The sequence below is a fragment of the Phoxinus phoxinus genome, assembly GCF_949152265.1.
Source record: "Phoxinus phoxinus genome assembly, chromosome: 12".
NCBI lineage: Eukaryota > Metazoa > Chordata > Actinopteri > Cypriniformes > Leuciscidae > Phoxinus > Phoxinus phoxinus.
The window spans coordinates 6102484-6174572 of NC_136887.1; the positions used below are offsets into that span (position 1 = coordinate 6102484).

Sequence of the window (72089 nt, forward strand, 5' to 3'; positions counted from 1 at the left end):
CCTGTTCGTCCTTTACCACTGTGAGTCTGGCACCAGCGCCAGAAGGAAGTGAGCTCCGACCGTCTACTCACCTGGGATACTCACCTGTTCGTCACTTACCGTTGTGAGTCTGGCACCAGCGCCAGAAGGAAGCGAGCCCTGTCCTACCTACTCACCTGCGATACCTACCTGTCCATAAACTTACCACGGTGTTGCCTCGAATTCCTGGGAAGAGGAAGGAAGAGGATTTTAGATAGGATTTTCAAATTGCTTTTAGACATTAAATAAAGTTGTCATTTTTTTATTCCTGTCTCCTGCCTCCTCCTTTGACGCGCTCCTCAGGGTGATCCTGGTCCAGGGGTGGGTGCAGTCTGGCTTGGCCCACCTCGACCTGTGACAGATTTTGGCGTAGTCGGCAGGATTCACCTTGAGTTGAGCGATCAGAGGTTGAGATGGCGGAGGAGGAAGAGCCTGGAGCTCGGCAACCTGTCATGCTGATTTTCATGGGTGCCCCATGGGCCTCGAGGTACGGAGGCCCGGGGTCCGAAGTAAGTCTGTCCCTGTGGAAGACCCAGGTGGAATAGCTGGCGGGGCTTCAAGGTCTGAGTGCTCTGCAGAAGGTCCAGTTCGTTTTGAACTCTCTGGAGGGGGAGGCGAGAAGAGAAGTTCAGGCAGCACCAGAAGCCAACCGTGTGACGGTCCAGGCTATTTTTGATTTCCTTACGGGGCAGTATGGAGATACCACTCCGGTAGCCGCTCTGAGGACGAAGTTTTTCAATTCTCGCCAGGGTCCCCGGCAATCTGTTCGAGCATTCGCCTTGCAACTGCGGGAGCAGTTTTCCAGACTCACGGGAAGGCAGGACCATGGCCTGGGGGAAGGAGAGGTGTTGCTGCGAGATCAATTCCTGTTGGGGCTGCGAGAGGGTCCCGTACGTCAGAGCCTGCGGGTGCAGCTTCGGAGAGGACCAGACATGACTTTCGAAGAGCTGAGGCAAGAAGCCCTGGCTCTTGAGCGCGACCAGGCGGAGCATGTGGAAACCCCCAGCTGTTTGGCTACCAATGTCGTTGAATCCCCCTTGGCCATCACGGCACCCGATTGGAAGCAGGTCCTCCGGGAAGAACTGAAGCGAGATGTTCAGGAACAAATGTCCGAGTTGTCCAAGTCTGTCATGGAAGAGCTTCGTCGAGAGCGCCTGCAGCCACCTTTTCACTCTCGGGAACGGGCTTACTCCGACGGGAATCGCCCTTCTGAACGCCGTCCTCCCCGGTCAGTGGGCTCCCGATTCCAGTGGGACGAACATGGGCGGCCCATTTGTAATGGCTGTGGAGAGTCGGGGCATTACTTTCGCCAATGCTCTGCCCGACGGGCATCACAAGGGGGTTTTTAGAGTCTCCGGCCACTGTGGGTCAAGTGGTCGGGACCCCCGTATTAGACCCCTCTTCTTCCACATCCCCCCAGAGTCGCCTGATAGGCCGCTGCCCGGTGGTGGTGGCCCAAGGTAATGGTCAGGAGATACATTGTCTCTTGGACACAGGCTCCCAAGTGACCTTATTCACCGAAAGTTTGGCCCATGAGCTGTTTGGCACCAACGGTAGATCGCCTGTGGATGCCCCCTGGTTGACGCTGCGTGGGGCAAATGGACTGGACATACTGTACGTAGGATACCTTGTGACCGATTTGAAGATCCATGGAGTTGTAGTGCCTCAGAAGGCGGTGGTAGTTGTCCGAGACCCGTGTCTAGGGCCCCATCGTGCCCTGATTGGGATGAATGTCATCTCGGATCGCTGGGAAGAGCTATTCTGAAGTAGACCGGCACGAGCAGCTGTAACCCCAGCCGGACAGGAGTGGGACCGTATCAGGGCCGATTGCCGCCGGATATGTCTGGCCGAACAACAGCACGACCGGGAAAGCACGGGGAGAGTGGCCTGTCGCTACGCCCTGTCCATTCCAGCTCGAAGTGAGGCTGTAGTCTGGGCCAGGCTGCCCCCTCGACGTTACCATCCGCAAGAGTGGGTGATGGTGGAGCCCCACGAAGAGGGTCCCAAGGTGGAGATAGCTCGAGGACTGGCAACTGTTCAGGGAGGCCGAGTCTCAGTAAGAGTGAGGAACACGAACCCCTTCCTTATCCACCTGTATCATCACCAATGTTTGGCCCGGGTGACCTCAGTAAGACCGCAGCAGGTTCGTGAGCAGGGCGAAGTTAACTTTAAGCGGGTGAGTCCTACAGTGGTCGAAGTGGCTTTAGCGCGGGCCGGTCCAGGAGTGGAGGAGGTAGAAGGAGGATTGCCTGCTCACTTAAAGGGAGAGTCTTTACGGGGTGACGGACTGGAGGAAGAACAAGTGGGACAACTGCAAGAGTTCTTGAGGGGATGGCAACACCTGTTCTCTACTCACGAGGAGGACTATGGCCGCACTGACGTGGTAAAGCACCAGATTCCAACTGGGGATGCTGCACCAAGCCGAGAGCGCTACCGACCTGTACCACCGACCTTGTACACCGAGGTCCGCACCCTGTTGCGAGGAATGCTTGACCGAGGGATTATTCGTGAGAGCAGCAGCCCTTGGGCCACACCGATAGTGTTGGTCCGCAAGAAGACGGGTTCCTGGAGGTTTTGTGTGGATTACCGCCGGTTGAACCTGGTGACCAAGAAGGATGCTTTCCCGTTGCCGCGGGTTGAAGATTCTCTTACGAGCCTCACTCAAGCTGCCTGGTACTCTACCCTCGACTTGGCCAGCGGTTATTGGCAGGTGCAAATGGACGAGCGTGACCGGGAGAAGACGGCATTTACCACCCCTTTCGGTCTCTATGAGTGGGACCGGATGCCGTTCGGCCTCTGCAACGCTCCAGCCACGTTCCAGCGGCTGATGCAGCGTTGTTTGGGCAGCCAAGTGATGGATACCACCCTCGTCTACCTTGACGACATCATCACTTACTCCCCCAATTTCAAGTCCCACCTGGAGCATCTTGGGCAAGTCTTCCGCTCCCTAGAGCGCTACGGACTGAAGTTACAGCCCGACAAGTGCCAGCTCTTCCGTAAAGAGGTCAAGTTTCTGGGGCACGTGGTCAGTGCGGCAGGGATCTCCGTTGACCCAGAAAAAGTGAGGGCGGTGCAAGAGTGGACCGCTCCCCAGACGGTGCGTCAAGTTCGGTCATTCCTGGGCTTCGTGGGCTACTATAGGCGCTTCATTAAGGACTTCTCCAGAATCGCCAAACCCATCAACCAGCTGCTCGGGTCGAGCACGGGGTCGAGGGTCCCCCTCCATCCAATGGGACCCAGCCTGTGAAGCCGCTTTCCAGCAGCTCAAGCAGGAACTCTTACAGGCCCCGATATTGGCCTATGCCGACTTTACTCAACCATTCATCCTGTACACCGATGCAAGTCAACTAGGGTTGGGAGCCGTCTTGGCGCAGAAACAACAGGGAGAGGAGAAAGTGATCGCCTATGCAAGCCGAAGCTTACACCCCGCAGAGAAGAATGACTCGAATTACAGCTCTTTTAAACTCGAGCTACTGGCCATGAAGTGGGCGCTGGGCGAAAAATTCAAAGACTACTTGTGGGGAGCCAAGGTACGGGTTGTCACGGACAATAACCCGCTGGTGCATTTACAAACGGCCAAACTAGGGGCAGTGGAGCAACGCTGGGTGGCGCAACTGGCCAACTTCGATTACCAGATCCAGTACCGGCCAGGAAGAGAGCACACCAACGCTGACGTGTTATCCAGGTTACCAGGTGAAGGATCGGCAGGCCATACACCGGCCCCAGGACTGGGGTCCGACGAGGGATTAATGGTGGGAGTTGTAGAGGCACCAGGGCAGACACCCGAGGACCCCCCTCCGTGTTGGGGGTGGGACCCACAACGCTGGAGACTGTGGCAGGGCGAAGATGGAGATGTGCTGCGGGTACGGACATGGTTGGAGCAGAAGATCTGGCCCGAGGGGGCGGAACGTCGAACTCAGTCCCGGAGTGTGCGAGGCTTGCTGGGACAGAGGGAAAGGCTCTATTTGAGGGATGGGGTGCTCTGTAGGACGCTTCAGGACCCAGGCCGAGGAGAAGAGGTCTGTCAGATCGTGGTCCCTGCAGGTTGTTGGCAGGCTTTACTGGAGGCGTACCATGCTAGGATGGGACATCAAGGGCAGGAGAGGACATTGGCTTTGTTGAGACGACATGTCTACTGGCCTGGGATGGAGGGTACCACCAGGACTTACCTTCAGAGATGCCCACGTTGCACCTTGTTCAAGTCCAGGAGGGAGGCGCGGGCACCGCTGGTCCCGATTCAGGCCAGGGCACCTCTGCACATGGTGGCAATGGACTTCCTCACCCTGGGACGGCCGGTGGACCAGATCCAGAATATTCTCGTTGTCACCGATCTGTTCACTAAACATGCTTGGGCCATCCCCACTGTGGACCAAACTGCCCTGACCACTGCTAACGCCCTCTGGAAGTACGTGATCCAGCCATTCGGATGCCTGGAAATCCTCCATTCAGACCAAGGGGCCAACTGTATGGATGTAAGAAGACCCATACGACCCCTTATCATCCTCAAGGGAACGGGGGGTGTGAACGATTCAATCAAACCTTGCTGGGCTTGTTGGGAACCTTGGAGGAAGAGCAGCAGGGCCACTGGGCTGATCGGCTCCCAACAGTGATACAGGCGTACAACAACAGCATACACAGTACCACCGGTTATGCCCCTACCTACCTGATGTTCGGCCGACATGTGAGGCTCCCAATGGATATGCTTATGGGAACCACTGGGGGAGAAGAGGGAAGTAGTCTGTCCGACTGGGTAGCGAACCACCACCGACGCCTCCAGTCCGCATACGAACAAGTCGCTGGCCGGATTAATCAGGCGGCGTTAAAGAGCAAGAGACTGTACGATAGGACGGCCCGAGAAGCCCCGCTACTGCCCGGGGAGAGGGTGCTGCTACGGGACAATCGCCGACAAGGGAAGGGAAAATTGAGCAACCGATGGGAGGCCCAGCCATACGTCGTTCAGCGACAACCCCATCCGGACCAACCTGTATATGCCTTACGGCCCGAAGGGAAGACGGGCCCCGAACGGGTGTTACACCGTAACCTGATCCGCCCTTACCCGAATTACCCAAAGCCAGTGGTAGAGAACCCACCGGCCGAGACGACTTGGACGCCCCCGCTGGTAGGATGGGCAGTGATCCCGAGGGGCCTAGGCCTAGGACCACGACCTGAAGCACCCATCTCTCCACCCCGACGTTCGCAACGAGAGAATCGGGGTCAGCCTCCAGCCAGGTACGGAGACTGGGTGACTGGACTGGAAAAGAGTGAGATGAGTGATTGACAAATTGAATCTCATAAACGCATGTTTCTACACTAAATTGGATACTGGTTTGGAGTGCTCGGATCACGTTGTATACATCGCACTGAGTGAAATATACTGATTCCTTGTCGATCTCTAGCCTCTCCCTTGACCATTGAAAACAGCGAAGTGAAGCCCGCTTGTAGTGGTGAGGAAATTATTCACCACATCTGTCCCAACTCTGACTATCATCGGCTCTTCAGATCGAGACCTCTGGGTGAGTGTTGGCCTTATTTTGCACTTTGAAGAGTGGATTTGTAGTGCTGGAATTGACGTTTCCCATCACGTTGCATGTTTGGAGTTGGACTGTCGTGTGTGTGTGGAAGATTTATCTTTTATCGCCGTGCACTCCCCATGTGTCATGCTGGTCTACCGTTCATCATAAGAGCCTAGTGAGATCGATTGTAGTCACCTGTTGGATGTCAGAAGGAAAAGCCCCCTGTGTGCACACTACACATAAGGACTGTTTATCTCTGCTTGAAGTTTTTATGCTGTCTGTTCCAGTGAAAGCCCCGCTCAGCTTGTGACTCTGTTCCCGGCAGCACACGTGAGAACTGTTTACCTCTGCTTGAAGTTTTATGCTGTCTGTTCCAGTGAAAGCCCCGCTCAGCTTGTGACTCTGCCCCCGGCAGCACACGTGAGAACTGTTTACCTCTGCTTGAAGTTTTATGCTGTCTGTCCCAGTGAAAGCCCTGCTCCGCTTGTGACTCTGTCTCCTGCCACCCATGTGAGAGCTGTTCACCTCTATTTGAAGTGTTGATTCCGTCTGTTCCAGTGAGAGCCCTGCTCCGCTTGTGACTCTGTCTCCTGCCACCCATGTGAGAGCTGTTCACCTCTATTTGAAGTGTTGATTCCGGCTGTTCCAGTGAAGGCCTGCTCAGCTTGTGACTTGAGTCTGTTGTAGCCCTGAAACCCACTTGTTCGTCACTCACCACTGTGAGTCTGGCACCAGCGCCAGAAGGAAGTGAGCTCCGACCGTCTACTCACCTGGGATATCCACTTGTTCGTCACTCACCACTGTGAGTCTGGCACCAGCGCCAGAAGGAAGTGAGCCCCGACCGTCTATTCACCTCGGATACCCACCTGTTCGTCCTTTACCACTGTGAGTCTGGCACCAGCGCCAGAAGGAAGTGAGCTCCGACCGTCTACTCACCTGGGATACTCACCTGTTCGTCACTTACCGTTGTGAGTCTGGCACCAGCGCCAGAAGGAAGCGAGCCCTGTCCTACCTACTCACCTGCGATACCTACCTGTCCATAAACTTACCACGGTGTTGCCTCGGATTCCTGGGAAGAGGAAGGAAGAGGATTTTAGATAGGATTTTCAAATTGCTTTTAGACATTAAATAAAGTTGTCATTTTTTTATTCCTGTCTCCTGCCTCCTCCTTTGACGTGCTCCTCAGGGTGATCCTGGTCCAGGGGTGGGTGCAGTCTGGCTTGGCCCACCTCGACCTGTGACATATTAGCCCCGAGGGTTCGGGTCTATTGATAAGCTTTAAGAGGCAGTGTAGAGAAAAAAATCTCTGATAGCCGAGGCACTCCTTAATTAAAATGTCTTTATTATACAAATGACATGTCCTAAATGGACAAATTTAAAATGCCCACGCGTAGCGGCATGGGGCCTTCTTCAGGGCATAGTGAAGCAGATAAAAAACTGATCTTATAATGACAAAGACATACAAATAGAAGCAAACACACAGGTGCTGACAATCAGTATTGAAGGTCTGCAGGTAATTGTTAGGACACGCCTCTCAGTACTAAAGCTATTGGTCACAACAGTAAACAGAAACATGGGCAACAGATAGCATGCATATATATTCATGTACATTGCTAGGGCACGTCTCTCACATGGTTCTCAACACTTAAGCTGTTGGTCACAATAATAAACAAAAAAGCAATAGATAGCATACATTCATGCATATATTACTAGGGCACACCTCTCACATGATTCTCAGCAATAAAGCTGTTGGTCACAATGTAAGCAAAAAACAAGCAACATGCATACACATGCATACACATTCATGCATACATATGCATACACATATACAATACATATGAAAAGTGAGTAGTCACAGGAAAGAACAGTGTTACAAAATCACAGAAATGGTCTATAATCTATCTCCTCATTTAATCCTGGATAGTCCATTGCTTTGAAACTCCATATCCAGAAGGTTTCACGTTGCAATAACTGTTTTAAAATATCACCTCCACGTATTGATTTTTTAATAATTTCAATGCCCTGAATTCTCAAAGATGAAGGGTCACTATGGTGTATTTCTTTATAGTGTTTGGCCATAGGGTAATCTTCGTTGTTGACTCTAATTGCGTATTTGTGTTCATAAAACCGCTCTTTTAGTTTTCTTTTAGTTTTCTTTTAGTTCTGCCTACATAGAAACACCCACATGGGCATTGTAGGCGATAGACCACATATTCAGAGTTACAGTTAATGAAACCATTAGTCTTAAATTCTCTCTGCGTTCTCAGATCACAAACATTCTTACTTTGAATGACACCCTCACAATGACTGCAAGATCCACACCTATAGGTTCCCCACAACCCTTTTTCTAGCCATGTTTTTTGTCTAGGACCTGGAAGGTAACTTCTTACAAGTTTGTCCCTTATGGATGGTGCCTTCTTGAACACAGTCATAGGCGGCTCTGGAAAAACGTCTTTCAGAATAGAATCACTTTGAATTAACCCCCAATTGGACTTAATTATTTGTTTCATTTCAGAGGCACTACTACTATATTGGGTAACAAAGACAGGTCTAGAATTGTTTTTAGCCATGTCTTTCCTCCGCTTTTTTTTCTTCTTTAGTAGATCAGAGCGTGTTGTGGAGCGTGCTTTTATTATTGCTTTTTCTATTGTCACTGGTGAGTAGCCCCTAGCCCTGAACCTTAATGTCATATCTTGAGCCTGCATTTCAAAATCAGAGTCACTGTTGCAGATGCGTCTAAGACGCTGAAATTGTCCAAAAGGAATGTTATCTTTCAGGCTCCTTAGATGGAAGCTGTCAGCCCTCAATAAAGTGTTTCTGTCTGTGCTTTTCCTATATATTGTTGTTTGCAAAAGACTATTGTCATCTTCACAGAAAAGGTCTATAATCTATCTTCTCATTTAATCCTGGATAGTCCATTGCTTTGAAACTCCATATCCAGAAGGTTTCACGTTGCAATAACTGTTTTAAAATATCACCTCCACGTATTGATTTTTTAATAATTTCAATGCCCTGAATTCTCAAAGATGAAGGGTCACTATGGTGTATTTCTTTATAGTGTTTGGCCATAGGGTAATCTTCGTTGTTGACTCTAATTGCGTATTTGTGTTCATAAAACCGCTCTTTTAGTTTTCTTTTAGTTCTGCCTACATAGAAACACCCACATGGGCATTGTAGGCGATAGACCACATATTCAGAGTTACAGTTAATGAAACCATTAGTCTTAAATTCTCTCTGCGAACCATGTGAGAGACGTGCCCTAGCAATGTACATGAATATATATGCATGCTATCTGTTGCCCATGTTTCTGTTTACTGTTGTGACCAATAGCTTTAGTACTGAGAGGCGTGTCCTAACAATTACCTGCAGACCTTCAATACTGATGGTCAGCACCTGTGTGTTTGCTTCTATTTATATGTCTTTGTCATTATAAGATCAGTTTTTTTATCTGCTTCACTATGCCCTGAAGAAGGCCCCATGCCGCTACGCGTGGGCATTTTAATTTTGTCCATTTAGGACATGTCATTTGTATAATAAAGACATTTTAATTAAGGAGTGCCTCGGCTATCAGAGATTTTTTTCTCTACACTGCCTCTTAAAGATGTTCGACCTTGGACTGAAGAGCACCCAAATCAAACTCAAAAAGGATTGAGCACGCCATTCATCTTGAATCTAAACGGTATCCCCGTGGTTACCACAAGGTTGACCTCTGTTTTGGCTTGCTGCTCCACTCGAAGAAGTGAGTGTTCCTGTTAAATTTGTGATTACTGACTGTGTCACAAAATATGACTGATACAAAAGCAAACTCCTTTTCATACTCCACTGAGGAGGGCAAACACATTGTGGTATCTGACTCCCTTCTGGCTGAAGTTTCTCCACATGAGGTGGAAGACCGGGATTATTTATATTCTGATTTGAAGAGACTATCTGAGAAAGACATTCGATTACATTGGCATACCATCACCTTGTCGGACTATTGGAGAGAAAAACGCATTCCAAGGGGGCTGCGCATCAAGAAATTTCCCTCTTTTGGTATAGAGGATGTTGCTTTCCGAGAGAAATTTGTCCATCCTGAACAAATGCTCTCTTGATCTCATCTTGATAATCATTGAGAAAACAAAAAAAGAAAGAGAACAAGTACAGTAGAAAATCCGTGGACTGAGAGAAGAGATATCAAAAGATGACATGCAAACAATCCCATTTGAAGATAAATTGAAAGTAAGCTTGGAAAAATTCACTATGGAGTTAAAACAATATAAGCTGAAAAAAATCAAGAGGGATGAGAGAGACTACAAAGATGGCCACGTCTACCAATGGAAAGAACCTACAAGACCACAACGCCGTCAACGATTTGTGTCCTTCAACCTAAGTACAAGTGGAGAGGAATCTGATGTTACACACATGTCCGAGGATTTTTTGGAGGACCAACCACACTCCACGGCTCGAGGTCGACAATCGACTTGGAAGGGAGGAGGAAGAAGAAAAAAACCAGAAGAGGGAGAGGTCGGTCAAGTTCTTCAAAAACCACGTTGGAATCTTTGGAACCAAAAGAAGAATGCACGGTAATTAACATCTCAAAAAATATATTAACTCAAGACTCTGTGAATGTGCTATCAAAAGGATTGACTTTTTCCCCTACAAGTGAAGCTAATGCATTTAAAACTAAGGTGGACCTTTTTAGGTTCTATAGAAACCTTCATTTGAAGGTATGGTACCATCAGTCGAATAAATTCTTGAATAGCACACCTGAATTGAACCTTGATACCACTCATGATGCCAAGAGACATTTTAAGCCTAAATCAAACTTTATGCCTATGAGTTCTAATCACACCTTGATTGCTTTTACAAAAAAGGTTTCTCATGATGTAGACAATATGTTTGACAAAAGACAGAGCAGAATAAAACACAATCTCTCAAAACGTGAAAGAGATGCACTGAATTCTCTAACAAAGAATGAGCAGATAATAATTAAGCCTGCTGACAAAGGGGGTGCAGTTGTAGTAATGGATAAATGTTCATATATTATTGAAGCACAAAGACAACTAGGAAATAATATTTATTATGAACAATTGCAGAGAAATCCTATTGTAAAAATGAAAAATGAACTGAGGGACATTTTATCCTTAGGTAGAGACCAAAAATGGATCTTAGACAATGAATTTGCTTTTCTAATGAATGAGAATCCCCAAATGCCATGTTTCTACATGTTGCCTAAGATCCATAAGAATTTAGAACAACCTGAGGGTAGACCCATTATCTCAGGCAATGGATCTTTGACTGAACCCTGCTCCCAATTTGTGGACTTTTTTATAAAACCTCTAGTGCGGGATCTCCCTTCTTTAATTGAAGATACCACTGATGTGCTATGTAAACTTATGAATATTACAAATGTCAAAAATTGTTATTTGGTGACTCTAGATGTAGCCTCCCTATATACCAATATTGACCACCAGGAAGGCCTATCAGCCTTACAACATTACTTGTCACATAGGTCGGAGACATCACCACCCAACCATTTTTTACTTTCTCTCACAGAATGGATTTTACACAATAATGTGTTCCTCTTCCAAGACGATTTCTTTAGACAGCTCAAGGGCACAGCGATGGGTGCATGTTTTGCTCCTAATTATGCCAATTTATTTTTAGGTCACTGAGAAGAGCAATACATATATAATCGATCTAATAACAAATTCTGTGACAAGATAGTATTTTGGGGACGCTTTATTGATGATATCCTCTTTGTTTGGTCTGGGAATGAGCAAGAACTTTTGCAGTTTCATGAGTACATCAATACAACTAACCCTAATATAAAACTATCAATTGAACATTCAAAAACATCTATTAATTTTTTGGACTTGACTATCTCCATAGATGACAATAGTCTTTTGCAAACAACAATATATAGGAAAAGCACAGACAGAAACACTTTATTGAGGGCTGACAGCTTCCATCTAAGGAGCCTGAAAGATAACATTCCTTTTGGACAATTTCAGCGTCTTAGACGCATCTGCAACAGTGACTCTGATTTTGAAATGCAGGCTCAAGATATGACATTAAGGTTCAGGGCTAGGGGCTACTCACCAGTGACAATAGAAAAAGCAATAATAAAAGCACGCTCCACAACACGCTCTGATCTACTAAAGAAGAAAAAAAAGCGGAGGAAAGACATGGCTAAAAACAATTCTAGACCTGTCTTTGTTACCCAATATAGTAGTAGTGCCTCTGAAATGAAACAAATAATTAAGTCCAATTGGGGGTTAATTCAAAGTGATTCTATTCTGAAAGACGTTTTTCCAGAGCCGCCTATGACTGTGTTCAAGAAGGCACCATCCATAAGGGACAAACTTGTAAGAAGTTACCTTCCAGGTCCTAGACAAAAAACATGGCTAGAAAAAGGGTTGTGGGGAACCTATAGGTGTGGATCTTGCAGTCATTGTGAGGGTGTCATTCAAAGTAAGAATGTTTGTGATCTGAGAACGCAGAGAGAATTTAAGACTAATGGTTTCATTAACTGTAACTCTGAATATGTGGTCTATCGCCTACAATGCCCATGTGGGTGTTTCTATGTAGGCAGAACTAAAAGAAAACTAAAAGAAAACTAAAAGAGCGGTTTTATGAACACAAATACGCAATTAGAGTCAACAACGAAGATTACTCTATGGCCAAACACTATAAAGAAATACACCATAGTGACCCTTCATCTTTGAGAATTCAGGGCATTGAAATTATTAAAAAATCAATACGTGGAGGTGATATTTTAAAACAGTTATTGCAACGTGAAACCTTCTGGATATGGAGTTTCAAAGCAATGGACTATCCAGGATTAAATGAGGAGATAGATTATAGACCTTTTCTGTGATTTTGTAACACTGTTCTTTCCTGTGACTACTCACTTTTCATATGTATTGTATATGTGTATGCATATGTATGCATGAATGTGTATGCATGTGTATGCATGTTGCTTGTTTTTTGCTTACATTGTGACCAACAGCTTTATTGCTGAGAATCATGTGAGAGGTGTGCCCTAGTAATATATGCATGAATGTATGCTATCTATTGCTTTTTTGTTTATTATTGTGACCAACAGCTTAAGTGTTGAGAACCATGTGAGAGACGTGCCCTAGCAATGTACATGAATATATATGCATGCTATCTGTTGCCCATGTTTCTGTTTACTGTTGTGACCAATAGCTTTAGTACTGAGAGGCGTGTCCTAACAATTACCTGCAGACCTTCAATACTGATTGTCAGCACCTGTGTGTTTGCTTCTATTTGTATGTCTTTGTCATTACAAGATCAGTTTTTTATCTGCTTCACTATGCCCTGAAGAAGGCCCCATGCCGCTACGCGTGGGCATTTTAATTTTGTCCATTTAGGACATGTCATTTGTATAATAAAGACATTTTAATTAAGGAGTGCCTCGGCTATCAGAGATTTTTTTCTCTACACTGCCTCTTAAAGATGTTCGACCTTGGACCGAAGAGCACCCAAATCAAACTCAAAAAGGATTGAGCACGCCATTCATCTTGAATCTATTGATAAGCTATTGGGGGTATGAGCTCAGTGGCATTATTATATATCTGATTTAGACCTGACGGTGTCTGGCTTGCTTCGTGGACTCAGGGGTCCTGAGTTTCATGTTCGGCCAGTTACTTTTTACAGGCGTTTTACATGGCGTCCCCACTGCGTATAGCTACGCAATACGAAGTGACCGTTCGAAAGGGAACTACTCGGGTACTATCGTAACCTCAGTTTCCTGAGATAGGGAACGAGTATTGCGTAGCCTGCCGCACTATAGTAACATGGCAAGTTTGTCGCTTCCGTCGATTTAAACCTGCTATAATGGCGAGTTCGGGCTCATTTCATAGGCTCTGCCACGCCCCGATGGCGGGGTCTGACGTATGTTGCAGCACAGCCAATGAGTGAGCCAGTCTCTCACTGTCTAGCTGTGCAGCTGCAATGCGCTTTAAATTTTAAGCATCAATAAAACTGAGGAAATGAGTTTCCCCACTGCGTATAGCTACGCAATACTCGTTCCCTATCTCAGGGAACTGAGGTTACGATAGTAACCCAGTAGTTTTTCTTTTGCCATTGGAGCAAATGGAAACACAAAAATATATATTTAATGTAGTCTCTCAAGTTTACCTAAATATGACGTCTTCTGCTTCCGAGAAACCTGAAAAGAAATCTGAAAAGGGTCTATTACTAAAATGTCAACACTTTATGTTGTCTTACATATTGTAAACGTGGATTTAAACATACTTTCATTATTTTATGACTTATTTAATGGTTACTTAATTATCAAATTTATAATAATAAAAAAATTTAAATACAGAAATCAGATTTTTAACCCTTATGTGTCAATTTATAAAGTTATAAATAAACTGTCATAAACATTTGAGGCTTCGGAACAGAGATTTAATTCTGAAGACCCTCAAGAAGAAGAAGACTCTTGGAAGATTATTTAAAAAAAAAGTTACAAAAGTGAAAAAATAAAAAGTTTTATACTTTTTTATATATATATAAAATGTATTTTTAATAAAACATGCTAAACTCAAAAACTGCTACCAAATAAAAGCCATGAATCTAAACAAGTTGTGTTTTAAATCGAAATAAAAAAGAGTTTTCAGTGAGATTTTGTTTGGGTTCAGTACTAAACTTTCCCCATTAAATGCCAGCAAAACTCCACTGGTATAAACAACGCTGGTGTCACGAATCTGGTCCATGCACTTCCGGTTGGTCACCACCAGAGGTCACCCACTCACAGCATGGACTCTTGCACTTCACTTCAATTCCCATCATTCATTGCATTGACAACACACAGCTGATTCCACTAATCACTCACACCTGAGAACTATCTCACACTCCTTATAAGCCTTGGACTTTCTCTCCCTGATGCTGAGTATTGTATTGCGTTTAGCACTCCCCTAGTGTTCGCTTCTCTACAGAGCCCACCAGTTATCTCAGTCTTGCCTTGTCCTGTGTGTTTTATGATTCTTGCCCGTGTTCCCTGGATTTTCCCTCAGCCTCACCCTTTGGATTCGGTTTGCACCTTGTTTGGATTATTGCTGTTTACCTGGATTATCTCTCTTTGCCTAGCCCCTGTTGGATATTGTTCGCTGATCGTCTACCTATGCTTGCCCTAAGGATTACTCTGTGTCATGCCTCTGCCATACCTGTTTGCTGTTGATTGACCTTGCCTGTATGACTACCACGTTTTGGAATAAAGCCTTGCCTATGGATCCGCACGTCTCTCGTCTTGTTCGCCCCGTTACAGAATACTCGGCCTCACAAGGATCCAGCGGCTTTCCCTTTGGATATTGGCCAGGTATGGACACTGCACGAATGCTATTAAAACTCGAGCAGGGCTCGCGATTGCTCGAGGAATATATACAAGAGTATTTAGATCTCGCCTATTTTTCTGATATGCCGGACTGTGTGCTCATAGATTTCTTTTGTGAGGGCATTAATCAGCCTCTCAAATCACGTTTAATCTGTGAGGGTCCCCGTTCATCACTCAGTCAGTTTATGGACTATGCTTTGTTGACTGTTGGTTCATCATTCACTGTGGGTGTTGCGGAGGAACGCGACTCCACCCTCACTCAAGTAATGGCGGCTGCACTAGAGCACGCTCACAAAATGGCGGACACAACATCCCGTTCCGTCATAGCTACCAATTCTGAGTCAAGCCAAGTCACGGTTGATCGTCACGAGTCAAGCCAAGTCACGGTTGATCTTCACGAGTCAAGCCAAGTCACGGTTGATCGTCACGAGTCAAGCCAAGTCACGGTTGATCGTCACGAGTCAAGCCAAGTCACGGTTGATCGTCACGAGTCAAGCCAAGTCACGGTTGATCGTCACGAGTCAAGCCAAGTCACGGTTGATCGTCACGAGTCAAGCCAAGTCACGGTTGATCGTCACGAGTCAAGCCAAGTCACGGTTGATCGTCACGAGTCAAGCCAAGTCACGGTTGATCGTCACGAGTCAAGCCAAGTCACGGTTGATCGTCACGAGTCAAGCCAAGTCACGGTTGATCGTCACGAGTCAAGCCAAGTCACGGTTGATCGTCACGAGTCAAGCCAAGTCACGGTTGATCGTCACGAGTCAAGTCATGTTTCAACTGATCTTCACAAGTCTCTTCACATCTCAGTGGATTTTCCAGAGTCTCGTCATGTCACCGCTGACCAGCCAGAGTCTCTTCACGTCCTCTCTGCCACACCCAGATATTCAAGGTCAGTGATCGATTTCCCAGTCTGGTTTCCAGTGTGAGGGATTCACCGCTGGTGTTTGCCCGTGCAGCTGGTATCCCCAAACCTACTCACTTTAATCCTCCTGTACTAATTACCCTGCCAGAAGTGCTTCCCATGATGGGGATCGCTTTATGTTGTGTTTGGGCTGCGTACACCACCTCAGAACTACCCCAGGCGATGGCTCCCGCTGCAGTTTCTCCAGAGGTGGCGGCACGTGCTGTAGAACCTCTCGAAGCGGCGGTACTCGCTTCAGCCCCTTGTATGGTGGTAGCGCCCAGCAATGTCCTCTCAGCCTGTCATGTCACGGTCAAAGGAACCGTAGATGAGCACTGTACCTGTACTGTTAATGAACTTTACCTGATTCTTGATGCTACCACTGTAGAACCTCCAGAGGTGGCGGCGTCTGCTGCAGAACCTTCGGAGGTGTCAGTGATAACCGTCTGTAGATCCTCGTCTTGCCCAGTTACTGAGCCTGAGTCTCTTCGCGTCAGACCTGGTGAGCCTACGCATCACGTCACGTCAGCCGATCCAGAGACTGAGCTTCACCATCACGTCAGCCGATCCAGAGACTGAGCTTCACGTCACGTCAGCCGATCCAGAGACTGAGCTTCACGTCACGTCAGCCGATCCAGAGACTGAGCTTCACGTCACGTCAGCCGATCCAGAGACTGAGCTTCACGTCACGTCAGCCGATCCAGAGACTGAGCTTCACGTCACGTCAGACGATCCAGAGACTGAGCTTCACGTCACGTCAGCCGATCCAGAGACTGAGCTTCACGTCACGTCTGCCGAGCCTGAACTCCCTCACGTCACGTCAGCCGATCCAGTCACTGTCAATGAGTCCGGTCTTAAGCTGTCTTCCTGTCCAGTTCCAATCAATGCTGAACTATCATTGTGTTCTGAACTAGCCAAGGTGGCTGATTTTGAACTATCTGTCCTGCCTGATTCCATCAAGGAATCTAAACTTGAGTTGTCTGTCTGTCCTAGTGCTGTTGTTGAGTCTGAATTTAAACTATCTGTCAGTCCTGATTTAAGCATTGTGTTTGTTGGACCATATGTTTGTCCCATTTCAATCTGTAACTCTGTTTTCTGCCCCACTAGTCCAGTCACGACCCCAGAAACCTTACCCGAACTCTCTTTAGGCTTTAGTAGCCCTGTCACAGTCCAAAGACCTGCCATTGAGCTCTTAACCCTTTCTGTCATGAACTCAGAAACCATGATTGCATTCTATGTCTGTCCCGTTTCGACCAAAGAGCCTGATTTTGAAATATTTGTCAGTCCAGTTACCGTCAATAAGCCTGATTATGAACTGTCTGTCAGCTCAATTGTCATCAGGGAGATTACTGACGAACTTATGTTCCCTGCCTTGGCCCTTGGGGCCATAAAGACTCTGTCTGTCTCGTGTGTGTCTGTCTCGTGTGTCTCTGTGTTCCCTAGGTCCCAGTTCTTACCATGGTCCTCAGTCTTTTCTGCTCTGTCTGCTCTGCCCTGGTCGCCTGCTCCACCCTGGTCGCCTGCACTGCCTGCTCCGCCCTGGTCGCCTGCACTGCCTGCTCCGCCCTGGTCGCCTGCACTGCCTGCTCCGCCCTGGTCGCCTGCACTGCCTGCTCCGCCCTGGTCGCCTGCACTGCCTGCTCCGCCCTGGCCTCCCGTCTTGCTGGTCTGCTGCTCCACCGTGGTGGTATTCCGATCCGCCTGCTCTGTCGTGGTGGCCTTTTGCTTCATCTGCTCTGCCGTGGTGTTCTTCTGCTCCAGTCTGGTGGTCTTCTGCTCTGCTGTGGAGATGTTTGTCACCGTTCTGCCTCCACTCCATCGCCCTCCTGGATTTTATAGGAGCGTCTGGAAGCCGCTCCTTGGGGAGGGGCTATGTCACGAATCTGGTCCATGCACTTCCGGTTGGTCACCACCAGAGGTCACCCACTCACAGCATGGACTCTTGCACTTCACTTCAATTCCCATCATTCATTGCATTGACAACACACAGCTGATTCCACTAATCACTCACACCTGAGAACTATCTCACACTCCTTATAAGCCTTGAAATTTCTCTCCCTGATGCCGAGTATTGTATTGCGTTTAGCACTCCCCTAGTGTTAGCTTCTCTACAGAGCCCACCAGTTATCTCAGTCTTGCCTTGTCCTGTGTGTTTTATGATTCTTGCCCGTGTTTCCTGGATTTTCCCTCAGCCTCGCCCTTTGGATTTGGTTTGCACCTTGTTTGGATTATTGCTGTTTACCTGGATTATCTCTCTTTGCCTAGCCCCTGTTGGATATTGTTCGCTGATCGTCTACCTATGCTTGCCCTAAGGATTACTCTGTGTCATGCCTCTGCCATACCTGTTTGCTGTTGATTGACCTTGCCTGTATGACTACCACGTTTTGGAATAAAGCCTTGCCTATGGATCCGCTCGTCTTGTTCGCCCCGTTACAGCTGGGATTTTTGATTTGCAGTACAGTAGAAATGTTCTCTTTAAAATATTACACACACACACACACAAAATATTTCTAGTACATGCATACAAACCACACTGACATCCACACGAATTATAGCTGCATCATTTATCCAATTGATACGCAAATATGCAGAAAACATGAATAAAGCGAGTATAAAAAAAGTCTAAATTTTTATTTAATTTTAATCAACAGAATAAAAATGTTACTTTTTTTTTGTTAAATGGTTCTGGGATAAAAAAAGAAATGTAGTTTTCAATGGGGATATTTTTGTATAATTATAGTGTAATTATTTTGTGTTACTAGTGTAAAATTAATTAATGAAAGAAAAAGATGAGGGTGTGTTAGGGGTTAACAGTTATAAGACCCGAGACCAGATATGTAGAAAAGATGACCAGGAGTCGTGAGGTTCAATCAAAAAGATAAAAATTTACTGAAGAATAGTTTGCAGTTTCATTGGTAGAGCGAGCGTCAAAGTCTCATGAGGAGGTCGCAAGCCAACTCTACCTTACACAAAATCATACACCAATTATACCATTTTGCAAGGGCAAGCATCACATCATCATACATCTGATTGGCTAAGAGAATATAGACCATAAACAATTTCACACATGTGAGCAGATAAAAGGTGCCTATCGCCATTAGTCAGGATAGCTGTCGCCAATCCTTAGATGTAGGTCAGTTTTGACCTCGCAGGTTAGAAGAGAGTGCCGATGAGGCTGAGCGTTGTGTCCCAAATACCTACGTAGAAAGTCAAACACACACACACAGAACACCACCAAATAACATCGCCAAGGCCGAAGAGTGCTTGAGCTTCGTATTATCAGTTAGCCAAAACATAGCTCCTCAGGAAGAAAGGCAGAGAAATGGCATTGCTCTCTAGAGAAAATATATAATTTCACAAGCACAAAAGAATATAGAAATGATTATGTGATAATGCATATATATATATTTGATTATTGATTTGTATAAAAGTAATGTAAGCATTCAAAAGGATATGGAATGAAATATATATATAACTGACTGAAGAGACAAGGGATTTTGACCGCCCCTTCAGTCCCCCGTTTTAGACCTATGTGGGGTCCAATACCGCCACGTCTGGTCTAACAAGTGAGGTCACTACGGAAGGTGGAGTGGTGACGCATGCTTCCCTGGTGGGTCACAATTGTCTCTTCGCCTTTTTACGGACATGCTGGAAACTAAAAATTCCAGTCCCCATTCCAAGGCTCTCCCACCTTCCACTCACAACAGGGCATCAATGTTGTTCCTCCTCAGTTTGTCGCTCAGGCGGTTCGTCAAGAAGACCTGCAAATATATGAGAAGATGAAACGAACACACATACACACACAAAAACATAGAAGAGCCAACCCACGCCTCCACTTCTATCCCACCGACCTTTTTGCATAATGAGGGTATTACCGGGATAATTTGGGGAGTGACCAAGCCAAAAGGTCACCGTCTCATTTCCGTCCAAGCGATAGCAGCGATCATTAACGTTCTGATACATGGTTGGAATTAAATTTAGACCCTCAGTTGAATTTAGGCATGGGTATTGAACCCATGATGGACGGTTATAAATCTCCTCACAATCCCAGTGAGTGGAGAACGCATGAAGTCTACCGGTCCAAATTGAAATCTGAATCACATCAGGAATGATAAGGCTATTATAATCAGAGCCACAAACGAGAGAGGGAGTGCCAATCGAATGATGGCCCACCTCACTTTCAGTCGTTTGGTATTTCGCACTTCTTCCTAAAGAATTAGCAGCTTCAATATATCGTCGGATTCCGTCATCTTTAATGATAAAACATAGTTACAGAATTTTTACTATCACACATATAAACGACAGACCTTTACTGTTTACGAGATAGTTCGTTATTATGATGCGGTGATTTGGTTGGAACCTTTATCGAGTGGTTTCACCTGTGACCAATGTCTCCAGACAGTACCCCGAACCCCTCTGTCAAGTAAAACAGATGTATTAGTTGTCAAGAGCACCTGGTAAGGTCCATCGAATTTTGGACCTAGAGGAGAAACAATCTCTCTTTGCAACATTACATTGTCACCTATTTCAGGCAAGGCAGGCATGTAACGACCTGTCATTATTTCACAAGGGCTGATCTGAGTAGTTTTGTTAGGGCTGGCTCTCATACTTAAAAGAATCATTGGAACAGCTGCGTGCCACCCTTTCCCCCACTCCAACCATCTCTTTCTCTATGACGTTTTAACCCTCTGGAGTCTAAGGTGTTTTTGGGGTCCTTGAGATGTTTTGACATGACCTGATATTTGTATTTTTTTCAGTTGCTTATAAACATATTAATGGCAAAGGTGTAATTACACTCTATTTAGCACGAACATGACTATCATAATATGTGAGCAACATGTATGTACATGTTTGCATTTTTGAGAGAATATTATTTATGCGTGGTTATTCAAAAAACTCAAACTTAAATGTTCTGATATAAGACCACAAACGACCAACTTCACATATTCCCACAACACTTTTGACTAATGGATCTTGTCGGCTAGAGTATTTACTTCAAAATGATCTGAAAATCATCCGGGCTAATCGTTCACATTAAACAATAGATTGATTTAAATTTTGTAAGACACTTTTTGTTTGGAAAGGCAATATGCAGGGGGGGGCGTGAATGATCCAACAAGGTCATGAATAATGTCCTCATTCACACCTGAAGACAAAGACCTGCTAATGCTGCATACTAATGAGCCTAGGTGTCACTGAGCCACACAGAATGCAAAGACAACACACACACATATATACATACATACATACACACACACACACACACACACACACACATTATATATATATATATATATATTACTACAGAATTGGTTCAGAGTTGGAAACATCTTGAAAAAAAAGTGTATTTTTCCACAAACTGTGTAGGCCTATAGATGCTTGCAAATTGTATAATATCCAAGGTAAACATTTCTAGTAATTGTGCAGTTAATTCTCATTCGTATTTTCAGAAAGTTTTGGATTATGTAGGCTATCCTCTCCCCAAATTTGTCACTAATAAAACACAAAAATAATTTAAAGAGAAGGCTTATATTGACCTTTTAAGATTTTGTTTGCACCTTGGAAATTAGGTTTTGATGTGGCAGTACAAACTTTATAATCTATCCAAAACGAAATGTTGTCTTTCATATTTCGTCTGTAACATCGTCTTTTATAATATAGCCTATATTAGGGCATAAATGTTAATTTGCAGTTTAAAATGTTGCTTATACAAAGACATTTTATTTCAACGTTGTTCAGTCGATTTTTACTCATCTCAGTAGGCAATAGATATTTCATTCACAGACACAGACGCGCGAGCTGTAACGTTAGTAAACAAACGCATGCACATGTGCCGTTCATTCATTCAAACACAGAAACGCGATTCACATTTAAACAGTCTTTTGCGGATTACAGACAACCAGTTCATATCGCGATTAGAACAAAGCACTTACTGATGATCTGCAGCTGGATCCGTTGTTCGGCTACTCCAGCACGTTTGAGGTAAAATTTCCAGGATAATCACGATATTATTAGCAGAGCTTTTCCTCACAGCGAGTGTTTTCCAGCTGTTGTGGGCGTTGACTGGTTTGCATGTGTTGCTTCAGATCTGCGTTTGAATAGCGCGCGCTCTCGATGGGCGTGTCACATTAGCAGAGTAATGAGGTGCCAGAACGATAATGAGACCGGCTGATCTCTCGCTCTTTTTATATAGATTACATAAACAGAGAATATTTGTTTTAGTTTTGAATTAGATAATTTAAAACTACACACTTAAATGATTATAGAGATATTTGTATAAATTTAGAGACGTGCTTCAGAAAAAAAGTTCACGGAGACGGAGAGGCATAAAGCACTCCCTGTTTACTTTCTTTATTTTACAAAAGCACAATGTTTTATTTCGATTGTAAGTGGACACATAAAAAAGTAGACATTTAACAGCTTATTTTTTCATATTTCTTAAGTCTGTATGACCAAAACTGACGGAGTATTTTAGGTCTATTTTGCTGCTATGTAAAAAAAAACGAGCAAAACGCGCCCGCGCGTTTGCCGACCTCAGGGGGTTAAGTGTTCTGTTTGTACGTTCAATGGAGCCGCTAGACTGAGGCCTAAACAGGATGTGGAAGTGTTGTTTCACTCCCATCAATTTATGACATTTTTCATTACCTTTCCCGTGAAATGTGTACCCTGATCTGAATCAATTTGTAAGGGTAAGCCCCATCTTGGGAAAATTTCATTCAACATTACTTTTGCGGTTGCGTCTGCGGTGCAGTTTCTCAGTGGAAATGCCTCCACCCATCTGGAGAAAAGATCAACAATCATTAGAATGTATGTGAACCCTCCACTAGGGGGCAATGGACCTATGAAATCAATTTGGAGGTGTGTCCACGGACCCTGAGGTCGAGGGGCATGTCCTAAGGGAATTTTCAGCTTTGAGGAAGAATTAACCTTAAGGCATAATAAACATCTCTTACAGAAATCATTGCAAGAAGCCCTCAGCTTTGGCCACCACCAGGTTTTTGAAATCATTGCATGTAATTTCTCAGGCCCTGCATTTGCCAACCCATGATACAAGGACATTAGTTCGGTTCAAGCAGAAACAGGGCAAACAAAGCGTCCATTAAATTTCCAAAGTCCTTCAGAATTTTTCTGTGCTCCTAACTTTGTCCACTGTTCTATCTCTTCATGGTCATCCTCTGCATAAAGTTAAAAAATGTCTCTGTAAGTCTCATTCTCAGTGTCTGCAGCGTGGTTCCCTTTGGCTTCCGGGGAGCTGTCAGTAGCGTGCCCGGTGACTTTGATGACTGCTCCTTCTGCGGGAAGATCACAGGCATTCATAAGTTCTTTTACCTGCTGTTGATGTGAGATAGGAAGTCCTGCTGTGGTCAGAAATCCCCTGCGCCTCCATACGGGGCCGAAGCGTGTTCCCTGCTCATGAAAGCTGGAGCCGTCCACGAACAAGTTCATAGCATTAGACAGGGGTTTAGATTGAAGAGGGCTTTGGCTGTCTGTCTCGATCAGTCGGGCACAGTTGTGTGCAGTTCCTTCTTCTGGAAGCAAGGAGGCAGGATTGATAGCAGTTTCAATGTCAATTTGTATGTCCACATTTTTACTCAAGAGAGTGGTCTCCCATTTGGCTCGTCGTTGATTAGAGATGGAGCCTAAACGGGTATTTGTTAACGGTTTCAAAATCTGGTGTCTGGTGTGCAGTATCACCTTTTGATGTTTCACAATGTCACTGCCCACTCTGCACAGTCACATATCAACAGGCACGGATGTTGCCCTGCCATTGAAACAGGAATAGGAGCAGAATAATATCCTACCATCCCATACGAGTTCCGGCCCGGAACCTTTTGACCCAGAGCAGCGGAGTAAGACCGGGTCCCCACCCATGTCCATAGGTGGAAAGGCCTGCTGGCATCGGCATGTCGTAATGCTGGGGAGGAAGCAAGAGTTTCTTTGATACTCACGAAAGCCTCCTCCATCTCCTCAGTCCAGTCGATCAAATCCGATCCAGGTCTTCCTCCTTTCAGTGCCTCTGTGAGTGGTTTAGAGAGTTTAGTGTATTCAGAAACATACTGGCGGCAGTAATTCAAAAGACCCATCACTTGCCTTAAACCAGTGACAGTGTTTGGCTTTGGAAGTTCAATAATAGCTTTAACTCGTTCGGGGGGGGATGCGTCGGCCACGCACCCCCACAATCTGTCCCAGATAAGTCACTTCAGGTAATGCTAGCTGTGCTTTCTTCAAGTTCACTTTGAATCCCCCGTTTTGGAGGGCCTTCAAAACAGTCTGAATAGTTTCAGCTCCCTCTCGTGGTTCATTTCTCAAAGGGTATTGTCTTTTGGCTTCATGCAAGGGACCTGGAATGCTCAGAGGCTGAATCTGTGCCAGACCACAATCATATTTGTCTTTTGTCCATACATTTGGGAATTTAGAAATTATAAACTTCCACTCAGGGCAAGCGTCAGCGATACTCACAGAATCAGCCACTGCACATCTCTCCTCATGGTGGGGGCCAGTCTGAGATAAGCGAATTGTTTCATTGCAGCCAAGCACTAGTTTATTTTTAGAAAGCAAAACATCAGCTTCAAGGTTTTTCAAAATGTAAACACCAATAATTGTCCCTACAGTGTTTTCTCCTACCCAATATTCAGTCTAATATACTTGCATAGCTGGAATCACTGACATCTTATACGGTGGGGGGGTTACAACAGCCACATTCAACAGTCCGCGCACCTCAGTATAGGGTCCATCATACTGGTTCTCAGTCTGACCGGCTAAAGCTGCCGCCTGAACAGTCTGAGAAGAGATGGTGGGGGCGGAGGGAGCATGAGAGACCGTCTCACATTTTGCAGCTCTCTCAGCCTGATCACACACTGCCTTTAGACCTTCACTCAAACTGCACAGATCAGATCCTATCTCTCGTCCGATAATTTTTGTCATCCTATCAAGCTGGACCACCCATTAATCATGTCAGGGATTGCTTTTTCAGGAGTTATTGGTATACCACCCATCTTACAAATCCATGAATAGGCAAACACGGATAAAAATTTGACTTTATCAGCTTCCTTTTTTGTTTGCAGCCAGTCTAACTGCTGTGTGATTTTCCAATCAGAATCAAACCCCTGACTGACCATTTTCGTAATGAGCTGTACGTATTTCTTTGATTTGAGCCCGTCAGAGCAGAGCTGTTTACAGCGTTCGCTCTCTTCCATTTGGTCAGGACTTTTTTCTTTATCAGTCATTCTTATTGGTCACAGATGAAAAACCACCACAGAGAAAAGATTTAGCAGCAACAACAATAAATTTGGCGGAAAAATACGTTTAGCAACAACAGTGAGACTTCTACACAATGAAACTACAAAGTATGTTTCGCTTCCCACGTCACATATACTGGTCTATGCCAATTTGGGTCACACTATATATATTTTATTTGTTTGGGACCGTTCCTGATGCATCCCTGGCAAACAACCCTATATTTTACTATTTTTATTTTATTTTATTAATCTAACTAACATCTTGTTCCCTACCTGCCTGAATCACTAACTTCGGGGTACCCCTATCTGAGATGGAAGAGATTGATCAGGTTTTGCGGTGCCACTGGACCTAATCCAGGGACGCCCTCTGCTGGGGTGGTGTCCCACACCAGTATTGCCCCACTGGGCCCTCACAGAGTGCGTTTCACTTTTGCTGTTTTAACCAAAACAGCGACCCTTTATACTCTCGTAGTATAAATAATCTTCACTCGCCTCGTCGGAGTGAAGCTCTCCCGTTCCCCTTCAAAATCTCTTCCAATCAGACAGCCCTAATACTTAATAAAATCTTTCTACCTTGTTTGCTGATTTGCCAGAGATGTCACCACAGAATGGTTTCCCGCCAATCCTCCACCAAAACTGTTAGGGGGGTAACAGTTATAAGACCCGAGACCAGATATGTAGAAAAGATGACCAGGAGTCGTAAGGTTCAATCAAAAAGATAAAAATTTACTGAAGAATAGTTTGCAGTTTCATTGGTAGAGCGAGCGTCAAAGTCTCACGAGGAGGTCGCAAGCCAACTCTACCTTACACAAAATCATACACCAATTATACCATTTTGCAAGGGCAAGCATCACATCATCATACATCTGATTGGCTAAGAGAATATAGACCATAAACAATTTCACACATGTGAGCAGATAAAAGGTGCCTATCGCCATTAGTCAGGATAGCTGTCGCCAATCCTTAGATGTAGGTCAGTTTTGACCTCGCAGGTTAGAAGAGAGCGCCGATGAGGCTGAGCGTTGTGTCCCAAATACCTACGTAGAAAGTCAAACACACACACACAGAACACCACCAAATAACATCGCCAAGGCCGAAGAGTGCTTGAGCTTCGTATTATCAGTTAGCCAAAACATAGCTCCTCAGGAAGAAAGGCAGAGAAATGGCATTGCTCTCTAGAGAAAATATATAATTTCACAAGCACAAAAGAATATAGAAATGATTATGTGATAATGCATATATATATATTTGATTATTGATTTGTATAAAAGTAATGTAAGCATTCAAAAGGATATGGAATGAAATATATATATAACTGACTGAAGAGACAAGGGATTTTGACCGCCCCTTCAGGTGAAATAAGAAAATTCACACTTGTGCCAAAATGGATGAAGTTGGCATTGACACAGAAAGAAAAAAAAAAAACAGACAATAATGTCCTTAAGGACGCACAAGTGTTAAGTTAGCTCTACATTTTACATTTAAGTGTGATTGATCAATGAGACCATTTTATTACAGTGTTGTTATTGAAGCATAATTTGCAAAATTGGATTAGTCTAGAAACTGAATCAGATTTAACTGTGATTTTCTGCTGTTATAAACAGTTTAACTGGTAAGATCCTCAGAGGAGAAGTTGTGCAGTGATTATATAAGAATGGAAAGACTGTGTCGTTGAAGGATGTTGTGAATGTAAGTAAATGTGTGTTAGTTACAGGATCAGAGAATGACACTGTTCCTCTGTCATAGTCCAGCTGAACTCTCACACGCTGGAGCTTCTGTTTAACAGTAAAGACAGTGTGGGGTTGCTCTGGGGATTGTGAGCTGTATTCGCTTTGTATGTACTGCATACACCAGACATTAGACTTAAAGAAAACCAGTCCCTTCCTTTGGTTTGATGCTGTGGTTATTCCAAGAATCCAGCTTGTATTGTCTCCAACCTCCACATCCCAGCAGTGTGTTCCTGAGTTAAAGCCCTCAGATCCCAGGACACATGGATACCAGTCAAACCTCTCTGGATTATCAGGAATCTTTTTATCTACATCACTGACCGACACACTGGTCAGATCAGCAGAGAGTGTGAGATGAGGAGCTGCTGTGTTTGGATCCAGAGTCAACGGAGCTGCAAAGAGAATAACATCAGATTAGAGGATGAAATATGATGATTAAATAAAATAAAACACATATAAAGACTTTGTTGAAAGAGATGATAAATCATGCTATCATTCAAATGGTCTCTCGGTTACTGTCAGAATAGATTGAGGCTTCAGGTTTAATCTCAGTATTCAATAAACACTATTGTATCCTAATACATAAACATAGACCATGAGGAATAGACGTCATTATGAGTTCCCTGTATGATCTGATGATTTTCTGTAATACCGTTCATTATTAAATATATTTCTATCAAATGTTGATGATGTGTGTGTTTATATCTGAACTATCTTCTGCACTGGTGTCAGATCTGCTGAGACTCACTGTGTTGGACAGTTTCCAGCATCTTCTTCCAGACTCTGAATGGCAGGTTACCCAGATAACGCGACACAGGAATCAAAGCTCCAGAACTCATCCGTGGATCCGGCTGTGAGATCTGGACTCTGAGGAACATTCAGGAGTCAGAACTGCAGTGAGTTTGAGTTCAGGGCCCGTATTTATCAAGCCTCTGAGAATTACTCACAAGAACACTGCTAAGAATTAGCTTAAGACTCAAAAAAATTTGGCTCAAAGCTGCGCTTAAAAGTTAGTTATCAAGCATCTCAGTCGTAATTTAAGTGAAGTGTAGGACTAAATCTTAAGTGTCAGTCTAAAGCCGGCTGCACACTGTGCGATTTTGGCCACGTTTTGGGAACATTTATAGGGAACTGTCCGGTCCGCCCTGGCCCTCTGATCTACTGATGCCACCCTGGAGGCTTCATAGCCTGCCAAGTCCGCCCACACCATGCCACGGCCAAGGCCCGTCCACGACAGACCACGTCCCATGTCCTGTGCCCTTGCACGGGCTTGGCCCACCATCCCTCCCCCAAGACCTCCTCCGCTCCACCACCCTCCTGGAATTATGTTTTGGTTTAGTTGGGCATCAGTAGCCGCCCTTAGAGGGGGGATCTGTCATGTTTTGGTTTTGTTCATGTCATGTTTCTGTCTTGTCATGTGATTCCCTGTTTGTCATGTGATCCTGCCATGTGTCTTGTCATTGGTTAATCATCTGTTCATTGTTCACAGGTGTCTCTTGTCATTAGTCTGTGTATTTAAGCCCTCATGTTTGCCATGTGTCTTTGTCAAGTATTGGGTGTTTCTCAAAACCAAGAATGCAAAGAATGCACTCCCAAACATAACGAGAATTATTGACGATAAGAGCCAGGCTTTATTGCCCAAGCCTACCCTCAGCTCAAGGGATTACTCTACAACTGTACACTACAATGTAATATATATGTTCATAACAATAAAGCAACGCCTGTCTCCTTTCATTCTGCTTCTGTTGTTTGTATGTGTGTACATCACTAGGCAACGGCGGGAAAAAATGCCGGTAAAAGGCAATGGTCTCTTGACTGTGGGGTAAAACGAGTCTGTGAGCAGACTGGCCGGTTGGCTCGCTAGCTAACTTAACACTCGCAGGCGCTTATGGAGATTCTCACTTCCGAAAATGTTTGAGCACATTTGATTCGGCATAAATTTTCGTAAAAATGCCAATATTTACAATCTACACAGTTGATTTCTCGCATCAAATGTTCTCAGAAGTTAATTTAGTGATGAAATAGCGTACGAAATTGTAGATAAACTACTTTCTGTATTGACCTGCCTCTCCTTCCTCGAAATCCGAAATGAATGCTGGGATATTTCTGCCGTCAAGTTCACACAAGTTACCAACAAATGCATCCTCGATAAAATGGACGTGTCAAGAACACTTCCGGGATTTTTAACCGTTCTTGCCAAAATACAAACTTTTGTATTGGGATAGTACTTGGGCCACAAAATATGACGTTTCACAAGAATATAAGAACACAAGTACAGACAAGAACACAGATTGAGAAAGACCCATTGTTTCCCTGTAACCACTGTTGGTAAGCGTCATGTTTATGTTTTTGAGTTCATGCCATGTCATGCTTTTGTTTTATGTTTTGATCTTGTTATGTTTATAAATAAACTGCACTTGGGTTCTCATCTACACTTGCCTCCAATGGATCCTTTACACTTTGTATCCACCATTTTAATCCCGCATGTAATGCAGTTCACATCACTGAACGTGTCATTGATTGATGTGAAACTTATCTGCACAAGTTTACTTGCGTGCGTCCGTTTTAAACGTGTCTGGACTGTCGTACAGTCTGACATTAATGACAATCTTACAGTGTGCGGTGTTGGGAAAGTTCACTTTCTACATGAACTAGTTCAAAGTTCAGTTCACAAATTTTAAAGTGAACTAGTTCAGTTCATAGTTCACAGTTTCAAAAATGAACTAGTTCATAGTTCTTTTTTTTTTCATGTCGCTGCGAGGTATTATTTTTCAAAATGATTGCCACAGCCCATATAGAACCACAACAATTATTTTATCAGTTTTAACACTGAAGCTACGGCCAGATGGTTCCCATCCTCACCGTCATAAAACTCTTTAAATGATCATGCGACGCCTACAAGCTGCTTTTTGTTTTGATTTTAGTGATGAGTCGTTCATGAATCCATTCATTGCCAGTGGCGATTCTAGGGTAGTCTGGGCGATTCTGGCGATCTGATAGGTAGTTGCATGTTCGTCAACACCAGAAACAAGAGATGCTGTCAATGATGACAGCTGATCAACTGATTTTGGGCCAGTACAATGCTCAAAAGTTACTTTTTAAAGAAGCACCTTAATCCTTAAATTATATTTGGTCTGTTGGCATAGGGGTGGAATGGTACATGTATTCGTATTGAACCGAAACGGTTCGGTGCATGAATTTACACGGAGAATACATGGTATAAAAATAAATAAAACTCAAATTAATGAATGTAATGCTGCGGAACTACTGTTAGATATGCGGGTTATTTGTGGACACCTAATCTGTAGCCCCGCCTTAAGATAGGTTTGTTTATACTTTCGCCTGCGTCCGCAGTGCGAGCCTCCGATGACTGCGTGCGCGCCTCCCCAAATGGACGAGTTATTTACTTCGCGCTCGCCGGTGTACTATTCTTTGAAACGACAGGGTGTGACTCGGTGTAATTGTCCTCTAAGCCATCAGGAATCAGCGGCGAGAAGTAGTAAGGTACATTCGTGAATGTTTATTTAAGTACAACACTTTAGTAGACCAAAACCACACTACAAAAGAGTTGTGTAAAGCAGTAAACCAGATTATTCCGTGACATTAGAGAAAAAATGGATATGAGAACGTAACCTACAACTAAATTAACGTTACATATTTTCTAAACATTTTTATTTAGTTTTGTGAACCTTTTTATAAAACATGGCCATTTATTTTTATTTAAAGGGCTTATGTCTGCTATTGTAGGCTCATTTTGTTAATGTAAGCAACTCGTTTAGACGCAAGGTTAGGATTAGGGGTGGGGTTAGGATTAGGCAATCAGCACATAAATAAGAGATGCTGTATTTTCAGTTTTATGGCTGATTGTCTTATTTTGTTTACAAGGTACAGATGGAGTCTGGAGATGATGTGGGGTACTTATTGTTTACTGTTTACATCTTACTTTACACACTTCAGGGCCGGCTGTTGCAGCTGCTCATGGGACTGTATGACACTAGGTGGTACAGACTGAGACATGCACAATAAAATAAAAATGCCTTCTGCATTTTTGTTTTGCTTTTCCCTCCATTGTACCGAATTCGTATAGAACCGTGATGTCTGAACCGAACCGTGATTTCTGTGTACCATTCCACCAGTTGACTTTAAGTCCAATCCCTCCCACTCCCAAGCACATTCTCTCCTCCTTCTCTCCACTAACCGAGGAAGAAGTATCTAAACTTCTCCTCTCCAGTCACCCTACCACCTGCCCTCTAGATCCCATCCCCTCACACCTTCTACAAGCCATTTCTCCCAGACTTCTACCAGCACTCACACACATCATCAACTCATCCCTACACACTGGCACTTTTCCTACAGCATTCAAGCAGGCTCGGGTAACTCCACTGCTTAAGAAACCGAGATTAAACACATCACTCTTAGAGAATTACAGACCTCAACAACAACAACAACAAACTTTATTTATAAAGCACTTTAACACAATACAAATTGATCCAAAGTGCTGTACATAGTGCATACAGGACTACACTATAACAACAATTACAGGTTTCCGAAAGCTAAAGAATAAAAATATGTTTTCAGAGTAGATTTAAAAATGTCCAATGAAGGAGCAGACCTCACATGATAAGGCAGAGCATTCCAGAGCTTGGGTCCAGCCACAGAAAAGGCCCGATCACCCTTTAATTTGTAGCGACTTCGTGACACATTTAAAAGCAAGTGATTTGAAGATCTAAGTGCCCTAGCAGGACAGTATGGCACAATAAGATCACAAATATATCTTGGTGCACAGCCAGACAATGCCTTATAGACAAACATAAGGATCTTAAAATCAACTCGAAACTTAATAGGAAGCCAGTGAAGGGATGCCAAAACAGGAGAAATATGATCCCTCTTCCTAGTCCCAGTTAAAAGTCTTGCAGCTGCATTTTGTACAATTTGTAAACGAGATAGTGAAGATTGAGGAAGACCACAATAAAGAGAGTTGCAATAGTCTAATCGTGATGTTACAAATGCATGAATTGCAACTTCTAAGTCTTTGCTTGAAAGAATATTCTTCTTCCTACTGAGACCTGTCTCTCTCCTACCATTCATTGCGAAAACACTTGAACGAGTTGCCTTCAACCAAGTATCATATTTCCTCTCTCTGACCAACCAACTAGATGTAAATCAATCTGGCTTCAAGAAAGGGCATTCAACCGAGACTGCATTGCTGTCAGTCACAGAAGCCCTACGAATCGCAAAAGCTGCCTCCAAATCATCAGTTCTCATTCTCCTGGATCTGTCTGCTGCCTTCGACACTGTGAATCATCAGATCCTCCTGTCCACCCTCTCATCACTGGGCATCACAGGAACTCCTCTCCACTGGTTTGAGTCCTATCTCACAGGTAGGTCCTTCAGGGTCGCATGGAGTGGCGAGGTATCCAAAGCACATCAACTGACTACAGGGGTTCCTCAGTGTTCAGTTCTTGGACCGCTCCTCTTCTCCATTTACACCACATCACTGGGACCCATCATACAGGCACATGGCTTCTCTTACCATTGCTATGCTGATGACACCCAGCTCTACCTCTCATTTCCACCTGATGATCCCACAGTAGCTGCACGTATCTCAAGCTGCCTGGCGGACATCTCGGCATGGATGAAGGAATATCACCTGCAGCTCAACCTGGCAAAGACAGAGCTTCTTGTCCTCCCTGCCAATCCGTCTCTACAGCACGACTTCACTATCCAGCTAGATTAAACTTTAATCACCCCATCAAGGTCGGTCAGAAACCTTAGAGTAACATTTGATGAGCATCTGACCTTCACAGACCACATCACAAAGACAGCTCGATCATGCAGGTGTGCACTGCACAACATCAGGAAGATCAGGCCCTTCCTAACTGAGCAAGCAACACAACTTCTCGCCCAGGCCTTGGTTATCTCTAGGCTTGATTACTGCAATGCTCTTCTGGCCGGTCTTCCATCATGTGCAACTAAACCTCTACAAATGATCCAGAATGCTGCAGCCCGTCTTGTCTTCAACAAGCCCAAAAGGGCCCACGTCACTCCTCTGTTCATCTCTCTGCACTGGCTACCACTCGCTGCTCGCATCAAGTTCAAGGCATTGACGCTTGCTTACAGATCGACCACAGGCTCAGCTCCCTCCTACTTTCACTCGCTCCTACGAGTCTACATCCCTACCAGAAGCCTGCGATCGGTCAATGAGCGACGGCTCGTTAATCCTCCCTTGTTTTGGCTTATGCTACTCTGAGCAATGCCAGAACTTTGTATTTTGAGCACTTCTTGCGTTATTTTTGCCTCTTCACGATGACTCTCTTGCTGTAGTCCTCAGTTGTAAGTCGCTTTGGATAAAAGCGTCTGCTAAATGACTAAATGTAAATGTAAAGTCTTGTCTTGTGGTCTTATGGCCTATGTGAAAGCATTTTGTAGCAGGAGAATGAGCAAAAGCAAGAACTAGCTACCTCTATTGCACTTTGTTACTATTATTATAATCCTCTATTGTTCATGCGAGTTTGAAGGTTTACACATAACATTACTTTATAGTAGATATGGCCACTCCACACTAGCTTTGTGTCCCATCTTGGCCACCCCAGTAAAAATGTCCTGGATACGCCACTGTTCATTGCGTCTGTCACGTGACAAATGAACGAAAGACTCGGAAGGTAAAGTAATTATTTATGTTCCCTGTAAACGATTTTTGACTGCATTATAATGATTTAATAATTCAGAATATGATCAAGATTGCGTAAGTGGATGTGTTCGGGGAATTTGCCAGTTAATAGTATAACATTTAAAGCCCCTTAAATGAACGAAATGACTCGGAAAAAAGATTTGTTCATTTTGATGAACGAGATCGAACAGAGTCAGTAGACACTGGTGGCTGCTGTTGCCAGATTGGGTGTTTTTTCCGCTACATATTAAGGCCCCTTTACGGGGTGTTTTAGCCGGTTTTTGCCTGGATGGCTCTATAAAAATCTGGCACCCTATTGAACGAAGTTAAACTGAGAGAGCGTGCCATTCACCGACACCAGAATGAACGAGTTCACAGTAACGTTCATCAGGCAGTAATACAGTACGTTCAGTTCACGTTCGCCCAAAATATGAACGAGTTCATGAACTATCGTTCACTGAACGCGTTCAGGCACAACACTGACAGTGTGACATGGCTTACAGCGATGATCATGTTCGTACAGTCTGACAAGCAACAATTGTAAAGGACTATTATAAATCGCACAGTGTGCACCCAGCTTTAGAGATGGTTCAAGACACTTTGCTGTGCCATAAACGGGATTTTGGATGATGACATAGGCATGGACCAATCAATGAATATATTTCCTTATTTAAGAATATTCTCAAATAAATTCACATTGAGTGGTGAAATTCCTAAGAGGGGTTTACATTCAACACACATTTGACAATAAATAATTTTCAAGAGAATATATTATGATTTATACTTTGGAAATTAAATATAAAAGGCAAGTTCAGCCCACTATTAACCAGTGCTGACAAAAATTATGCTTGCTCTGTCCAAACGATACCATTTGATTAACAGCTCGTTGTCAAAAACATTCTTCCTCTCCTGAAAGATTTGCGCACGTCTCTGTCTCAGTGCCATCACGAGCCCCTACTGGCAACTCCTAACCACTTGAGAGACCTCTCGAGCTGTGAGAAGAGATGTGAGCAGCTCACTTACCTTTCCATTGAGATGTTAAAGTTCTGGAAAATATAGAGTTAGAATTTTTTTTAATCTTTTTAACAAACACTCTCATTGTCATTGAGTCTCTCTATACAAGTTGTTTTCTGCACAAAGAATGAAGCCAGATTGATTTGTCACCTTTAGAAACGAGACGTCGTTGTCTTTCAACATCTCCTCCATGTCTCTGATTGTGTGTGAAAGAGCTGAGATGTGTGTGTTCATCTCCTCCAGCTTCTTCTTCATCCTCTGCTTCTTCTGCTCCTCTTCCTCCCTCAGTGCAGTGACTGTAGCTTCTTCTTCGTCTCTGAGAAACTGATGAAGCTTCTCAAACTCTTCTTTAATCTGACGCTCTGTGTGCTCAGCTTGAGACTGAAATCACATCACATTCACTTCAGTCAGCTCTGTGTGAACACACACTCCACTAATGCCAATAATAAACTCTGTGTGTGAATGTTGAGTATTTAACTCTTTATACATCCTCACCGTGATGTGTTGAATTGTTTCATCACACTCTTCTTTCATTTCTTCTCCATGTTTGAGCTCGTTTTGTAGGGACGTCAGCGCTGTATTAAATTCCTCCTACAGGTTAAGATGAAAATCTGTGAAACTTGTGCAGCTATAAGAGGTTTAAACATTGTATGTTTGAATGTTTTTATCGTTATATTGTTTATGTTGAATGGGTAAATCTCAGGAAGCATTTGCGTCTCAAAATTGCAGGACATATATATTTTTCATTATTTAATTGGGAAAGGATGAACATCAAGAAATTATGTTTTACCAAATAAATTTGTTTTTTTTTTGCAATGGCCAATTCTTAATTATTATATCCATGCAGTTATAAATTAGTGTTTGTGCAAATACAGAAAGTGAAAGAATGTTAATATCAGTCACCTTTTAGTGTCCTCACATTTTTAGTGGCTAAATCACATATTATTAATAATAAAAAATAATAACCCATGACATTTCTATTTTTTCAAAATTTGTTTTGTGCAAATGCTGTTACATTCAATAAGATTTTAACATCAGAGGGTCGAAGCTTACAGCAGAGTTTTATATCAGTAGAAAGTTATAGAGATTTAGTCTGAGTAAAAATAAATACTGGTCTATTGTATACACAAATAATACTGTTTTTATGTTTAGCACTTTATTCAGCATACAACGATTTGTCTTACCTTGTAAGATGGAAGCACTACACTGATGGGTTTGAATGTGTGATTGTGATGTGAGTCTCTGCACACTAAACACACAGGCTGTTTGTCCTCCAGACAGAAGAGTTTGAGTTTCTCACTGTGTAAACTGCAGATCTCCTCAGATCCTGATGAACGTTTCTCATTTCCCTCCTTTATCAATGAATCACACAAGTTTTTCAACGCGAGATTAACTGGAGGTTCAGATTTTGAGGATCTTCTCCTGCAGACAGGACACTCCTGAGTTTTCTTAGTTTTCCATAACTGTTGTATACACTCTTTACAAACACTGTGACTACAGGACAGAAGAACAGGAACCTTGAAGATTTCACAGCAAACAGGACAAGAAAGCTCTTCCACAGATTTTGAATCCATTTCCTCGTCTTGTAAAATATCCAATTATCTACAATATACTTTCACTTTATGAACTTTGGTTTGAAAAGTAAATAGCCATTACAATCAAAATCTAATCTGAGTTCATTCAGAAATAAACACAAATTCTAATATAGTGTGTCCTCCTCGGTTCTTCACAACACTTCAGTAAAAACGAAAGGTAGAAATAATAAGTCACTTCCTGGTAGGGTTTGTAAAGGGTGGAGTTTCTGATGACCTTTTGGAGCTTCTGAAGACAGACTGGTTGTATAGTTTTATCTTTATTAGGGCCCAAACCCTAGGGTGCAAAGTCCCCTATTGTTTTCCTAAGGATTTTTTTTCCCTCGAAACGTTTGGGGCCCTTAACATGTTCAAAAACTATTTTTGCACATGCGATGGAATTGTTGGATATTAGGGCCAAAGCTGGTACACGAGCGTGGCAGAGGGGGTCTACAGCGCCCCCTTGAACGTGGTCAAAAACTTGGTCCATATATCGGTAACACTTTACAATAACAGTACATGAATAAGCATGTACTAATAACTGAATTAATAATTACTTTACTATGAACTAATGATGAGTTAAGACATGTACTAATGAGGAACTAACCTTAACTACAACATGAGTCATATGAATTCATGCATGAATATACCATCTTAACTACACGTTAGTACATGCTTGTTAATTAATGTATTAATTAACATTTCGTGGTAAACTAAATCAAACATGCTCTAGATTAGAAGAAAGATGTATTAAAAATGTAAAATTGTTCATACATTTGACACCAGCAACTGTCACAAACATCAGTGAATGACACTAGATGTCTTGCAATATTTACATTTAACCTTACTGAACACACAATGATGCATTCATCATTAAAAACAATTTAATCTCATTCCGTTTTAAGTGATTCCACTGCTGCCATCAAGAGTGAAGTACCTACACTAACATATTCATTAAACAGATGCAATTTTCAAAATTTAAATTAGTGTTAGGATGTATTGACTTATCTAACTCTGGGGGATACGGTGAATAAGCTAAAGTCCCAAAAATGTTCCTTTAAATCTGTGGTTGTGTTTTATGTAAAGTAAAATACAGGTAAACATAAGCCTCTTGATTTAAGGTGCACTGCTGTTTATGTAGTCATATAGATTCAAATACTCTTCTGTGTTGTTGTGCATATGTGTTATTGTTATTATGTATTGTTGGTTAAAGGGTTAGTTCACCCAAAAATGAAAATAATGTCATTAATGACTCACCCTCATGTCGTTCACGTCATCTTCGGAACACAGTTTAAGATATTTTAGATTTAGTCCGAGAGCTTTCTGTCCCTCCATTGAAAATGTATGCACGGTATACTGTCCATGTCCAGAAAGGTAATAAAAACATAATTAAAGTAGTCCATGTGACATCAGTGGGTTAGTTAGACATTTTTGAAGCATCGGAAAAAAAATTTTGTCCAAAAATAACAAAAACTACGACTTTATTCAGCATTGTATTCTCTTCCGGGTCTGTTGTCAATCTGCGTTCACGACTCTGCAGTGACACTGCTGACGTAAGACGCTGCTGACGTGTTATCTTTTGCTCCCGAGCGTCGTTTACAGTCTGAGGGAGACGCACGATGTAAACAAAACAATCTTCGCAAACATGTCTAAGGATTTCGACACAGAGGAAGACTTGCATTTTTTTGCCCATCCATATTTATTTGAACCCGAATACTACACGGACGAGATAACACGTCAGCAGCGTCTTACGTCAGTGAGTCGTGAACGCAGATTGACAACAGACCCGGAAGAGAATACAATGCTGAATAAAGTTGTAGTTTTTGTTATTTTTGGACAACAATTTATTTTCGATGCTTTAAAAAATTCTAACTAACCCACTGATGTCACATGGACTACTTTGATGATGTCTTTATTACCTTTCTGGACATGGACAGTATACCGTGCATACATTTTCAATGGAGGGACAGAAAGCTCTCGGACTAAATCTAAAATATCTTAAACTGTGTTCCAAAGATGAACGGAGGTCTTACGGGCTTGAAACGACATGAGGGTGAGTCATTAATGACATAATTTTCATTTTTGGGTGAACTAACCCTTTAAGTGGCACGGACCACATCAAGTAATGTTGATTACAGCAGCTACAGGGTTGTGTCAGGGAAGGAAAATTAGGACTCATGTGTCACACTGTAAAGTTGTTCCCCCTATCTGCAGGGATAGGATAGGGCAGACACATGGACCAGTGAGGAGCCCAGGGAAGAACCGAAAGCAACAGGCTTCGGGGGCCAAACCTGAGGTGAAGATTTCCCTTATACGCCCTCCCCCTCCACTAGTCCATCCTCATTTCACTGTTCTTTAGGTGTCTCATGAATTAAGAATTAGGGAAAGAAGGAACAACAAACAGCAGACTCAGATTGAACAAAGGTTACAAGCAGTCTTTACAACGAATACTGCTCTGTTGCCGTTTTCTCTTTTGTTTTCTTTCTTCCTCTGTGTAGATATGCACCCATATGCACCGACCCCCTCACGACTCGACCCACTGCTGAGCCAACTATCAAAAAAAAAAAAAAAAAACACAACGCCGAGACTCGCATATGTATGTCATCAGTGGAACCTTCAGTCATCTATCAAACACGATCAAGATTGTCATACTACTAACCATCATGGACATCGCGCAAAGTAACAAAATCCAACAAGACATTCTTGATCTCGATCTTGTTTCTTTGTCCGCATGCAATTACAGAAGAACTACACAGATCCGAAGCTATGTGCCTGTAACGATCACAAGTTACAACAATGAACTTTTAAGCGTCTAAATTTGTATTTTGTGAGTTTTTAAGAACTCTCAAACGGGGGACTGAAGAATAAAAAAATTTAAGAATCTATTTCATTTTATGTTTAACTGAAGATTATTGAGTGTAACTGAACTGTTTTGACTAGACTGTTTTGAAGAACTGCAGCCACGCTCAATAAAGAATAACTTCTGCTTGAACGTGATCCAAACGTCTCCTGGTCTTTGCTTAGAATAAGGAAAAGTTTCCTACAACAGCAAGGTCAGAGCCGTGGTGAATTGGACCCAACCTTCCTCTGTTAAAGAGCTGCAGCGCTTTTTGGGCTTTGCCAACTTTTACCGCAGATTCATCCGCAATTTCAGTATAATTGCAGCTCCTCTCACATCTCTGCATCGAGGAGGGGGAAAATATTTTAAGTGGACAGCGGATTGTACTGCGGCCTTTGCTCAGCTCAAGGAGGAGTTCACTTCTGCTCCTATTCTCCATCACCCGGATCCTGAGAGGGAGTTTATCATTGAAGTTGATGCGTCTAACACAGGAGTGGGTGCTGTCGTGTCTCAGCTGTATGGTAATCCTGCGAAAATGTTCCCGTGTGCCTTCCACTCTCGCAAGCTCAACTCTGCAGAATGCAATTATGATGTGGGTGATCGTGAACCCCTGGCCATGAAGACTGCCTTTGAGGAGTGGAGGCACTGGCTGGAAGGAGCTCTGTTCTTTTCAAGATTTGATTTTAAGATCACCTACAGACCGGGCTCCCACAACGGCAAAGCTGACGTCCTGTCCCGACAGTTTGACGGTCCTTGTGAAGAATCTAAGCCTGAACCCATTATTCCCACTACACTCATCGTGGCTCCTGTCCAATGGGACATCATCTCTGAGATCACCGCATCTTTAAATAATCATCCCGCTCTGCCAGAGTGTCCCGCTGACCGTCTCTTTGTTCCGCCCGGGCTCCGCCACCCCAGCGCGGGTCATCCGGGTATCGCGGCTACCATACAGCTAGTTTCCAATCGGTTTTGGTGGGCTTAACTCCAGTCTGATGTCATAAAGTTTATTCATTAATGCTCTGTTTGTAACACAGTGAAATCCTCCCATCTCAAACCCGCTGGATTATTACAACCTCTGCCAGTACCACAGCATCCCTGGTCGCACATCGCAGTGGATTTTGTTACGGATCTGCCTCCATCCCAGGGGTTTACTACTATCCTCTCCGTGGTGGATGGTTTTTCTAAGTCCTGCCATTTTATACCCCTGACCGGCCTGCCCACGGCTTTACAGACAGCCGAGGCTCTTTTCAACCAGGTGTTCCGTCTCTTTGGTCTGCCCGAGGACATTGTCACTGACCGCGGTCCCCAGTTTACCTCCTGCGTCTGGAGAGAGTTGTGTTCCAAACTCAATGTCAATGTCAGTTTAACTTCTGGTTACCATCATCAGGCCAACGGGCAGGTTGAACATCTAAACCAGGATTTGATTCGATTTATGAGAACCTACTGCCACCAGAATCAGGACTGGAGTCGCTTTCTGGCCTGGGCGGAGTATGCCCAGAATTCCCTGTTAAAGCCTGCCACGGGTCTAACTCGTTTCCAATGTGTTTTAGGTTTCCAGCCTCCCCTCTTCCCATGGGCCGGGGAGCCATTCGACCTTCCAGCAGTAGATGCATGGCTCCAGCGCAGCGAGGCCACCTGGGATGCTGCTCACGTTCACTTGCAGCGCGCCATCCGCCGTTTTCAGCATCAGGCAGATCGGAGGAGGCGTGGGGGTCCCAGGTATCGACCTGGCCAGTGGGTGTGGCTGTATGCACGAAATCTCCGTCTCAAGCTCCCGAGCAAGAAACTTTCTCCTCGTTTCATCGGGCTATTTAAGATTCTTCGCCAGATAACACCAGTTTCTTTTCGTTTGGCACTCCCTACTCATTACAAGATCTCACCCACATTTCATGTGTCCCTTTTCAGACCCGCTGTCGCCCCCAGGAGAGAGAGGAGCCGGGAGGAGGCCGCTCCTGTGCAGACTCCCCCCATTGAGGTGGATGGCGCCGAGGCTTTCCGGGTGCGTGAGGTCCTGAACTCCAGACGCCACTGCGGGGTGTTGCAATACCTTATCGACTGGGAGGGGTACGGTCCTGAGGAGCGCTCCTGGGTCAGGTGTCAGGATATCCACAGCAGGACATTAACTGCTGCTTTTCACCGGGACCACCCAGATCGACCTGCTCCAAGACCCCGTCCCGTGTTAGACCCCGCCGTCGACCAGGTACTCGCTTCCGGAGCCGCTCGCAGGAGAACGCTCGACAACGCCTCCTCCTGGTTTCACCAGATTGCTCTCTCCTGCGTATTAACCCTCTGGGGACCAAAAACACGCCCCCGCGTTTTGCTTGTGTTTTTTTTTAGCAATGCAAAATAAACTCAAAATGCTCTGTTAATTTTGATCTTTCATTTTCGTGTTATACAGCAATCAATCCTGTTCAGTTTCTTTTTTTTCTGTATACTCACAATAAAAATAAAGTGTTTTGCTTTTTGCCAATTAAAGAAAAACTAACATGATGCGAGTTCTGCACTCTCTGTAAATGAACTCGGTCGAAAATTATCTTTAACTCCGCTAAAATTCAGTCAAACAGGCAAACATACCCACGGGCATAAAGCTTGAGAGCGCATCTTTCAAATGAAGTAATTTATATAAAAAACAAATATTCTCAGCTTCTGTAATCTATATGAAAAGAGTGATTCCAGTCGAGCGGATTACGAGCTCATTAACTTTAATTTGTTCATAACCTGTGCGTTGGGAAGATGGCACGATACACTAATATTCTTCAACTTTTTTAAAAGGAATGTAGCTTCATCACAACACAGTCCGAAATCAGAAAGAGTAAGTATAGCCTACATATTTACCCACTTTTATTACAGATATTTTACAGATATTTTCACAAATTAATATGGAAAACATGTCGATTTTACTGGTTTTCTAAGGCTAAATTAGAACCTGGAATTGATATTTTTCCCGCAGTGCTGAATGAGAAGAGCCATTAATATTATTAATAAACTATTGTTTTCTAAGTCGGCTAAAAACATCTCCATCTCCGCTGTTAAGCAGATGCGCTTTTAGAAAGAAATGCTCCTTTCATACGCTTTACATAATCAGAATGTATTAGCTTTCGATTCGAATTTGTTCGTTTTAAAGTGGACATTTCAAGCTTTAGCCTACATAGGCTGTAGGCTTATTTTGTTTCAGTTATCGCGCTCCAGTTCACGGAGATCATGAAAGCGCGCCTGATTGTTTTATTTTATTTTACAAAAGCACAACGTTTTCTTGTTATTGTGAGTTTACACAAATAAAAGTAGTTGCGAATAATGTATTATTATTTTCTGTATGACCAGAAATGATACGAGTATTTTAAGTTGTTTCCACTGTTGATAGGAAAATGCAAGTGTTCGCGTCCGCGCATCCGTGCCATGCAGTGTGCGCTCCACACTCAGTGCCGCCGCTCCAACCACGCGCATCACGCGCTGTGCGTAGGGCACCAAGAGCTGAGGGGGCACCAAAAAATAGCCTCCCGGAAGTTGTTCCTGGAAAATTGTTTCCATTGCAGTTTTGAGAAATATTCCTTTTTGCACAGTTGGTCGCAAGATCTGTGTGCTTTGTAAAAGGACAGCCTGGTAAAAGGCAGGACACACCTTGGAAATGCCAGGCATGTAATGTTCACGTGTGTTTTCAGTTGAACGTTTAGTTCCTCCACATAGAGGAATTACAATATAACAAATTCAAAAACAAAACCCTTGAATCTCTTTGTTCAAGGCTGATGGGCCTTTAGCCATTGGGGGAGTGTCTGTCACACCCCGGGTCTGAATCTCATTAATATTGATAGGCCATTACCAGTCCCAGGCATAAACCTATTCTGACAAAAAAAAACTGTCTTACAAAGTTTAAATCAATGTATTGCTTTATGTGAACGATTAGGCAGGATGTTTTCCACATCATTTTGAAGCCAGAACTCGAAGCGACAACATCCATTAGTCAAAAGTCTTGGGAAAACATATTTAGTATGCGTTTTGAGGTATTGTGTCAGCAAATTTCATTTAATTTTTTTTCAATAACCACACATAAACATTATTCTCTTAAAAATACAAACATGTACATACATGTTGCTCACATATTATGGTAACCCCGTTTGTGCTATATAGAGTGAATTTACACCTTTTCCATTAACATGTTTATAAATAACTGAAAAAAGCACTAATGTCAGGGCATGTCAGAACATCCCAAGGGCCCCAAAAACACCTTAGTCCCCAGAGGGTTAAGGACTGCTTTTCCCATTATCCACTCCTGCTCATTATCTCCTGATTAACCTCCTCACCATTGCATTATTATCACCTGTGTACACTCAGCTCCCCTTTATCTGGACTGCTCTGTTCATTGTTCATTTGTGAAGTCTTGTTTTACCCAAACTCTGTCTCTAGCGTTTTCCCGTGTTTGCTCTTGTGTTTTTGACTTGGACTCTGATCTCGTTTTTGAACTTAAGCTGCCAGCCCCTGACTCACGCCTGTTTGACTATCTTGGATTACCCTTACCTGTGTGCTGTTTTGAGTTTTATGTCTGCTCATCTCTGCTGGCTTACCTGTATTAATAAAATACTGCAGATGGATCCGACTGCCTCAGCCTCTTCGTCACAACTACAAGCACACATTCATGTTTGAGTGCAACATCCACATCTCAACATCCAGTCAACAACTGATGAACCCCTACATTTCTGATAATCTGTTACATTTGATGTACGTCACAATATGTAAGAAAAGATATGGAAGCTTTAGCGTAAGTTCTGCCAGGAAGACTCAATCAGCGTGCCACGTAATACTTCACTTCTAACCAATCATGTGCTAACACTCACAGTATACATTCGTCTGAGTTCGCAGATGCTGACGCTGCCAATTACCTCTGTAAGAGTGGAAATCTTTTAGGGGTTCAGACTGCAAGACTGCCGAGCGACTAAAGAAACGTTATTAGCAAGATGGTTTAAAGCTGTACATTTCTTGTCTGTTCCACTCACTGCCACTTATACCAATGACGGAAAATAAGTACAGTTACAATAGCTTCATACGTGGGAGAGCGTTGCTATAGACTAAAGAGGTTGATAGTATTGTATTGCACTATGTAGCACAAAAGTTAAGACCAAATCAAAACTAGCACACTAGCTGTAATCGAAAGATTTAATGACAAAATATGGTGATGGTTACACTTAAAATAGTTACAAAGTGGATTAATGAATTGATGATAACTTAAACCAAATAATCTTAACCAGCATGTAAATGTTACCTTAGAGATAGAATAGAGAGATAAAGAGAGAGAGAGAGAGATGAAGGAAGAGAGCCCACGAGAAGGTGAGAGCCAGAGCTCCAGAAAAGGAAAAAAGGGCAGAACAACAGTTTCAACCTAATTTATCCTTCTTGACCATGTGACTAAAACCCAAATTGTGAGACATTCAAAACTGACCTATCAGGTATTTACACTTCCCCCGTGCATACACAAACATCTTGGCCTACAGGTCTTGATCGTTATCAGAAACAGCAGGGAACCCCACTGTGTCTTTGGGCAAATGGTCATTTGAGGAGAAGGGGTCAAAAACAGTATTTAATTTCTCAGTTCATTTGAAATGTCTTGAATTATTTTCAGTCTTACAAATCGGCCCTTGGCACCATTGGCCACACACCTGGAGTCCAAAGGTGACACAGTTCATAAAGACATGTTTTGCTGTTGGGTGTAGTTGTATCTTCAGACATTTCGTCCAGGCTTGTTGCGGTTGGTCAGTCTTTAGTTGTTATTCTCATTTCGGCCCTGCATGAGTAGGGAGGTTCCATCACACGGTGTTGCACCTTTCATAGATATGCAAATCATCCATCGAACACCTCACAATTTCACAAGAACAGGCACTGGATCTGGAAGCAAACATTGATTCCTCTTTCTGAGGATGAATTCACAGGATATGAACTTGGTTGCAGGTATCCTGTGATTTAAAAGAGTACACAGCACAACAAAACAGCGAAAGCAGACACATGGCATTTGTCATTGGTCAGATGATTGATATGGTCAGATTAAAATTTCTCACAGGAAAAAAGCCCTTAAGTGTACTTAATTAAAAAGATGGTCAAGGAGGATAAAATAAGATCTTTCAAGTTCTTACACTGTTTCTGGAAACATGTAAATAAATTGCATCAAAACAAAACAACTAATGCTGGTTTAAAACAACATTTCATGAAGAGTTATCAGCAAAATATTCAGTGTAACCATTCACAGAGATTCAATTGAATTAATGTCCACAAGCATTGTTGCAAGTCAATTGGACAAAATACAAATAAGCAATCAAAAACGTTTCAGAGATATTTCAAATTCATTAATGAGAATACAAATATTTGTACTTGGGTAAAAATAAGAATGATGACATCAAATTTTGAATTTCACCTGGTTTCATTCTTTAAGTGATCAAATAAATCCAAAGAAAAACAAAACAAACAATTGCTGAATGCAATTCACAGTTATAATTCAGTCTAGATGTAAAGACTTAAATAATTTTGTATGGATTAAATTTGTGAGGCAGAATCATATAGATGCAGATTTGACTTTGTGTGAAGATCAAATGTGGCTGCATTTATCTGCAGCTATGTGTAAATTTATCATGCTTTAAAACAAAGGTGAGGGTTTTTACAATTGTGATGCAAATTTGGTCCTGTTGTAACAGGGAGCCAGCATGAGAATTGTGAGTGAAGTGTGATCATGGCTCATCTCCTTCCCTTAAAGTTATTTGTTAGGAGCATGCTAAAGTGCAAAGTTCAGAGTTAAAGGGCACCTATTATGGAATTTTGAAATTTACCTTTCATGTGGTGTGTAACATAGATCTAAGTGAACAAAAACATCCTGCAAAGTTTGAAATATGAAAGTGCACCGTATATAAAGTTATTGTCTTTCAAAAGTAAGAGTCGACTCTGAGTCATTTTTATGAATCGTTAGAAGACCGAAGCTTTTTCTCTGACTAGATGACGTCAACTTGTCAAGTTATTTGAATACGATACGCCCACGGCCCACTTATTGCGCGCCAAGGCCAGGGAAAATATCATGGCGACGAGACGCTGTGTTCTGAAGTGCGGCTCAAAAGCAAACTTTTTTCATCTGCCCAAGGAGGAGCATGTGAAGACTAAGTAGCTACAATTCATATATACAACTATACCACAGAAGTATAGTCCGAGCCTTGTGCTTTGTTCACGCCATTTTGAAGACGATTGCTTTTTAAATGCACTCAAACTTGGATTCGCGAGCCGACTGATATTGAAGGAAGGTTCAGTTCCAAGTGTATTTGCATCAGCTTCCTCCTCCGTATCACAACCTGTAAGTGTTATTAATAATTGTTGCTTTTGCCTTTTATGTTTTATGTAGCATGCTTAATAATTATTTTGTTTGTTGTGTAAGCACTGTTTAGCTTCTAGGTCTTCAATGGCAATTGTATTGAGATATGTGAAGTGTTTGTCGTTGTTTTCGGAGTTGTCTTAAAGAATAGAGTAATACCTCGTAGTAACTGCATTTTTTTTTTGGTAAAAACGTTATGTTTATGCATCGGGCTAACGCAAACAAAGACTGATTGTGCTTTTACAATATGAACTCTGGGCTATATGCTCGCTAACATAACATTAAATTCTTTATCTTATTTTTATTTTTTTTACTACAAACTAAAGCAGTGGACTATAATCATTATTTTAACACGATTTAATTGATAAAAGCATCATTGTACTCCGTGTTAAACAATAAGTATTATCTCTGTAAACACTGCTGGGTCATCTGACCAATCGCAGATTAGTGTCGCGCAGAGGAGGGGTTTGGAAAACGAGTCGTTGAACGAATCATTTGGGAGTCGGTGAGCAAATCAGGTAAAAATAAATGCATATTATACGAAAACAAAAGTGTTTTTTGACATTGCATGCACGTAAAATTGTTGTTGGGGACTCCCACAACAACATTAGGAACATTTTAAATGTCATAATAGGTGCCCTTTAAATCCTGTTATGAAAGGATTTTCATGGTTAATGCAAATTGTGTAACCACATATGGCAATTCTATGCTCCTTTACATGGTTTTACTACAGTTACATGGAAGATAACCGAGTTTCCAATAAGGAGACAAACAAACTCAACATAGTCACACATGCAAAATGAAATTGCTCTACAATTGCTCTACAATTTCAGTGCAACAATTATTCCACTTAACACAAAAATACATTGTCTAGATTGCACTTAGCATCTACAACATTTTAAACCTAAGTGTTTTTACAACACTTACAGTAAAGCATTTATGTGTTTTAAAATAATAAAATCAATTAGCCTATGTGCAGAGTGTACACAAACAACTATAAAGTGTGCTCTATGATCATTATGTGTTTTGCACAATTACAAATTTGAAAATACAATCAGGATCGTTGGAATTTGGATGTAAAACTTGTTGCTTATTGGGCTACCAACCCACTAGCAAGTGAAGTTAATAGCTGAAGGCCTTGCATGAACAAAGCAGTTAACTCGCTAAGAGTTTTACCTGTACGTGCAGATTGCTGATTTTTGCTCTTAGAAAGTGTTTTGCTATTTTTCAGAATATAAGGTGGAGGCCTTCCCCTACCCAGTGACCAGCATTTTTCCTCTAGATGGCCTATTTTATGACAGGAACTGCAAAGCCTGCTTTCTTTACCATTTTGAAGTTTGCTATGTTCACCTGGAGTTTGAGGATTTTCATGACCATGTGCCATCACCCTAAGAACTGAAATAGGAACACTTTCTTGGGCATTTGCATTTTCTGAACTAAATGTTTCAGATTCACTAGAAGTCACCTCCTCCAAGAAGTGAACGTTCTTTTTAGTCTCAACGCTTTTAAGCATTTTGAAAGACATGTGCTCTTTAGCATTTAGCTTAGCCTTGAGATCTGCAATGGTCTCTTTGTGATTTTTATACTTTTTATTTAGGGCTAACAGCTCAAATAGCAATTTATCTATCTGTGTTTTAAGATCTTGAATCTTTGCCTCAGACTTTTGTGCATTTTCTGCATTTTTAGATTCCATGTTATTAAATGCAGGAACTACACATGTTGCTAACTCGTGTAGCTTTGTATAACGAATGAAGTTTAAAGCCTCAATAATTTCATCATGTTTAGATTTCTTTTGATGTTTTCCAACATTGTCCCACCATCGAAGCAATTCTTCTTCTGGACATTTAACGTCAATGTACTCTTTAGAGAGTTTACATACGGTAGGCTCAACTTTTTTGCTCCATAAAGCAAACAATACATCACTATTATCAGAATGTTTCCCTTCCATCCCCGAGGAGATCTGAATATTCACAAACTATACCGTAATGTGACTATTAAAGCTATTCAAAATACTGTTTCATTCAATTCATGCAAATGGAGACTTCTTATCATACCATTAAACAAGGAAAACAGACTTACCCATTGTCAGAAGCTATAATCCAATCACAAAATCAACTATAAAAATGAGTTATTCTTATTCTGATCAAAGTGAATTTCAGAAAACACACTGCAAGGGATCCCGGGTTTCGGCACCATCTGTAAGAGTGGAAATCTTTCAGGGGTTCAGACTGCAAGACTGCCGAGCGACTAAAGAAACGTTATTAGCAAGATGGTTTAAAGCTGTACATTTCTTGTCTGTTCCACTCACTGCCACTTATACCAATGACGGAAAATAAGTACAGTTACAATAGCTTCATACGTGGGAGAGCGTTGCTATAGACTAAAGAGAGTGATAGTATTGTATTGCACTATGTAGCACAAAAGTTAAGACCAAATCAAAACTAGCACACTAGCTGTAATCGAAAGATTTAATGACAAAATATGGTGATGGTTACACTTAAAATAGTTACAAAGTGGATTAATGAATTGATGATAACTTAAACCAAATAATCTTAACCAGCATGTAAATGTTACCTTAGAGATAGAATAGAGAGATAGAGAGAGAGAGAGAGAGAGAGATGAAGGAAGAGAGCCCACGAGAAGGTGAGAGCCAGAGCTCCAGAAAAGGAAAAAAGGGCAGAACAACAGTTTCAACCTAATTTATCCTTCTTGACCATGTGACTAAAACCCAAATTGTGAGACATTCAAAACTGACCTATCAGGTATTTACACTTCCCCCGTGCATACACAAACATCTTGGCCTACAGGTCTTGATCGTTATCAGAAACAGCAGGGAACCCCACTGTGTCTTTGGGCAAATGGTCATTTGAGGAGAAGGGGTCAAAAACAATATTTCATTTCTCAGTTCATTTGAAATGTCTTGAATTATTTTCAGTCTTACACTCCATCCTCCCCAACCACCACCAAGATGGTACCTTCCCCCTCCCCAACCACCACCAAGATGGTACCTTCCCCCTCATCCTCCCCACCACCACCAGGATGATCCCCTCCTTAACCTCCAGGGGGGTCGGCTGCACCCCTGCCTTCGTCTTCAGGCAGGATATGCAGATTCTGCAACCCTCGCATTGCACTCTAAGGACGGGGCCTACGCCAAAGAACTTTATAAATTCATGCTTGCTGGGGTGTTAATAAATATACGCTGTTATATCAATTTATCTCCCGAGTCTTTCTGGTAGAACTGTCACTATTTCCTTTTCATTGCAACTGAATGAAAATCACCAATCAAATCACCTTTATTAATACAGGGCTTTACACAATACAGATTGTTTCGAAGCAGCTTTACAGTGATAAACAGGAAAATAATGATCAATGATGCAAACAGAAATCAATTCTGTAAAGCAGATCTAAACAGACAACAGTGTCATCGCTGTTTGTTGAAGTCCTTAAATTATTTCTGTAAAAAGAAATATCTCCCTTTGCATTGAACTTTGAGCATCGTAACATTGCAGATGTTGTTTATGTTAACAGTAACATTACACACCAACTAAAGTTAGAAAAGTGAAATCATAATCAAGGACCGCTTTATTATCCATTGAAATGCATCATTTTGCATCTGGTACTTTTTTAAAATTATAATGTTAGTATTACAATGTTTTTAAATTATAACGTTGTTATATTTTCAACACCTCTTACATAAGACAGTTTTGTGCATCCCATTTTTGAATGATGAAAATCTGTCACACTGTAACCAATATTATTACCCAAAAAATATTACACATATTAGTAAATTAAATCATTATCAATTGTAAATTTAAATAACGGTTTGAAAGGATCTAGTCCTGTTTTTCTGTCAATCATTTTGCATGAATATATAAACAGCTGCTTGCCTCACAGTGAATTCATAATTTTCAGAGCTCGAGTTATTATATGCATATGAACATATGAGGATTTCACTGGCAAGGACACGTTTCACAGTGATTTCTGTAAAATAAATAATTTATACAATTGACTCTAAACTGTTTTAATTGTCATCGGCAAGTTTTGTATATTTCCATAAAAAAAAAAAATGTATATACATTTATAACACTATACATTGTATTATATTACCTTTGCATTAAATGTCAAAAAAACGAGTCACCGCTGTGATGTTTAATACAGCGACTGTCGGAGTGACGGATAAACTGACGTATTTCTCTCTTCTGACTGCCGCTATAAATCTCTCTCTATTTTTCCCTCTTTTAAAAGTTGTGAAAACTATATTGTGGAGTTTTTCTTTTGCCATTTGAGGAAATGGAAAGAACAAAAAATATATTTAATGTAATCTCTCATTCACCGCTATATAAGTTTACCCAAATATGACGACTTCTGCTTCTGAGAAACCCGGAAATCTGAAAAGGGTTTATTACTAAAATGTGTCAACACTTTATGTTGTCTTACATATTGTAAACGTGGATTTAAACACTTTTACTATTTTATGACTTATATAATGGTTGCTTAAGAATTTATAATATTAATAATAATAACATTTTTTAACATTTTTTTTTTACAGAAATCAGATTTTTAAACCTTATGTGTCAGTTTATAAAGTTACTCTGATATCTTTAGAGGACAAAAATGTCCGTGTCAAAAAATAAACATTTGAAGCTTCTGAGCACAGATTTAATTCTGGAGACACTCAAGTGTAACGAAACAGACACTCCAAACAGGAAAGTAGAAATGAGTAACCAGTTTATTGATACACAATGAGAAGTTGCAATGGGCACCGTAGTGGATTGTAAACAATGAAGGGCGTGGAACCGTGGATACTGACTGTCCTTGATGATGGTGGAAGAAGCCGTGGTGAAGGAAGCACACACCAGTGTTGGAGAGAGATAAACTCAGACAACGATGGTTAAGATGAAGAGGGTGACGAACTTGGAGACACAGAAGACTTCAAACTAGACGATGGAGATACTCCGTAGAGAGTTGCTTGGAAGGTAGGCGAAGAAGCTTTGAGAGTCCTACTCATTTACGAGACCAGACAAAGTACCAGGGTGAAGTGTGTGCTTATAAGTGTTTGTGGTGATGGCGTACAGGTGCTGGTAATTAATATTCAGGTGATAGTGATCTCAGTGATTGGGTGGTGGTGGAGCCTGGCTGATCCCTGACAGTACCCCCCCCCTCCACGGCCTGCTCCTGAGGGCCGTGGACCCCGACGTCGTGGTGGTCGGCCTCTTCCTCGGGGTGCTGGACGATCTGGGTGAGAATCATGGAAAGCAGTAAGGAGAGTAGGGTCTAGGATGTCATCTCTAGGTGTCCAGGAACGTTCCTCTGGTCCATAACCCTCCCAGTCCACCAGATACTCCAAGCGACCACCACGGCGCCGGGAATCCAAGATCTCCCGGATCGTATAGATGGTTCCATCTTCCTGAATCAGTGGGAGAGGGGGTTCATCTGTCGGGCAAGGCTCTGTGGAGGGAACAGATACAGGTGAGTGATAAGGTTTAAGGAGTGAGACATGAAATGTAGAGTGGATTCTGTAGTGCGAGGGTAACTGGAGTTGGTAGGTGACGGGGTTGATTTGTCGGATGATAGTGAAGGGACCAACGTATCTGGGACTCAGCTTCTTGCAGGGCAGGCGCAGTTTGATGTCTCGTGTGGATAGCCAGACCTTCTGTCCTGGCTGAAAGGTAGGTGGCTCTGCCCTCCGAATGTCTGCTTGGTTCCTTTGTCTGCGCACTGCCCTCTGAAGATGATGGTGTGCGTCGTCCCAGACCCTCTCACTCTCTCGGAACCAATAGTCAACGGAGGGGACGTCGGAAGGTTCCCCGGACCATGGGAACAGTGGAGGCTGGTAACCGAGCACACACTGGAAGGGAGTGAGTCCAGTGGCAGACTGACGAAGGGAGTTTTGTGCGTACTCGGCCCAGCCTAGGAATTGGTTCCACGAATTCTGGTGGCCGTGGCAGAAGGTTCGTAGGAAGCGCCCAACCTCCTGAATCTTTCTTTCCGTTTGCCCGTTCGACTGTGGGTGGTATCCAGATGAAAGACTAACGGTCACACCTAGGAGTTTGAAGAAAGCCTTCCAAACTTGTGAGATGAACTGGGGGCCTCGATCGGATACTATATCTTCAGGGATTCCATAGTGCCGGAATACCTGATTGAAGAGGAGCTCTGCAGTAGTCATTGCTGTGGGTAAGCCCTTTAGGGGGATCAGACGGCAGGACTTTGAGAATCTGTCAACTATTACGAATATGCAGGTGTTACCATCGGATGGAGGGAGGTCTGTGGCAAAATCTACTCCCAGGTGTGACCAGGGTCGTTGAGGAACGGGTAATGGAAGAAGCTTGCCGGATGGAAGGTGGCGTGGGCTCTTGGAGATGGCGCAGTCATGACATCCTTGTACGTACCTTCTCACATCCCTAGCCATGTTAGGCCACCAGAAGCGGTCTTGCAGCAGTCAGAGAGTGCGGTTGGCCCCTGGATGGCCAGTGCCCACAGAAGTATGTGCCGAGTGAGTGAGATTGATACGTTGAGACCTGGGAACATAGGTGCGACCGGGAGGACACCCCGGCGGAGATGGTTCAGAGACACTGGAGGAGATTTGTTGATCGAAAGACCACTGGATGGGGCATACGAAGATCCTTTGAGATAAGATGGGCTCAGGTTCCTCAGTCTTCTCTTCAATGGTATGGATACGGGATAGAGCATCAGCTTTACAATTCTTTGTACCAGGACGATATGAGATTGTGAAATGGAAACGGGTGAGAAATAAAGCCCATCTTGCCTGTCTGGGGTTGAGCCGTTTGGCTTCTCGGAGGTATTGGAGGTTTTTGTGGTCGGTGAGTACCGAGAAGCTTTCCTTAGCTCCCTCCAACCAGTGTCTCCACTCCTCTAAAGCAAGCTTAATTGCCAGTAGTTCTCGGTTACCGATGTCGTAATTCATCTCCGCCGGGGATAATTTCTTGGAGAAGAAGGCGCATGGATGGAGACGAGGTGGAGTCCCCTGCTGCTGAGATAATACCGCTCCTACTCCGGTGGTCGAGGCGTCTACTTCAACTATGAACTGTTTATTCGGATCAGGGTGGACTAGAAGCGGCGCATTGGTAAAAGAATTCTTGAGGCTCTGGAAAGCTTGAGTGGCTGCTGGTGTCCAGGACAGAGATTTGGGCTTGTCTTTGAGAAGATTGGTTAACGGGGAGGTGATGGAACTGTAGTTGTGAATGAAACGGCGGTAGAAATTTGAAAATCCCAGGAAACGCCGAAGTTCTTTAATGGTTGAAGGAATTGGCCAGTTTCGAACAGCTTCCACCTTCCCCTCGTCCATTTGGATGCCGTGTTCGCTAATGTTGTAGCCGAGAAATTGGGTGGTAGACTGGTGGAAGGAGCATTTCTCGGCTTTAAGAAAGAGCTGGTGTTCCCGGAGACGTTGGAGGACCTCCGCAACATGGTGGCGATGTTCTGCCAGGCTCCGGGAATATATCAGAATGTCATCTATATAGACGATCACAGTACGATGGAGGAGTTCCCGGAGCACCTCGTGCATAAAGTCCTGGAATACGGAGGGGGCATTTACCAGGCCATATGGCATGACCAAGTATTCATAGTGGCCAGTTGGGGTTACAAAGGCCGTCTTCCACTCGTCCCCCTCACGTATCCGAACGAGATTATACGCGCTGCGGAGGTCCAACTTAGTGAACACGGTTGCACCACGAAGTTGTTCAAGGGCTGCTGGGACGAGAGGAAGTGGGTATCTGAACTTAACGGTTATCTTGTTGAGGGCCCGGTAATCGATGCAGGGCCGCAAACCTCCGTCCTTTTTGGCCACAAAGAAAAAACTCGAAGCAGCAGGGGAGGTGGAAGGGCGGATGTAGCCTTGCTGGAGGGCCTCTTCTACGTACTCCTCCATGGCCTTCTGCTCTGGAAGTGATAGTGGGTAGATCTTACCGTGGGGCACTGGCTCATCCGGAAGGAGATTGATAGCACAATCCCATGGTCGGTGTGGTGGCAAGGATGACGCTCGTTTGGGACAGAAGACATCACTGAAGGGGGCGTAACAGGTCGGAATGTCAATGGACTGCTGTTCCAGAGGGCTCTCGATGGAAGTGGAGTTCATAGGAATGTGAATCACCGGTTGAGGAAGATGTGGGAAGCAACCCGGAAAACAGCTATCGCCCCACTTCAAGATTTCTCCTGTTACCCAGGAGATGATGGGATTGTGTTGCATGAACCATGGGCGCCCTAGGATAATCCCAGCTGTGGAATTCTCCAGAACCAGTAGAGTGATGGATTCAGAGTGAAGCAGTCCAAGTTGCAGGTGGATGGGTCCCACAGAGAAACGGACGTTCTTCTTATTGAGAGGCTTGCCAATTATCGAGTGTACCTGGTAGTGGTTTTCAGTGGGCCTTTTCTGTAGGTTGAGCTGGCGGCAGAGGGAGTCTGAAATGAAGTTTCCTGCTGACCCTGAGTCAAGGAGGGCGTGTACTGGAAAGGAGATGTGAGAAGTGATAAGGATGACTTCAGTGGTGAGTGGTTTAATATTGACCAGGGAGGAATGAATAACACTCACCAGGGGTCGTGGTGGACGAATAGGACATGCTGAGACAATGTGTCCACCGGCGCCGCAGTATAGGCATAGACCCTGAGTCATCCTCCTCTGTCGCTCCACAAATGTTAGGCGGGTGTTATCCACTTGCATGGGGACTGGTTCTGGAGTGCTGGTATTCTCTGGTTGGCGGGGTAGAAAATGTGACGTCTGGCCATGCAGATCCTCCATGCAGGGCTGCATACGGCGATCGGTACGAACTGCGAGCTGCATAAACCGCTCAATACCCAGGGAATCATCGTATGCAGCGAGATGCAGTCGTAGACGAGGATTAAGTCCCTGCCGATAGGTGGTGAGGAGCGAGCACTCATTCCATCCACTGGCGGCCGCTAGAGTCCGGAATTTGATATTGTAATCAGACACGGACTCCTTCCCTTGGCGAATATGATATAACTGTTCACTGGCAGTTGAATCACCATCTGGAATTCCAAAAACTTCACGGAAGTAAGTGGTGAAGTTACTCACAGACTGCGTGGCGTCGGCATCTTGATTCCAGAGGATGCGAGCCCAATTGAGAGCCCGTCCCGTCAGCAGGGAAATAATAAATGCTACTTTAGATCTCTCTGTGGGGAAACGGGGCGACTGCATCTCGATGGCCAACGAACACTGAAGAAGAAATCCATCGCAGTCCTCCGCCAGACCTGAGTAGGGCGCCGGGTTGGCCACTGGACTGGAGACCACTGGTGGTGAAGGAGGGGCGATGACGGGTGGTGCGGAAGTCGACATGGTAAGCGTGCGTTTGAATGCATCCACAAGATCCTGAAATGGATCGGGTGAACTCACTTCGGCGGTTTTGGTCTGGTCTTCTGTAACGAAACAGACACTCCAAACAGGAAAGTAGAAATGAGTAACCAGTTTATTGATACACAATGAGAAGTTGCAATGGGCACCGTAGTGGATTGTAAACAATGAAGGGCGTGGAACCGTGGATACTGACTGTCCTTGATGATGGTGGAAGAAGCCGTGGTGAAGGAAGCACACACCAGTGTTGGAGAGAGATAAACTCAGACAACGATGGTTAAGATGAAGAGGGTGACGAACTTGGAGACACAGAAGACTTCAAACTAGACGATGGAGATACTCCGTAGAGAGTTGCTTGGAAGGTAGGCGAAGAAGCTTTGAGAGTCCTACTCATTTACGAGACCAGACAAAGTACCAGGGTGAAGTGTGTGCTTATAAGTGTTTGTGGTGATGGCGTACAGGTGCTGGTAATTAATATTCAGGTGATAGTGATCTCAGTGATTGGGTGGTGGTGGAGCCTGGCTGATCCCTGACATCAAGAAGAAGAAGACTCTTGGAAGATTATAAGTGAAAAAAATAAAAAGTTAGAGGTTTAAATTTATGAAAATGATTTATAATTTTTATATATATATATATATATTTAAAATGTGTATTTAATAAAACACGTTAAACTCAAAAACTGCTACCAAATAAAAGCCATGAATATAAACAAGTTGTGTTTTAAATCTAAAAAAAAAAAACAGCTTTTAGTGAGATTTAGTTACTAAACTTTCCCATTAAATGCAGCAAAGCTCCACTGGTATGTACAGTACAGTAGTGAACAGAAACAGTTGTGATTTGCAGTACAGTAGACCTTTTCTCGATCAAATATTACACACACCATATTTCTAGTACATGCATACACACCACACCTGACATCCACCCGAATTACAATTGATACGCAAATACGCAGAAGAAGAAAACATGAATAAAGCGAGTATTTGCTTTATAGGCCAAACCTGAGAAAATGGCGCCATCTTGTGAAAAAGTCCAAATTTTAATTTTGTATCTTTATCAACAGAACAAAATGTTAAATGTTGTTAAATGGCCCTGGGATTAAAAAAAGAAATGTAGTTTTCAATGGGGACATTTTTGTCCGTAAGGTTCTGAGTGTAAATATTTTGTGTTACTAGTGTAAAAGTGATTCATGAAATAAAAAGATTTGTTAGGTTAGCTCTAAAGTTTACATTTAAGTGTGATTGATGAATGAGACCCTTTTATTACAGTGTTATTATTGAAGTATAATTTACCAAACTGTATTAATCTAGAAGCAGAAGCAGATTTAACTGTGATTTTCTGCTGTAATAAACAGTTTAACTGGTAAGATCCTCAGAGGGGAAGTTGTACAGTTATTATATAAGAATGGAAAGACTGTGTCCTTGAAGGATGTCCTGAATGTGAGTAAATGTGTGTTAGTTACAGGATCAGAGAATGACACTGTTCCTCTGTTATAGTCCAGCCGAACTCTCACACGCTGGAGCTTCTGTGTAACACTAAAGACAGTGAGGTGTTGCTCTGGGGATTGTGAGATGTATTCGCTCTGTATGTACTGCACACACCAGACATTAGAGTTAAAGAAGACATCTCCCTTCCTCTTGTTTGATGCTGTGGTTATTCCAAGACTCCAGCATGTATTGTCTCCAACCTCCACATCCCAGCAGTGTGTTCCTGAGTTAAAGCCCTCAGATCCCAGGACACATGCATAACTGTCAATCCTCTCTGGATTATCAGGAAGTGTTTTATCTACACCACTGAACGACACACTGGTCAGATCAGCAGAGAGTGTGAGATGAGGAGCTGCTGTGTTTGGATCCAGAGTCAACGGAGCTGCAAAGAGAATAACAGCAGATTAGAGGATGATATATGATTATATTAGAAATGTAAATGTAAAACACATTTAAAGACTTCATAAAGAAATCATAAAATCATAATAATGGTCTCTCAGTTACTGTCAGAATGGATTGAGGCTTCAGGTTTAATATCAGTATTCAATAAACACTATTGTATCCTAATACATAAACATAGATCATGAGGAATAGACTTTCATTATGAGTTCGCTGTATGATCTGATGATTTTCTGAAATACAGTTTAGATTCACTTAGAAATTAAAGTGATTATTAATATATTTATATCAAATGTTATGTTGTGTGTGTTTCTATCTGAACTATCTTCTGCACTGGTGTCAGATCTGCTGAGACTCACTGTGTTGGACAGTTTCCAGCATCTTCTTCCCGACTCTGAACGGCAGGTTACCCAGATAACGCGACACATGAATCAAAGCTCCAGAACTCATCCGTGGATCCGGCTGTGAGATCTGGACTCTGATGAACATTCAGGAGTCAGAACTGCAGTGAGTTTGAGTTCAGATCCACTGAGAGAAGAGATACGAGCAGCTCACTTACCTTTCCATTGAGGCGTTAAAGTTCTGGAAAATATAGAGTTTGTAAACATTTTAATATCTTATCAAACACTCTCACTGTCAATGAGTCTCTCTATACAAGTTGTTTTAAGCACAAAGAATGAAGCCAGATTGATTTCTCACCTTTAGAAACGAGACGTCGTTGTCTTTCATCATCTCCTCCATGTCTCTGAGTGTGTGTGAAAGAGCTGAGATGTGTGTGTTAATCTCCTCCAGCTTCTCCTTCATCCTCTGCTTCTTCTGCTCCTCTTCCTCCCTCAGTGCAGTGACTGTAGCTTCTTCTTCGTCTCTGAGAAACTGATGAAGCTTCTCAAACTCTTCTTTAATCTGACGCTCTGTGTGCTCAGCTTGAGACTGAAATCACATCACATTCACTTCAGTGTGAACACACACTCCTCTAATGCCAATAATAAACTCTGTGTGTGAATGTTGAGTATTTAACTCTTTATTCATCCTCACCTTGATGTGTTGAATTGTTTTATCACACTCTTCTTTCATTTCTTCTCCATGTTTGAGCTTGTTTTGTAGGGACGTCAGCGCTGTATTAAATTCCTCCTACAGGTTAAAGTGAAAATCAGTGAAACTTATGCAGCTATAAGAGGTTTAAACATTGTATGTTTGGATGTTTTTATTGTTATATATTATTTATATGTTGAATTACAGAGCCCCGCACACGACATGCAAGAAACTACTTCGTTTTACACAATTTACTTATTTTTCCTTCTATGTCCTGTGCGGGGCTCCGTATTGAATGGCTCATTCTCATTAAACATTTGTGCCTGAAAGTTGCAGGACATATATATCTTTTTTTATTTAATTTGGAAAGGATGAACATTAAACAAATGTGTTTTTTTCAATGGCCAATTCTAAATTATTATATCAGTTATAAATCAGTGGTTGAGCAAATACAGAAAGTGAAAGAATGTTTGTATCAATTACTTTTTGGTCTGTCTTGTAATAAATCACATATTAATAATGCAAAAAAATATTTATAACCCATGACATTTCTATTTTTGAAAATTTCCATTTCTATATTGTGCCATCTAGTGTTTTATACTATGTATACATGTGTTTTATCTTTTAAACAAGTGTTTTAAAGTACAGTAATTTAAAGCCCTCCCTCCCCACACAGACACACACAGGGGGGCTGTCTGTGTGTGTGCCCTCCCTCCCCTCCCCACACAGACACACACACACACACACACACAGAATGTCAGGGGGAACTCTGTCAGAGAGAGGCAGAGAGATACAAAACCACATTCAAACCAAAATATCTGACTTCCTGTTGGTCGGAGCTAATGACTGTAAATTAGAAAGTTGTCCGGCTCGATGTGCACAATATACATACCAAGTTTTGTGACTGTAGGTAAAACTACCCCCCCCACACTTTTGTCAAAAGTAACACACTTCCTGCTGCCAGTTGGTGGCGCTATAACTTTGACTCACATTAGTTACATCCATGTGATCGCCCTCTTACAACAAACACGCTACTGAAGTTTCATCAAGATCAATTAATGTATGAAGACGTTATAACAAATCGTGTTTCTCTTTTCTCTCCATAATTTTGTTTCCTCGCCACGGCCAAACCGTTCGAGTTATCAAAAATCCGTCCCTAATTTAGAATCCTTAATGTCTTGACTTCATGCTGACCGAGTTTGGTTGCGATTGGATGAATTTTCTAGGAGGAGTGTTTCAAATTCCAGGGGGATGCGTTTTCATACAACCCATAATAGCCGACTTCCTGTTGGGCTGGCGTAAAACTCGTAAAACTTAGAGCACGAAAGTTGTTCGGCCCGATGAGATCTATATGTGTACCGAGTTTCATACTAATTCATGCAAGCGTGTTTGATATATGGACCAAGATTTCGGACCCCGTTCAAGGGGGCGCTGTTGAGCCCCCCTGCCATGTCCGGATACCAGCTTCAGGCCGGCCCTGATGGCCGCGGGTTCTGACCTGTGTGCAAAGTTTCAAGAGTTTTCGAGCACTTTAAGGGCCCCAAAAGTGTCCGAGAAGTCGCACACAGCAGAGAAAGGGTTAAAATAAAGCCCCCCTCTTCTAACACACACACACACACACACACACACACACACACACACACACACACACACACACACACACACACACACACACACACACACACACACACATACACACACACAGATTTTCTCCCAGGAAATCACATTCAAACCAAAATATCTGACTTCCTGTTGCACTGCATGAAAAGAGCTGTATACGGACAAATACGGGATGGGAAATCTCTGCTAAACTGTAGGTTTGCCAGATAAATGAGGCAGAGTGCTTGGAAAGGTAATACACAGAAGCAAACTCGTGAAACATCCAGAAACCTTACGTATGTGGATGTATATAGGAACTGGTGGAAGTTTCAAGGAATCCTTACAGCTGGTTGTAAGGAGGGGTGGGTGTGAGGTGTGAGGTGTGAAGGGCTTTTTATATGTTAATGACTCCCAGTTAGAGGTGCCTTCTCTGTTTTCAGAGCTGGGTGGGGGGTGGGGGACAATGTCTCGTAAAGACAGCACATACAGTATTGTGGAGGTTTGCTTGAGGGTTTGATGGAGAAGCAAGCTACAAACACTGTTCTTCTCGAAGATGCTATCCAGCGTCTTTATGCTCTTGAGCGAAAGTTTGACGAGCAAAGACCGCAAGAGGAACAAAGACCGCGGGAAGAGCCATTACATAAAAGGATAAAGAGGGCACACAACATGGGCATTGCGTAAGTTGAGTTTTATTTCATCTGTAAGTTACACAACGTCTTTTGAAAAAGTTTGTTTCCAGCCAATGTAACGTTATGTGTGCATGTATTAAAGCGTTTTTCATTCAATGTTACAGGAAGCTCTAAGGCGCCTTCACAATTCGGAAAACAACCCACATAAATATGATCCACAAACTGGGTAAGACTGCTGTTTTTCTGCTATGTTTATTTGGCCTTTGTGGGCCATGCTGTTTATGGGGTTTTACATATTTATTTTAAATGCATTTAATGACACACTTTTCTCTTTCCACACAGAATAAGTTTGCCTCGAAACCAAGCAGTCATGACTTATCTGCTAGAGGAATTGAAAACAACTTTTGCAGATGCAGACCCGGAGTGTATACAAGGTAATTTTAAAATGTTTGTTTAACAATTTTAATGTCCATAATTTTAGTCTCTTATATTTTGTCCATCTTATGATTTCAATAGTGTAGTTTCTGTCACTTATCTGAATTTTCTTTTATTCAGCGTGTTGCAAGACATACTTTGAAACACTTCGGAGAAAGTACAATTTGTCTCAGCCAGAAAAGTCCCAGCTAAGAGATGCCATTAAAACAGGAGCTAAAAACCGACAAAGGAAAAGACGGGTAAGTGTAGAAATTCATCAACTTGTCTTTAAAGGGATAGTTCACCCCAAATTGAAAATTCTGTTATTTTCTTCTGATAACCACAAAAGAAAATATTTTTAGGAATGTTTGAAATCAAACTGATCATGAGCTCCAATCACTTCCATAGTATTTTTTTCTACTTTAAAGTCAATGGGGCTCATGATTGGTTGGATTATAAACATTCCATCTTTTGTGGTTATCAGAACAAAGACATTTACAGGTTTGTAACAACATGAGAGTGAGTACATTGACAGAATTTTCATTTTTGAGTTAACTATTCCTTTAAGTTTGATACATTTCTGGGTGTTTTTAGTGGTTAACACATTGTGTGTTTTGCAGTTGCTGGATTCCAGGTCCAAGGTTGTTCAAACCGATGCAGAGAGAGAGCTTTGGCAGACTGCAACAGTGGAGCTGATGTCTGACGAGGAGGATACCATTGTTGATGGAAGGCCAGTGTGGATTGTGAGGTCTCCATCTCACAGGAACCCACAATTGTCAGAACTTTGTGAGGAGCTTCAGTGCAGATTGGAGGCAGACATGCGCTACACTATTTTGCATCATCAGCGTGTTAAGGCTGATGGAAATGGACATGATGGACCTTCCTTTCTTCAACATTAACTAAACTGCACTGGTTTTGCAATTTTAATAATTGAACCACAAACTGCACATTTTCACTTATTCTCTTCTATTTTATCTTATTCTTTGTATACTTATTAGGTTAGATTTATTTAGTTTCATATTCTGCAACTTTATTTATATATTTAATGCTTTATTTATATATTTAATGCTTTAAGTGTTTTGGTTTAATTTTAATAAAAAGAAATTCTGAATCCATTCTGTTTTCCATTTTTGAGGGGGTTGGGTTGTATAGTGGGTGGGGTGGTTATAGTTTATTAACATAGCTGGCCAAAACCAATCAAGTCACTATGCTATGAGGGCTTGGGTTGGGCTAAATGAAAACCGTGACCAATCAAATACTAGTATCAGGAAATTGACAGGTCAGTGTCCCAATAGTGTTTGTTTAGGGTTTGGGGTGTGTTTTTTTAAAACAACCAATCAATGTTGAGAAAAAACACCAATAAGGACAGCAGAGGTGTGTCAAGGTGTGAAGTGAAAGGCCTCTTGAGGTGTGAAAATGTCTCCTGACAACATTCTTCAGGGGATTACTTGCCATGGCAACAAATGGCTGCATAGGGGAGCGCGGGGCACAACCTAACGCGGGGCTAAATGTAACACGGACCTTTCATGTAGTTACTCAGGGTCGCGCGGGTTGTGTTTACGATCTTTTTCTCTCGCTGCCAGAAGACGGTCTCCCGTGGATTTGTGAAAAGTTTTGGTAATATTTTGTGAAGATACGGGACAAAGAGTGTTTTGACACCATGTTAGTATTTTTTTTCATCATACGTATTTTTCTGTTTCTGAGTTGTGTGTGTACGTCACCAAATCTAACTTTATATTGCCTTAATCACTGTCTTGTTGGCTAAAACATGGCACCATTTTGAAACATGTCAGCAACTCCTAGCAACTGTTAGCTAGGTTTAAAATATTTTTTACACAGCGGGGTTAGTTGTAGCACAGTGTTACAACTAAGCCGCCAAGTGTTCACAATATTGTAGGCTATGGGATTTGTTTACTATATTGATCACTTGTTTATTTATTTAAAATATTGCCTGTTTTCATGTAATAAACACTTTAAAATGTGATTTTAAGCTTGTTTTTATTATTATTACTGTTACTATTAATAATAATAATAATTTTGCATGCAAAACTGTTCAGCCCTTTCCTATATCTCTATCCATGATATTGATCCATAATAGAAGGATGATTGGATGAGGGATGGATGTATGGATATCTATCTATACAGATGTACAAACAATATCAAACTATACAGATAAAATAGTACTGAATTATGTGTGTTACACACAAGTGTTACAACTAACCCCTCTGTCTGTTACAACTAACCCCGCATATGGGGTAAGTTGTAACATTTGCACTTCTGTCACTTTCAGTGCAACTGTACGAAAATGGAAGGTCCTAGAAAAAAACTTTAAGTGTTCATTTGTAAGAGAGATGTATGGTTGTTTTGTGTTTAAAAAAAATAATTAATCTAACCTAATTATTTTTTAAATAATTGAGCCAAAACCAAAATGCGTTAGGTTGTGCCCCGCTTTCCCCTATACCACGGGGATATCCCTTCAGCAAGATACATCCGAATTGGTATCATTACGGGAGTTTCCTAACTTGGTGGAATTAGAAGTTTACCCTCAGTGGAAATGACAGCTTTAGCGTAGGTTCTGCCAGGAAGACTCAATCAGCGTACCACGTATTACTTCTATTCTAACCAATCATGTGCTAACACTTACAGTATAAAAGATCGGTACTTACATTCGTCTGAGTTCGCAGATGCTGACGCTGCCAAGTACTCACCCGCGTCTCGATTCCAATCATTCCCAACACAAAATCATATCGTTGGTTCTCTTACGTAGAGTTCTCTCGTACTGCGTCGAAGAACGCTACGGGAAAGATATTTCTTTGTCGAGATTGAAGCCAAAAATTAATCCTTAATTTTGTAATATTGTAAAACGCTTTTCTGAAGCATACAACCTAGGCGGAGCAATACAGCTCACCCATTGGCTGCTCTGCCAGAAAAGCACAGCCTATGCGAGGCCAGGACGCTGACCAATGAGGGCGCTCCGCGCCCTTCTGCGTCACCTCCCGCCCAAACAGGCGTGGCCTAGGCCTATAAATACGAGCATAGCTGTCTAACACGCCGATTTTCTTAAATTCAACGAAGCTGCACGCATCGCTGGATTGATTCGAGCCGCCACAGCCGTTTGGATACAAGCACCTCAGCAGGACGAGCCCTTACCTGAAGCCGCTGGTCTTCGCCGCCTTCAGCCGCCGTTCCCTGCTGCGCTTCTCCGGCGTGGATATATCCTTTCAGTTTTGTGTGTGTTTTGTGTGTGTGTTCGCCTACCGCGTCACACGCTTTTTTCCTCACAAAAGAGCACGAGCGTCTTTCTAAAGATGTCTCGCTTTTCCTGCGGCTCCTGCCGAGCCGCGCTCATCGACGGGGACCACCACGAATTATGTGTTTCCTGCTTGGGCGAGGAACATGCAGCTATCGCTCTCGGTGATGGCGGCTGCCATCACTGCGACATGATGCCAATCGCGACTCTGCGGACTCGCCTTGCATCTTTCGCCGAAGCTGCTCAACCGCCCCCTGTAGCGCCGCGCCGTAAAAAGCGCCGTGCTCAGCGGGTCCCGGAACCTCCCTCCACGAGGAGCTCGCCGCCGCCGCCGCTAGCTCCTCTCAACGTTTCGCTCGAGTCGCTCACCGACGGACAACAGCCGCAGCACGCCGCTTTGTCCGTTATGGAAGACGACCAGCAAGCTGTATCAGAGGGAGATGATGATTGCTGTTCGCTTCTCGCTTCGGAGAGCGAGGGTTGGGCGAGCTCCGTGGACCTCCCCTCCCCCGCTGTTCGAGAGCGCAGAGGAGGGAAGATCAGCATCGAGGCGGAACTGATGCGTCTGCTCACACAGGCCGTGTCGAGCCTCGGCCTCGATTGGTCGACGCCCGAACAACCTGCACTCAACCGGCTGGATGGACGCTTCCTCTCTGGAGACCGCGCTGCGCCCCCCTCCAGACACGCACCGTTTCTTCCTGAGCTTCACGAAGAGGTAGCGAAATCGTGGAAGGCGCCATTTTCAGCCAGAGTACGTACTTCTGCCTCGCCAGCATTCTCCGTAGTGGACGGTGCTCGAGACAGAGGCTACCACGCTCTCCCTCCGGTCGAGGAGGCGGTAGCGACTCACCTTTGCCCACCCTCTGCTGGACGGCGGGCTAAGGGAGTCCTACCATCCAAAGCTTGCCGCACGTCGTCAGCTCTGAACGGTCGCGTGTATTCCGCCGCCGGACAAGCTGCATCGGCGCTGCACACCATGGCGGTGCTCCAAATCCACCAGGCCAACCTCCTCTGCAAGCTAGACGAGGAAGGCCCGGGCGCGATCAGTGTTCCGGACTTGCGTAGCGCCACAGACCTAGCTCTTCGCGCTACAAAGTCCGCCGCACACGCCATCGGCAGGATTATGGCCACAGCTACTGTTTCCGAGAGACATTTATGGCTGACTCTCTCTGAAATGGCGGAATCCGAGCGCTCTGCGTTTCTCGACGCCCCCATTTCACCGGCTGGCCTCTTCGGATCCTCCGTGAAGGACTTCGCGGACCGATTCGCCGAGGTACAGAAAACTTCGCAGGCCATGAGACATTTCCTGCCAAAGCGCTCCAGTTCCGCAACAGGCCGCCCTAAACAGCCGCCTGCCCGAACTCAGCAGCGCCCCGCGCCCGCCGCACCGGCCCAGCAGCAACAGGCCCGAGAGAGACCACGGTCTCGCTCCGCCGGACGCCGCCCGCCACCGCGTGGTCCACGGCCCAAGATCTCAATCAAGCCCGAGGCCTCGGCGCCATCCTAGCCCTGCTAGGAAAAAGACGGTGTTCGGGTCCCGCTGCGGCCGGACTTCCACCAAAGATTCCCGCTTGTACAGCCCTAAGTTCCGCGTTTGTACCAGTGTACTCAGCAGCCAACAAACCGGCCGTAAAGCCCGTTTGCCTGCACACAAACGCCGTTTTCACGGCGACCCAGATAAATCTAAAAAAGAGTTTAATTTCTGGTGTTCCGGCCAAGGCCGATGGTGTAATGTGTGTAACTGCAATGCCCACCCAGTGCCCATTCATTCACACAAGCACAGCCCCGTTCAACACAGGGTTTGCACACATAAAATCGGCTCACACCGATTGTGCTTTACGTGTAGTGAGCGTGCCCACTGTCCAGTGCCCACAACCACTACACACTGCACGTTCCGCGGTTTCTGTAAAATCGAAACTAACGAACGGTCAGTCAGTACACAAACACAGTGTCCCCGGTGTTATAAATGTGCCCGCCACCAAGCGCCCACGTTTATTCACAAACATAACGAGCCCCGTAGGGCTCGCCCCGCGTGCTCTCTCTCAACTCAGAGAGTCGAGCGCGCGCGGGACGCATACTGTGTTAAACATGTCCCCCGCCTCAGACGCCACGGCGTCCATGTCACAGCACATGGTTGCTCTCGTGTCGCCGCCATTTCGCGACCAGAGCCCAGATTACATTCAACCCCTAGTCACACGTGCAGATGCATGGGAAGGACTACCCGGGGTTTCAGAATGGGTGCTAGAGACTATAAAAAGAGGCTATTCGCTACAGTTTTATCGACGCCCTCCCCGTTTCACGGGAAAAGTCGAAACCACGGTAAAAACAGAAGTAGCACATCTACTTCGAGCCGAAATAGCGAAGCTATTGAGCAAAGGGGCCATAGAGCCTTTATCTCAAGCTCAGAGCGAAGGGGGCCTGTACAGCAGATATTTCCTGGTACCGAAGAAAGACGGGGGTCTCAGACCCATTTTAGATCTAAGGCGTCTGAACAAAACGCTTGCAAAGCGGAAGTTCAGAATGCTCACGACCAGAAGTATCCTCGCGCAAATTCGCCGAGGAGACTGGTTTATGGCAATAGATCTGAAAGACGCGTATTTTCACATACAAATTGCGTCACGTCACAGGCGATTTTTGAGATTCGCCTTCGAGGGCCGGGCATATCAGTACACAGTCCTGCCATTCGGCCTATCCCTAGCACCTCGTACATTTACAGTGTGCATGGACGCGGCGCTGGCACCCCTGAGACTCCGGGGCGTTCGAATTCTGAACTATTTGGACGATTGGCTAATTCTGGCTCAATCGCCGTCAGAACTCGCTCACCACAAGACACTAATACTCGATCACCTCGAGTGCTTAGGTCTGAGAGTCAATTGGGAGAAAAGTTCACTGTTTCCCAGTCAAAGGATCTCCTTTTTAGGACTGGATCTGAACTCACTGTCTATGACAGCACAGCTGTCATCACAGCGCAGGCGAAATACCCTGCAAATGGCGAAATCCTTCCTCAGCGGCCACATAGTGCCACTCAGGAGATTTCAGAAAATGCTGGGCCTCATGGCCTCAGCCTCAACAGTGCTGCAGTTGGGCCTGCTGCGCATGCGCCCACTACAGTTCTGGTTGAGAGCGCGCGTACCGCGCCGAGCATGGCTACACGGTCGCTATCGCCTCAAGGTCACTCAGGAATGCATTTCAGCCCTGACACCATGGAGAGCGTCAGACTGGTACCGGTCAGGTGTAAGCCTGGGGACTTCCTCGAGCCTGAAGGTGGTGTCCACGGACGCGTCCACCTCAGGCTGGGGAGCACTGCTCGACGGCAGTCCGCTCTTTGGCCAGTGGTCAGAGCGAGCCGAACTACCGCACATAAACTGCCTGGAAATGATGGCAGTGGACTTTGCGCTGAGGCGCTTCTGTCCCCGGATAAAAGGACACCACGTCCTGGTCCGCTCGGACAACATGTCGGTAGTAGCCTACATAAACCGCCAGGGTGGCGTGAGATCCCGGAACCTATTCAGGTTAGCGGAACGCATACTGGTGTGGGCCCAGCACAACCTGCGCTCGTTAAGAGCAATGCACGTGCCAGGCCACTTGAACGTAGGCCCGGACAGACTCTCACGGAACAACGTTCCCACGGGAGAGTGGTCCCTACACACACAGACAGTGCGTCTGCTGTGGAAAACGTTCGGCAGAGCGGAAATAGACCTGTTTGCAAACCAGGAAAACGCTCATTGCCCAGAATTCTTTTCGAAGAGCGCGAACGCGCTGGCCAGAGTCTGGCCCCGCCGCCCGCTCTATGCTTTTCCTCCTGTCTCACTCCTGCCTCAAGTGCTGGAGCGTATCAAGGAGAGCGGATGCTCAGTACTGCTAGTTGCTCCATTCTGGACGAATCAGACCTGGTTCCCAGCTTTGATGCGACTGAAAAGTACTGCCCCGTGGCCGATTCCAGTGAGGAGAGACCTCCTCTCACAGGCCAAGGGCTCGATTCTGCATCCTCACCCCGAGCTTTGGTCCCTACACGTATGGGCCATAAACGGGTACCCGCTAACCTCCCAAGAGGAGTGTTAGACACGATCGAACAAGCTAGGGCTCCGTCTACTAGACGGCTCTACGCTTCCAAATGGTCGGTGTTCTCTGGATGGTGTTCAGATCAAGGTCTGTCACCACTTCAGTGTGGAGAACCGGAGATTCTCTCCTTCTTGCAAGAGCTATTGGATAAGGGAAGAACCCCATCCACGCTCAAAGTCTATGTGGCTGCCATATCAGCGTTCGTTAATCCAACGCTTGGCCGTTCACTAGGCAGGAACGACCTGGTGGTCCGCTTCCTGAGAGGCGCCAGGAGGTTAAACCCTCCAAGGCCTCCTTCAGTCCCCGTTTGGGACCTTTCTACAGTGTTGAACGCTATGAAAGGGGCCCCTTTCGAGCCTATTCACTCAGTTGACATGAAACACCTGTCTCTCAAGACCGTGTTTCTTTTGGCTCTCGCTTCAGTGAAGCGTGTGGGAGACTTGCAAGCGCTCTCAGTGAGAGCTTCTTGTATGGAGTTCGGGCCAAACGACTCTATAGTCGTATTGAAACCGAAGCATGGGTACGTGCCTAAGTCCCTCAACACACCGTTCAGGGCTCAGGTCATCTCCCTGTCGGCCCTGCCGGCCTCAGAGGACGGAAATAGCTCCCTTTGCCCGGTCAGGGCATTAAGAGCTTACGTGTCCCGCTCCGCTGTTTTTCGACAGACGGAGCAGCTCTTCGTTTCGTTCAGCGGGCGCTCCAAGGGACGAGCCGCAACGAAACAGAGTCTGTCTCGATGGGTAGTGGACGCCATTGCGCTAGCCTACGCATCTAGAGGCTTGGAATGCCCTTTGGGCATCAGAGCACATTCCACGAGAGGCATGGCCTCCTCATGGGCTTGGTATAGCGGAATCTCGTTACAAGATATCTGTATGGCGGCAGGCTGGGCCTCCCCGTCTACATTTATTAGGTTCTATAACCTAGAGGTTCCTGCGTTGCAGGCTAAACTGCTCTCGGTCTAGAAGACTATGTATAAGTGTTCCTGCCCCGCACTGCGGCCCAGGTCACTTCAATGGTAATATGTACAAGTGCTCCTGCCCCGCGCTGCGGCCCAGGTCACTTCAATGTCTAATATGTATAAGTGTTCCTGCCCCGCGTTGCGGCCCAGGTCACTTCAATGTTTAAGCATCACTCACTGACAATGTGTCCCATGAGCATGCTATTACCCTTCATATATATCTATATTTACATATATATGCTATTATGCCTTAAGAGGCACTATTATAAGGGATGATGCTATTTTAGCCGCTCTCCCTATACTTCTTGGGGTAGGCGCTTGTATACCAGGGCGCGCGCGCCCTTAGGTGTCTGTGTCGATCCAAGAACACGCACGGCGGTTTGCATAGGGTTCCCGTAGCGTTCTTCGACGCAGTACGAGAGAACTCTACGTAAGAGAACGTACTCGGTTACTAACGTAACCTCGGTTCTCTCTAGGAGAGGGAACGAGTACTGCGTCTCATGCCGTGCGTGTCCACGCTGCGTCGCTTCATTGACGAAAATCGGCGTGTTAGACAGCTATGCTCGTATTTATAGGCCTAGGCCACGCCTGTTTGGGCGGGAGGTGACGCAGAAGGGCGCGGAGCGCCCTCATTGGTCAGCGTCCTGGCCTCGCATAGGCTGTGCTTTTCTGGCAGAGCAGCCAATGGGTGAGCTGTATTGCTCCGCCTAGGTTGTATGCTTCAGAAAAGCGTTTTACAATATTACAAAATTAAGGATTAATTTTTGGCTTCAATCTCGACAAAGAAATATATTTCCCGTAGCGTTCTTCGACGCAGTACTCGTTCCCTCTCCTAGAGAGAACCGAGGTTACGTTAGTAACCGAGTACGTTTTACAAACTTTGACGGCGCGCGAGTGCGGGACACGCGTGCAGGAAACTCCTCTCATGAGAGACGATCCTCTAACATGGTTTTCAGTTCAAGTTCAAATTTCACTTTCAACGCTTTCAGTTGGTTCTCACGTTTGCGGTTCCAGCAGCCACGTTAACATTTACTCACGATCAAACATTTAAACTTCATTCAGATTGCAGTCTTCAACGCAACATACTGTAACGCTTTACAGTAGGGCTGGATAGCTCGCTGAATGGTTGCAGCATGTGTAAGCAAGATCCACGTATCTAATCCCACAGGCAGCGCGGTGGTAATGTATTTTCAGCATCGTCGATCCCACGCACACATGGGCAGTTCGCATATACTTCACGACAACTGAATAGAAATAAACCAGCATAAGAATAACAAAAATATTAACCGGCTTACACTTATGCTATATTCAAAGCTCGCGCTCTCGTCTCATACCGGCTGCCCACTCACCAGAGAGTGCGTTCCACTTAAAGGAGCAGTACCCAATTCAACTCGTTATACCTTCTCTTAATTCATCAGCTTTGGCATTTACAGAGACGTCCGGCTATTTAAATTTTCACGTTAATATATGACCACCATATCTATAAAGGAAAAAAAAAAAAAAAGCTGAGCGTAAGAGAACAGTTGGTCACTATGCATATGCAGTAGTAAATATGGCTATGTAGGTATGCGTATAGTAGGAGTATATTATACAAAGACAGTATATTATACATTTACAAGTGCTGGAAATTCTCTAACAAATGTGTTATACTATTTTTATTTATTTTATTCAAATCTTTAATTCCAAAAAATTAAGTTCTACAATATCAGATATGGTACAATCGTTGTAACAAGTTTTCATGGTGACTACTTTAATCCACTGATAGCATGTGTCATAGAAATATTTTATGTAATTGATACGAATTTACAAAGAAAGCATTATTAGGATGCTCAGGTCAAGGTCAACGTGCTTAACACCGTAGAACTTATTTTATTCAAACCAATCACCAGAACAAACCACAGTCAAGAGACTCAAGTGACATTATGTTTTACTCATCTGCATGATTTAAATGTTAATATATTTTTTCCTATCCAAGGGACTCACTTGGTTGTTATGGCCAGCATCTTCTGGCTGTGGATAAAACTTAATTCCTACAAGAGCAACTCAAGAGTAATGTCAGGTATATGCTGCGCAGCTGAAAAATGTATTCTACGCTCAAGTCAACAACACAATCTAATCACAATCAAGTGTATCGAGGTAGTATCTTATCGGTATACCGATACCTTACTTCAGGTAAGTATCGTACTAAGATTATAAGATTAAGATTTAGTGCTATAAAAAAATAAAAAATAAAAATAATAATAATAATAATAAAAATAATTGTATTCTAGTATATGCTAGGGGCGTGCATTGGCACTGCCCTCACAATTCGATTACGATTCACCAGGTAACGATTCAATTCGATTCTACGATGCTTCGCGATGCATCAAAATTCTGTCATGAGGCAACACAAGCAGTCATATATTGAACAACAGATTTTATAGGCTGCTATATGTGTATTATCACTCTCCTGTATCTTTGAAATAAATGTCATTAAACAAAATCATATTGGATGGTACAGGGCATTGGATATGGCATTTTCAAACCTGAAAAAGAAAACATAAATCACTGCTTTCAGTGCTTTAAACGGGAAATGTTTCTCTTCTCTGCTTTGGAACCATTTGAAATTAAATAGTGCAATAATAACAGCCTACTTTTGTCGTTGTCGTATTGCCAACGCGCTTGATTTTAGTGTGGCAGGTTTTACACATCGCGTAAGTTTTGTCTCGTTTCCCATTATCTTCGTAGAATCCTAAATGTGCCCAGATGTCCGCTTTACAAGCTTTG

The 72089-nt window shown here is 43.8% G+C and overlaps 1 protein-coding gene across 1 annotated transcript; it reads right to left on the reverse strand.

Moving 5' to 3' along the window:
* Positions 1-26585: 26585 nt before the first annotated feature.
* LOC307007845 (zinc-binding protein A33-like) lies at positions 26586-35999 on the reverse strand (the record flags this gene model as incomplete). The annotated part of the gene is made up of 6 exons (XM_079630222.1): positions 26586-27133; positions 27490-27608; positions 34435-34457; positions 34576-34806; positions 34921-35016; positions 35610-35999. 6 exons carry the CDS (start codon positions 35997-35999, stop codon positions 26589-26591), a joined length of 1404 nt encoding a protein of 467 aa, XP_079486348.1. The 3' UTR covers positions 26586-26588.
* Positions 36000-72089: the final 36090 nt, after the last annotated feature.